Source organism: Cheilinus undulatus, linkage group 14 (genome assembly GCF_018320785.1).
Source record: "Cheilinus undulatus linkage group 14, ASM1832078v1, whole genome shotgun sequence".
Taxonomy (NCBI): Eukaryota; Metazoa; Chordata; class Actinopteri; order Labriformes; family Labridae; genus Cheilinus; species Cheilinus undulatus.
In genome coordinates this window covers 17,860,405-17,932,493 of record NC_054878.1, presented here as the reverse complement: position 1 = coordinate 17,932,493, position 72,089 = coordinate 17,860,405, and the positions used below count along the sequence as shown (strand labels likewise).

Below are 72,089 nucleotides of genomic sequence, written 5' to 3'. Positions count from 1 at the left end.
AAAATATCATCATAAGTGGGCCAGAGTGAGCACAGACATGTGTATCCTGGGACTGACACATGACTATGGATAAGAACAGGGCAATGTCACTTCCTGCTTTCCAATGTGAAGCCCTCAGATTGAGCAGTGGTAGGTTAGAAAACATTGGTTAAAACGTGATTAAAAGCTAAGTTGTTTTTTATGCCCTAAAGAATTCAAAAGCCATAATTTAAGGCATGTTTTGTTATTCTTAAATAATGAAAGAATGTCAGCAATAGTTCTTTGTCGTTTGGCTGAAACTGGAGAAGAGAAAAGTGGGCAAATTTTGGACCGGTGCTGTTTTAGTCATGACTTTAAAGGGATATTTCAATATTTTTGAAGTTGGGCTGTATGAGGTATGTAGCAGTAGAGGTATTACCTCCAATTTCCACATACAGCGACCGCGCCGTGGAACTGCGGAGCACATCGCTCCCTCTCTATCAGAGCATTTCCACAACTGACGCTTCAGTCCAGCAGCAGCGCGTGCCTGGAGTGCCACTCCACTCTGCTTCGTCTGAGATACGCTGTAGGTCTATTTTCAGCATGGGCCGCTGCCAAACCGCGTCAATACCCATCAATCAGAACGCTCCAAAAAGGAAGTCACAAGCGTTGAATATCTGGTTCTTTCAAAATCCGACACAATGCACGGACTACCGATCGCAAATCATCTTTATATCAACATGACGTCTCATCCTGCAATGAGAGCAAAGGGTCACTGAGAGGTCAGTGGGTCACAGAGCTACAACTGCGCCAGGACTAGGAAAAGTTAGCCTTTGAGGACCTTTGGCTGAAGAATTTTACATAAAACTACAGATCCTTTAAGCAAACATTAACCTTTTAACTTTCAAATGTACTTTACCAATTGAAGCAATAATATCATGAACTTAGACTGGAAAGGATGATAAATCAACCCCAAAAGGTAAAATAGTCCGCTGTTGACATACTGTTCCTGTGTGACCTTGCAGTTCTCCCATGATCTCTGCCTGCTGATCAGGGCGCAGGGTTTTACGGCTCTCCCCAAGTGGGCGAGGTTGCTCGCTTTCGGTCGGGGCAAAACTGCGGCACATCACACACGGTTGTCCTATGTGGAAATTACGGGTTGGCCTCCACTGATTTCACTGAGCACTGCTCCTTTAATAAGGACTCGGCTGTACCAGGGAGGAAGCTAGGCACATGGGTACAGTTTCTCCGTCTAATTTTGTGAATTTTGCTATAAAATATGCCACAAAACATTGTTTGCTCAAATGCATGCACCATAAATTATTTTAGGCGTTTTATTTTATACCTAGAAAACCTCTATGTTTTTGTCACTATTTTGCAATGCAAGATTGCATAACCAGTAGCCATTTACACTATTATAGTATTTTGTTAAATTGATGCTTCTAAGGGAAACAAACAATTTAAGTTTATTCAACTCAAGTTAACTTCATGCAACTTGTTAACATGCACTGCATTAACTTGATTCAATTGCTTGCTTCCAATTGAAGAAATGATCTAAGTAGATGCAAAATTTCCTTTTAGCATGTAAAAAGAGTTAGTTTTTGGGCTGTCTGCTTATTTTCTTATTTTTATTGATTTAAAAACATAAAAAAGGCTTTCCTTGTCAAGTTTGCATCACTGTAAACACAAACATGAGGGCTCAGTGTTAAATAGTTAAGTAACAAGTTCCACAGCTTTTCTGGGTTGACAGGCCAAACTTAATACATCATGTTGCCATTGAGTTGACATAACATGCTCAGCTAAAAATGTTGAGTTGTCAGGTTGACACTGATCCTACCGTTGGTAGCAAGTTAATTTGAAGTTGATGCTCAGGAACCTATAATTCAGTAATCCGATATGCCAGATTGACTGCTCCATATATATTGCATTGATTTTTTTCTGGAAATCCTCTAAAACAAAGCGTTTGGGAAGGGCAGGACTTGTCAAAAAAAATCTCAAAAGGTGATTGGACAAATGTTCTGTCTATCAAATTCATTACTGTCCAATCAGAGTGAAAAGACAAATCAAGGTAGACATGCAGGGCTCCAGTAGTAACCTGAGCTCAACAGACAGACGCTGTTGTATGTATGAACGGTGGGGCTTGGAGGATAAAACTCATGTTTAGGCCTGTCAGGAGAAAAGTGAAACCATCTTCTCTGCCAAGAAAAAGGCAATAAAAAATAATTAACTGTTGTAAAAGAAGGAAATGTAGTAAAATAAAATGTCTAAATGAAAGCCTGTTTCCTTTAAATCCCCACTTTTGTGAAATAATCCTCATAGATGTGATTAGTGGACATGCTCTCCTCTCTTTGACTGACAAACCATAATGACTGGCCTCATTTATCTCTCAGAGCCATATCAAAGGCTTGATTTCCGAATACTTTCTCCAGGTAGAACGCACTGAGGAAAATCCTGTCCTTTTCATCTGTGTCAGAGTAAGAGTGATACCACGTTTGATGTCAGAGCCAAGATCTCTGTGCTAAAGCACTGCTGCACTTTGAAGTTTCTTGTTGTGCAGGCACAGTTGAGAGTTCATTGAATGTTGTGATAGTTGCCGTGTGTCACATGATGAGTGTGAGCATGAAAGCCAAAGCTTCTGTTTGAGTGAGAATAAAGATTTTTTTTTTAAACCCCTGGCTTGGTGCTATGTGCAACCATATGCTCTCTGATGCTTTATCCTGCCCCGCACTCACGGCAGCCACCAGCTATCTTTTACAGACACGGAGCATAAATAGAGCACGCAGCACATTAACTGGACCAGGAGAAAAAAAAATGAGAGAGATACCGTGCTGCGATCCACTTTGGTTGCTAAAGCCCCAGAGCAAGCTCTGTATGCTACACACACCTAGAAAAAACATAAACACACACACACACCTGCACACATACGCAAAGTTGCACTGGGAGAGTGGGAGCTGCAATGGAAACTCTGAGTCATGAGCACTCTTTTTGCCATTTTCAACCTAAATCTTTGTGGCATTGAGTCACTGCAGGGCTTCCTGTGTGTTCGTGTGCGTGTCTGCATGTGTGAGTGTGGACAAGTGCTATCTACAGCCTGGGTTTTATTTTTAAAGATGTGCAGATGTATTTTTAATGCATACAGTATACGTTCTCATTTTAATTGCAGTATACATGCGTGGGAATTGTATAGGCACTTGCAATATATATTAATAAATGTACACGTGTTGGCTGCATGTGGACACTTACAGTAAAAGCAACCATGAGAGGAAAGCTCTTTTATGAGAGCAGTGGAAACTGTATACTGTATCCCATTCTGCAGAACTGAATTCATTAAACTACGGCATCACTGGATATTTTTGCCCCAAAAGGTGAATTTTTTACTTTTATTTTGTGATAACTTTTTCTGTGTTTCTGCAAATGGCATGAATTTTTGTAGTCTAGTTTATTAGTTGGTTTGATAGGGGCCATGTACAACTCAACTGCTGAGCCAGAGTTAGCTATAGAGCTACTTTACATCTGTGGTCACAAACAAATGGCCCCAAATTCATAACTAACCATGATACGTTGTAACCTGACACGCCAGATGGATTTGTTTCACAAATCCATCTGGGTAACCGCTCATAAATGGTGTTTGGGAAAGGGCAGAGGCTTTGAAAAAAAACTTTGAGGGTGATTGGATGAACGTTCTGTCCGTCACATCTTTACAGGCCAATCAGAGCAGTAAAACATGTGACATCATAGGTGTGTACCACTCCTGAGGAGTAAACTCCATAGAGAACTGCATAACGCAAACCATGGTGACTGTAGACATGTCAGTACATGACTTTTGTCGTTTTTGAATAGAAAACAACTCACTGCTGTTCTTTGTTCTTCTTTTAACGAAGAAATGTCTTCAAATTCTGATAAAAACCAATGCTATACCAGCATCCACGCTAATCTCTTCCGCCCAAAATTACTGCCTCTCACTCCTGATTGGTCCTGTCACTTTCTTACAGAACCCAATCTGTTCAGATGAAAGCTTTGCAAGATGGATTCGCCAGTGAGAAACACAGAAACGGGCACTTCCATCTGCTTTGCAAGGTTAGATAAGTTGATGAAACTCACACATTTTAAAGGTGCATTGTAGTGGAAAAACACAAGCTAATTTGAGACACTGGAACAAACTGAAGGAAAGCCACATTTTTAAGAAAGCTGCTCAACTGTTAGGCTAATCATTGTCTGATGCCTTGGCAAAAACACATGTTCTTTAGTCTGTAGCTAGCAGTGAATTAAAGATGTCACTTATTGGAAACTTACAGCAGTTTTACATGAATACCTAACCTTTGATATATAACACTCAGTGTGACTGTGAACCAGATGTTTTCATCCTGATAACAGCAGTATCATCATTTAATAGCAATACCCCGTATGACCTACAGTTCGTATCATCTAGGTATTTTCTTGACAAATAACTTATTATAATGTAGGATAACAGTACTATATAAATTAGTTAAATCAACTTAAAAGTAAAGTTAATGTGACAAATTAATAGACATTTTCAAGACATAGACAGTAACAGGTGTGATTTTTTTGTCAGTTTTATAACCTTATAATGGTTTCATTATAATCATATGGTATATATCAGTTTTACTTTTACTGAGCCTTATTTTGCTTAAATTTATCTAGACATTTAATAATTTTATTTTTTTCTGGTAGAATTACAAATAAAAAAAGGTATATGAAGTGAAATATTTTGGTGTGTTTTACAACGTTATAACAGTTTGATTGAACTGAAATGACAAATCAGTTCTTATTTTTATGTGTCTCATCATTGCTAACATTCCCTAAGTAATTCAATATCTGTGGTTATAATGGCTGTCATATCGGAATTATAAGATAAAACTGGTGGTACAGCCATTCCAGTTTTCTGAAGCTAGTCATGCCTTGACTCTAAAAGAGCTCAAAACAAATCACCATGTCTTGTAAAATAGAAATTTTGTATTCAGATAAATTTAATGTCTAAGTAAATACTCATTAGACTCTGTAAGTGTTTATTTCTCATTCTTAACATTTTAATATAGAGACTTTAAGGATTTTTTTTACCATAATCAGGCAAGTAACCATGTTTAGTGAATTTGTTGTTCTTGAATTTTACCATAATAATATAAAAAACATTTAAAACTGGCACAAGTAAAAAGGTCATATGGGCCAATATTCTAGGGCTTAAATTTCAAATGTGCAAGTATTACAATGAGTGCCCTATAAAGGGTTAAATTACAGTCTCTGGTGTGACAAAGGTTAACAAAAAAAAAAAAAGTTGATGCATGATTTGTTTTGTTATGTAGTTGATTTAAAACTTCTCCCCCCAATAAGCCATTAATAGAAAAAATGTTCCAATTTCTACCATTTTAATTGCATTTTACTTACTTACTCTGCCACGGTTGGAGAAAAGCATTAATTTAGTAATGTCAGAGACTCCTTTTGAAGAAAAACAGGGAAATGTATTTATTATTTTTAGTTTACATGCCTAGATGGTTCTATTTTCCATTATGTCTTTTGCATTACATGCCATTTCTTAGTGGTGAAACAGCTATGAAATGGACTGTAGTAATGGTAATTTTCAATTTAGAAAATGTTGTCAATTAGCATCATATTTATGCAATGATCACCTCTTTTTTGGCATTTCACAACTATTTTGTGAATTGCAATAAATATTCAAAGTCAATGGCTGACACTGGAAAACTTTCGTCTGCTGTTGTAAGTCTTTATTTGTTTACAATAATTCTTTGATATTAGTACCAGGGTCAATAGAGCCTGAAAACCGAATAAACTATTCTCTTTTTTCTTTTAGCACAATCTGTTGGGAGAAAAGTTTGTCTGTTTGTGTAATTCATGAGATGGTTTTGTGTCTCTTCAGTTTTTTTGGAGAAGCATAAAATCTTTTTGTATTTCATGGAATAATTGTGCCCATCATGATTCTTTAGAATGAAGTATTTTGTTTCTGAAAAGAGAAAGGAGAGAAAAGCAGAGAGAGGGAGAGAAAAGAAGAGAATAAAAAGAGAAGCTGTTCTCTTAAGTATAGTCTCCAGCCTAAACACATGTCTGGTGGGCAGCTTGTCTTACAGATCAAGAGTGTAGGCAGTCATCAATGCCACAAATAGCAACATAGAGGGGGATTTTTATTTCTCTCTTATTACTGTCTTACACATCTTTCTCACCTTTCATATCTCAAAAGCTACCGCCTGCATCCTACATATTTTGAGACTTTTATTTTGCACGGCTCGATCTCAGGGCCTCAATCCACTCTGATCGCACATAACTGAGTTGACATGTCAACACAACCCTGGTCAGCAATCACGCAATTTCCATGGAGATAATGAGGGCTTTTAACATTCCTGTTGCACCAACAAGATTGTGCAAATACACTCACACAGATACAGAGTTAAGGGGGATATCCAGAGGGCATAATGACCTGTAGCAGCGCTCAGATGTGTTTGTGGTTGCAGTGGCATGATAAGCAGGAAGGCCTACATGAAAATGAACGTGATAAGGCATTGTTCATTTAGTGCACTGTGATTCAGTTGATTTTTCAGTGTTATCACGCAAGGCTCTGCAGCCAGGAACATGCTAACCACAGAATTTAAAGATAGCATTTATAGACCAGTCGACACCCAGATATACTGCAGCGTATGAAAATGAGAAAAGAGCTGTTGCTGAGGGAATGGAAACATTGGAGTGAAACAGCGTTGTGGGGTTCACATTGTGGCCATTCACAGCCATTTGAAGCAATCATAGAAGATTGTGTGGACACCATACATCCTTCTGAGACCACAGTGAAAATTTTCGAGCCAACTCTGTTGCCAGTTGTTGATCAGATGTCATCTCAGTCTGAGCTGAAGCCCACATTGATTCGAAAAAATCTGTAGGAGTGATTATGAGACAGGAAGGTGGGAGGCTTTGAAACTGAAACCAGCCCAAATGGAATCAGATGCGTGTTCAGCCAACCGCCATCAGCCCACTGCTGGCTGCCTAAAAGCTTCTGACCTTTGAGAATAAGACGGATATGGAAATTGTTGCTTAACCGGTTTTGAACACACATTCAGCCTGCATGAGAATGCACATATACAAGCTCTTGGCTCTTGTGACCATGTAAACACTTCATAAATGATCAGAAATATCAGAAATTAAAGGTGCATGTGGTCAGTGATTGAGTCCTCAATGTGGTGCAAACTGGAGGTTGCACCTTATTAGTTGCTTTTAGAGGCCTGATCCAGCAGAGAGAGCAGGTAGTAACTGAGCTTTTTGACTCTCCTCCACTTCAGGCAGCCACACTAGGAGGAATGAAGCGGCTGGCTGCCTCAGATGACTCATACCCATTGATGAGCTTAACAGCCATCAATTCCACTCTAGGGAGCAGAGCCCAGCGCTCCCCTCCACCCCCCACCCACCGCAGCACTCCTGCCTGGGCTCGGCTTCCTCTACACTCCCCCTCTCCCAGCAGAAGGCCTGAAGCTTAAATTAGAGCTCTGGCAGCGATCCATGTGAGAGAAGAGCAGTGAGCAGGCAGCAGCCATTCATTCCTCTGGAAGCCTGAGTCACATTCATTGTAACACTGAGACAGGGCCGGGGGCCGGCGCAGAGTGGGCTGTTAGTTTTTCCACAATGGAGCCGAGAAGAATGTTCCATCACAGTTTGACAAAAACATTTTGCTGTCAAGATGCAACTCAGCACAAATTACAGATCGGCTGATGGCTCTCTGCATGAAATCTGTTGCAGTCCCACATGATTATAGGGCTTCGTCTTTGTTATTCATAAAGAGCCAAATGCTTTAGTGATGATTCAACATGTGACAAATACATTTATTTTTGCTCATTTAAAAATAAAACATTGCAACATTGATCACAAGCTGGAGTCAATCAGAGTACTCTACTAGAGCAAAGAGCCAAACTGTATGTAGCAAATTGGATCCATACATCTAGCATAGCACCACCTTACCCTCCCCCTTCTCACTTTATCCCACCAATTTAAGGCAGGACTTGAGGAGCAGAAATAACAGACAAAACCAAAACTGGAAAAAATATTAGTATTAATTTCCCAGCCTATCAAACAGCCAAGACAAATAACAAACCAGGAAAGCACATTCTTCAAAGTTTGCGTATGCAGATCTTTTTTGTGATGACTCAGTCTGTTTGAATGAGTCTGATCTTGTCTCTATTTGTCCCAATGCCCCTTCTTTTGTTTACTAGGTTATCTTTATGCAAACCTCTGTTTCTCTGTACTCATTATTTTCGTAGCAAACATTTCATTATGTTTGCTTATTAAACTGTATATTTGTGAACATTTAATGTAAGCACATAAGAGATTTATTTTTATTATTGCCAGTGGGTTTGGTTGGGTCTTTTTTATGTTTTTTTAGTATAACTTCTATGATTTTGCTTAGTTATTACTGTTGTTTTAATTATGACTTAAATATTTTCTATTTTTATTTTGACTTAGACTTGTAATAATATAATGTTTGTCTGTGTGGACCCAGGAGTAGTTGTTCCTACTTCAGTAGTGGCTAATAAACCCTTCACTAAGCCCCACCCCCAAGTTACTGTTGCTATGCCTTTCACACTTGTACTGAATTTGGAGTTTTCCTCCTTGTAAGTAAGGGGTATTCAGAAGAAAATAATATCAAATTCATAGAAAAAAAGTGTTTGAAAATATCAGTGAAGTAAACAGAAATGTGAAAGCTACATTCACGTTATCCTTTGTTGAGGGAGTGTGAAAATATACGTTAGCATTATGCTAAATACCTAATGACTAACATGTAAGCTAGCACATGGCTAATTATGGCAGCAAATATTTATGAGATTGAGACTGAGGACATCAGCCAAAATATCTTTGGTGACATTAAAACTACTGACAGCTATCAGGAAAACGACAGTATGAAAGGATTTTGATTTAATTACTGATGTAGGATATAACGAAGCTGAAACCTGGAGGCAAGCAGACATATTAACTAATGGACAGCACCAAACTATACAATACTACTCAAAATAAACCACCATGACTGGATTTTATATTTTTAAGCTAACAGCAGCTTACCTTGCAAAGCAAATGTATTCAAATTAAACTAGGAGAGTCTCATCAAGGCAGGCACTAAAAGGTTGTTATAACAGAAACCAAGCAGCTCTGAAGTTTAACTCAGTTCGGGCCATAGGAAAGGTGTTAAAATAGTCAGATTGTTCTGGAATATAAAATCACTGTGTAAGCATCTCCTTTAATGGTCTAGAAAAGTAGTCATATCTTCATCTGATGCACTTTAATGCTTTTTTATTCATATACAAATTAACTTAATAGTGTACTTCTAATGAATACTCTGAACAGAGGAGTTCTGCATGCAGTTGGTATGATGACTTTCTTAAAAAAAAGACTTTAAACTTTAAATTACATATTGCTTAATGATTAGTTCAATACCTTCAAGATCAATACCTTGTCCACTATCCCATTGGGTCCTAATTAGCTCTCAATCAGCTTTCAGATGACACAAAGCTAATAAGAACTCATTGATTTGTAATAACATAAAATTATGGCACTGCTATTGTGACTCATCTGGTGAGTTTCAGTTTAAATGGTATGTAGACTGTATTATACAATGCTTTGCTAGTCTTCTGACCACCGCAAGCACTTCAAGGCGATAGTTATGTCCCAATTCAGGGACAGTATCATTTGAAAGACCCCCACCCATGAAGGACCAAGCCTTCAAAGGATTCCCCATTCTCATCTTACCCCTTTGTTACTAAGCACCGCTATATCCTAACACTTGGCAACACAGACAGCTGCACAGGAAGTAGCTAATGAATGCAGTGTATTACTCAGCCACTTTAGTCAGCAACCTTGTTTATGTTGGTGCAAAATGAATCTTTGGATATGTTGGGCCACAGAGGATGCACCAGATGGATCCTTTGTGGCCTTTTTACCATTAAGAACTTGCTCTCACTGCAGTATAACAACTACCTTTAACATTGTTCTAGAAGTATGATTTTTAGTATTTTTGTGGTTAAATCAATGTCTGTAACTTCACATGTTGCCTTCTATGTCATTTGTTTGAAAATGCATAGTTCGAGTTGTGAACTTTCACATCAAATCCCTGCAGTGTAACTAAAAAAGTAGACACTGGACATTCTTAGGAGGCAGACAGAGTATACATTATTGAACTTTAATTATGATTATAATTTAATATTATGATTGTAGAATGATTACACTGACATTTTTAGCACCATTAGATAAAGAGGGAATTGATGTAAATGCTGAAGTTTTTTCAGGTGGACAAGCATCATTTATGCCCCAATTTTTTTTGGCATTTTAAATATAAATATGTGTTTAAAATTGCATAAGAAAATTGCATAAAACCTACCAATAGGCAAAACCATTTCAGGCCTCTGGACTGTCATGTGTTTGGACTTAGCCCTGGATATTGAACACTTCTTGCTCTGCCTGTTCTCTGGATGTTGTTGAATGAATCTGTTAGTGTTTGCCATGTTGTTATACACCACATGCTTTGAACACAAAATAGTTAAATCTGCCTTTATTTGTCTCAAAGTGTGGGGTCTTACATTTTTAAAATCATTACAATTTTTTCAACCTTTTTAGTTTGTGCTGGGCTTAAGGCAGTGATGAACAATGTAAGACTACTAATATATAAAGAATTAATATTTCTCTTTTGTGGCTCATGACTACCTCTATTTTTAAAATGTCTAATGTAATTTCAACATACCAAGACAAAGTTAATGCAATAAAGCCAGGTATGCATGAAATACAGAAGCGTGTTCATTTAAGGGAGAATGCATTTCATTTATTAATGCGAATGATCCTGAAGAGGGAAGAAAGGAAACACCACACGAAAAAGATGAGACCATCTAGGTTTATTTCTGTCTGCCTTTGTGTTGCCTGGTTGGCTGATTTTCTCTTGATATTTTCTCAGCCTGGTAACATTTTTCATAACAGCATATATGAAAAATATCCCTAAAGATACATAGACAGAGTCCAGCCTCACAGCAGCACTACACCATGTGCTGTATTTCATATTTTGATCCTCTGAAATCGATACAAAATGAAAGACTTATTACAGTGGCATCTGTAAATCATTCTTGTATAATATTTGGTATATTCTTTCATTCCAGTCTTTTTGTTTTCTGCGCCTCCAAAGTGTGATGTTATCGCTGTCTGAAGAGATTGCTTTTCGCTTCGCTCCCTCATTTCTTTGGCAGTTATTACATCTGAAGTCAGGGAGGTCACCCCCAACATATTGCTCAGGTTGTAGAAAGCCATCTGTTAGATTTCATATAATGTAGTGGCCCGCTGGCACTCATGGCACATTTCAGAGCAATAATACACCAAAGCCAAACTGCATCCCCAAAGTAATTTACACAGCAGGCAGACAATATGTGCTGTAACTGTACGGCGTCTGATTCACAACTGCAGCACAGCAAGACGGGTTTCAACGGATGATATTACACACTGATGTCGTTTTTTTTTTATGTCTGCAGGCTTTTTTGACTGTTAAGCAAAATGTGCAAGCGACTCATTCTTCTAATCACCATTCTTGGTTTCATGATCATTATAATTGTCATCTGGTGCAGCAGCAGCAGTGTAATTTTTCTAGCCATTGTTATCATCATGATCCTTATTAACATTTTTGTCATTGTGAACAATCAAAGAAGGATGTTTTCCTCACACGGCTTCATTATGTGGAGGCAGAATGGTCTAAATCCGCTCAATAATTCCTTACAGTTGCATTCCCTTTAGCAATTAAATGGTGATACTTTCCAAATGTGGCTTATCACAGCTGAATTAACTTAGATTAAACACTGGATCATAAGCAAAGCCAATGGTGATTTCAGTAGTAAGGCTAGAGTGTGATTAAACATGTTTAGTCTGATGGAGAGCGCTGTAAAGGAAATGTCTTTTTCCTCAAATACACAGAGGACTTTTGTAAAATCAGCCATACGACTGCATGGGAAAGAATAGTTGACTACCTACATTTGGGAAGTATTACCTTTTAATTGCTTAAAAGAATGTAACTGCCAGGAATTGGTGAGTGGATTTAGACCGTTCTGCTTCCACATGATTCTTTTAGATCTCAGTGCAACTTTTGATACTGGAAATGCTGTTTTGATTGATCATTTTAGGAAACTGGATGGGCATCAGGAACACTGCACTTAGCTGGCTTTACTCTTATCTTTCAGAGCAGACCTTTGCAGTCACCTTGGGTAATCACTCCTCCTCTACCTCCACCATTACCGTGGGGTGTACCGCAAGGTTGCGTTTTAGGTACGATTTAATTTTCCATTCATTTGCTGCCCCTTGGCCGAAAAATTCAGAATCACAAAGTCTCCTTCCATTGCTATGCAGACAACAACTCCTCAGCTACCTAGTAGCAAATATTAAACCCACTGCCAGAAATATAGACCCCAAAAACCTCATTCATGCTTTCACCTTCTCCAAAATTCTTTTTATTCACTAACCTCACAAAGCAGATGGATTTGCCAGACTCCATCTCTGTCATCAGGCAAATCCATTTCGAAAAGCTCCAATCCACAACATTTGTGCCGAACTGTTTGGGCCAATCAGAGTCATTTGAGGAGAACTGGGCGGTAGCTATGGGCAGGGTTTAGTTACTCAAAGCTGTTAGCAATTGCTGCCTCCAAAGCCATGATTAGCTCAGATATAGCTCTAGTATAGTGTCAGTTTCACCAGAACTGGACCACGTTTCTGTATGGAATAAAGAATAAATGCAATACTAAAAGCTTTTCATGATGGAAAGATGTTTTTGCTCATCTGCTGACCTGCTACACCACAAGTTTGTTAGAGTTGTGGGGGAAAGGGTTAATTGTGTAAGTGGTTGTATACAATGACTGCTACTGGAGTGATTAGCTCAGACTTAGCCACAGTGGCAGTTTTGTCAGAACTGGACAACATTGCTTTATTAAAATGAGTTTGCAATGTTACACATGGGGTTTGCTGGGGTATCCAGTGGCTGCTGCAGCAGTAGCTGCTAGCTTGGATGTAGCTGAAGGAAATAGAAGTTCAATTTGAACTGGACCACATTTCTTCATCAAAACAAAAACAAAAAGCCACACTGAAAGCTTGACCCAAAAAAAGAAGATGTTTTAGCACATCTCCTGACCAGCTTTGTCATCCGTTTTATTCACCTAGATGCTCCACCATTAACAATCTACAGTAGCAATAGCCTGTCAGTGCAGGAGAAGTGCATACACATCATTTTATCTTGTCGCTACTTTGGCCTTTTCCACAGCACCAAAAAGGAGGACACTTTGCAAAACTAATGGAAGCAAGAATAATTGCAACAAATAGGACTCTAGTGTATTCCCCTCTACAATACAATTTTGTCCACTGAGCAACGGTATCATGATACGGTGATTCTGAGATACACTATTCATTGAAGGACAGTTTGATCTATGGTATATCATGATGTAGTATGAGTCACTGAAGATCTCTCAGTCAACTTTCATACCCCAGTCTACACTCCTGTATGCCTGGTGATACTTGACTACAGGATAGACTTTATAAAACACTGCTGCAGATATCTTGTCATCCTGGGCAATGTTGAATGACTTCAAGGAAGAGGTACCCACAGCTCATGTGTTGCTCTTGTGTTTTTCTGTGCTAGCATGCCTGGCCCCCTTTCTTTGGTACTGATGTCCACATCACATTGACAATGAGTACAATGCAAATGTAAGTCATCTTTGCTGCTTTTAGCAAAAAATAAGTGTTCTTTTGACCATTCCGTGTTGAGTGAGGTCTGCCTTTTTGGCATGCTAACGTTCTAATAATGTGACGACATGATGCAGGTAGCTAGCACATGGGGGCTTGTTTACATTTTCAACCAATGACATATCAGATAATCATTTGACACTGCTTTCAGCCAATCATATTTGTTGGCCACACTTTCAACTGTGTTACAGTAGTGGACAATATGCTGCGCTATGTTCAGGTGCGACTCCAAAAGGAGGACAAATAAGTGTCCGGGTTGAGGTTGTGCCGGATGCCAGACAAGGCATTTAAATTTGGGACTGACCAGCCTAAAGCTGGGCTAATGGCCATCCTACTTCTCTCTCTGATTGGTCCATCATGAATATGACAGTCAAAACCTTCCTTCACACACCTTCAGAGAAGTTTTTGCTTACTGCCGACACAACTATTGATCCCTTATGAGCCAGCCCGGGCCCTCAGATCCTAAGGTGGGGGCCTCCTGGTCTTTCACAAGTCGAGACGTCAAACTAGAGCGACTGACTTTTTTCTATATTGGCTCCTTGACTTTGGAACAACCCACCTGAGGTGATAAGTCTAGCTCCATATCAGAGTCATTAACCCCCATGATCCAGCCCGTAGCCTTATATTCTCAGTTGGGGGTTTCCTGGTCATTCCAAAGTCGAGACTTAAACTATAGGTGAACTAGCATTTTCCATCAGGGTCCCTCGACTTTGGATCAACCCACTTAAGTAGATAAGGTGTGCAGAATAAGTCACTTCTTTAAAATCCTTTTTTTAAACTAATTTTACAGACTTGTTTTAATGTGATTTTGTCTTCTTATTTGGTTTCTTTTACTTGCTTTGAACCTCGATTTATTTCATGATTTCCTCTCTTTAATGCTTGGATCTCTGCATTGGTTTTCTTTTTTATATTCTTTTGCCATTGCATTAATTTATTTAACTGACTTAATATTTGTAGACCTTTTGTTCCTCATGATTTTACCCTTAATTTATATTTCATTTTTTTTGTTGACTCTTGTTCTATTCACATCTTCCTAAATCTTTGGTCTGTGTTTCCTGGGTATCCAAGCTTTTATGGTACCTATGATGTCAATGATATGTTCTAATGTCTGTGATGTCTTGGTTTGTCTCTCATGACATCTTTGATCTTGAACAGAACGATTTGGGTTCTGTTGTCAGTGGGTGTCATTTGTCCTGTTGTCTTTCTTTGTTTTGGGTCTGTTGCTTTGTTCTTCTGCTTTTTTTCTGCACATGTCAAACACCTTTGTAAACCCTTGTTTTTAAAAATGTAACACAGATAAAGTTAGTACTTTTATTATATGTGTATGTATTTTCCAGTGTTTTTTCAGGCCTTCTTATTGCATACTCCATTGCAGCACGATGTAGATGCATCCCACGTATTTACTTATTGTTTTTAATGATGTTACAACAACGCATTTCATTTTCAGGTCATTGGGAACAGCAGGAAATGGGAAGTCTTTTCCAAGGCTGCAATAATTACATCATGCTTGTGTTATTTGCATCTGTGTTTTTGTGTCACGTGTGTTCAAGGAAGGCGAGGAAGAGTAATTAGATTCGAGGGAAAATAAAAATGCATCTGTGTGAATCTGGGGGTAAATATAACAGCAGGTGGTTTGTTTTTTTCATTCCCAAGGCTTTCCAGCGTGTTTGCAGTAAGAAGATTGTGTTTATTGTTAACACAGAGCACTAATGACCCATGATGTGGACATGACAGTAGATGACCTTTAAAAACAAAGAAACCTGGTGGGAATGCAAGCAGGCAAAACTTCCTCTTTCACTTTTATTTGCTTACACACACACAGGCTTACACACCTGTGAACTCAGCATTAAATCCCAGGCTGTGCGAGTCAGCAGAAAGCTAACGGCTAAGGTGCTACACTGAGAAACTGGCAGCTTAGTGGTTCTCATCCTCCTCCTTATCTCCTCATCGCTCGCAGAGGTGTGCTGCTGAAAGGGGCTGTCCTGCTGCATCAAAGACACAATCACTGAGATGATATCTCAAAGGTCTGCTCCACCCACAGACACCCTCTGTCTTTTTCAGATGTGCCACATTAAAGAGTTATCTCAAATCTGACTTAGAATGAGCAGACAGTGTGAAAAGTTATGGTATTTCTTATCTGAGCCTTCATCGTGAGGGTTTTTCGTGACTTTTGAACACTGCACCCCTTCTCATTATCTGTTCCAGAGTTAGGCATCATTCTGGGTGAAAAGAGGGAGAAAATCATGAGTATTCATCTTCCCTAGCTTCCACAATTCAGTGGGAGTACTCTGCAGTCATTTAAGCTCTAATGGTATGCTAAATACACTGACCCATGCCCGGCACTGATTGCCACAGGCATGGTTTGTTTGACATGCCAGCCTTTGTTAGCCAGATATGCTAGAAACAGATCATTACTGTCAAAGCTAATGCTGCTAATGTTGCTTACTGTGACAGTAATCGCAGGTCACTCCTCCCTATCTCTCTATTTCCTCCCTCCTTGTTTGTCTCCCTCCTTGTCAGGCTTGAGGCTATTCCGCCGGAGGCTAAGGCCCTTTGGAGAAGACAGTCAATTATTATCCTAATAGCTGCACAGCCCCATTACTTGAATACAGGCCGGATTCAAAGCGGTGCAGCTAACAGCCCACACAAGGATCTCTGAAACTGCAAAAGATGGCAGACACTACCCCTGCAACTCCCTTTGCATTCATATTTTTTTACATCATGCACGCTCTTATCTGATTTCTGTTGCCCTCAATCTAGCATGGCCTAGATTCTTATTCTACATCAACAACCATTCCTCCTCCGTTGAGATTTTACAGCATAGCACAAAGTTTAGGTTTATCTGAAAAGGCGGAGGAAACAAGGGGAGAGCCTTGTCTGTTTGAACTGATTGTCATGCTGCAGTTATCCCTGCTGTCTTCAAACAGCCATAGTATAATGAGAGAGTGCACAAAAGAAGGATTTCCAAGCAAGACTTGTGAGTTTGTGTGCACCTGTCACAGTCTGGTAGCTTTAAACACAGAGACCATTGGCTTGTAACATGAGACAATAACAGCACTCCAGGCAGGAAGTTAAGCTAAAGTGATGATGTGCAGCAGCAAGTGATGCCTTTACTGACTCTTCATCAGCATCTAAAAAAAGTTCCAAAAAAGTTGGGACATAGTGTAAAACATAAATAAAAACAGGATAAAATGATTTTCAGACCTCATAACCCCATATTTTATCCACAGTAGCAGTTAAACAACATATCAAATGTTGAAACTGAGACAATTTATAATGTCATTCAAAATATTAGCTCATTTTGAATTTGATGGCAGCAACATATCTCAAAAAAGTAGGGTCGGGGCCATGTTTACCATTGCGTAGCATCCTCTCTAACGTCTGGGGAGTGAGGAGACTAGTTGCTGCAGTCTTTGAGAGAGGAATATTGTACCATTCTTGTCTGATACAGGATTCTAGCTGCTCAGCATTCGTAGGACGTCTTTGCTGGATTCTCCCTTATCATGCTTCAAATCTTTTTTATTGGTGAAAGGTCTTGACCGCAGGCATGCCAGTTCAGTCCCCAGACTCTTCTACTGTGAGGCCATGCTGTTATGATGGATGTGGTTTGTGATTTAGCATTGTCTTGCTGAAATAGTCAAGACCTTCCCTGAAAGAGATGTTATCTGGATTGGAGCATATTTTGCTTCTATCAACTTTTCAGTGCCTTTCCAGATGTGTAATCTGCCCACGCCATGGGCACTAATGCATCCCAATACCATCAGAGATGCAGGCTTCTTCACTGTGCACCGATTGCCCCACTCTCCTTTAGTCCACCAAGTCCCTGGTCTCCCAAAAATAATTTCAAATTTGATTCATCTGACCACAGAACAGTTTTCCATTTTGCTTCAGTCTGTTTTACAAGAGCTTTGGTCCAGAGAAAACGTGTGTTCAAATATGTTCAAATATGGCTTATTCTTTGTATGATACAGCTTTAATTTGTATTTGTGGATGGCACAATGAACTGTGTCGGCAGACAATGATTTCTGGAAGTGTTCCTGAGCCCATGCAGTTATTTCCAGTATAGAAACTGTTTTTAATGAAGAGCCTTTTGAGTGGTAAAATATATCAGCAAAAATACTTAGTAAAATACTTCCTGCCCGTATTTTTGGGTGACTGGGACAGTAGAAAAAATACTGATGAAGAATATTATCACATTTGTAATATAAAAAAACCCAAAAAACCTTTATACATGCATCGTCTTAATGAGTGCAAACCGTCTATCAACCATAGAAATATAGATGCATTACCTTTATTTACTTTTTCCTTGCTCCTTACTTGTCCAAAAATGCTTAGTTAAATCCCTCTTGTCCAATTTAAACTACAGCACTAATTCCAAAAATGTTGGGCCGCTGTGTAGAATGCATAGATTTGTTTTAAAATATAGATTTGTTTATAAAATATCTCAGTTTTAAAAATGAGATATTTTATAATTTCACAAAAAAATATTAGTAATAATACATCTAAAAAAAAATCAGGGACAGGGAAACAAAGGGGCTGGAAAAGTAAGTGGTACCAATGAAAAACAGCCGGAGGAGCATTTTGCAACTTAAAGGGTAGATTGGCAACAGGTCAGTAACATCAGTGGGTACAAAAGGAATGTTTTCAAGAGTCAGAGTCTCTCAGAAGTAAAGATGGACAGAGGTTCACTAATCTGTGAAAAACTGTGTCTAAAAATTGTGGAATAATTGCATTCAGAATAAGTGAATATTTACATGAAATGGTAAAATGTCTCAGTTTCAACAGCTGATATATTTCTTATATTCTATTGTGAATACAATGTGGGTTTAGGAAATTTGCAAATAATTGCATTTCGTTTTAATTTACGTTTGACAGCGCCCCAACTTTTTTTGGAATTGAGGTTGTACTTAGACATTTGGGACTCAACTCATCTGATTCTGCACAATGATATCAATAAAAACTGCAAACCAGTAATTACTCCTCTTAAAAATTAGAGAAACTGCTTTTAAAATGGGTTTAAGTCTTAATGTTGTAGGCTTTGAGGCTGAAAATGAAAATGAAAAACAAGGGAGAAACTGTAGTTTGTAAAATGATGCATAATGAAGCCCTGAAGTGGCTCTCAGCCAACCATAATCATGCTGTGATGGAGTTCTGTAACCAAATCCCGATGCATGTTAAAGTAAAAAAGAGACAGTGATCAAAACTCCTCACCATATTTTCTTTTCCAAGCAGGCATGAAACGTAGTGTTTGGCGCAGAATGGCTCATAAAGCGAGCAGATTGTTCCTTCGTTCCCAGGAGATTAGAGCACGGGGTCCCTTATGTGTGTTTCAGTGTGTGTAGTGCAGAAGTGTGAGTGTGTGTTTATGTTTGCAATCCTGTACAATACTCCCTGGGGGATGGAGGCAGGTTGCCATGGCAGCAGCTTGCAAGTTTCGTATATTGCAGAGATGTGTGCGTGTGCGTAAGCCTATGTGTGTTCCCAGGCAGGGGCAGGCGAGGACAGCAAGCTCTCGTCATTTCATAGCTGATGGTACAGGGTCTGAATCATTGTGAACGTGACCTTTAAACAGTTTAAAAATGCCTTTAAATGTGGCCCAAAGGTTCTCATAGCAAACAGAGAACAGTGATTAGAGGTGTATTAGGACAGCTTTTGAATTTCTGTCTTTTCTCAGCTCTCTTAGCTTGAACTTTAAGAAAAAGTCAAACACATAATGCATTTCTGTAATACTGAAGATGCCACCTATCCATTTCAGGAGAAAGGGAGGCTAGGTATTGTTCCCAGGAGAAATGGCAGACACTTATGTGTGGACTGGTCCAGATTCCTTTTTTTTCCAAGAGTACCTTGATGCAGACAAGATGGCCGATATACATCCAATCCATACAGGAAGTCTGAACCAGAAGTCCGTACGTCTAAGGTTAGGCTTAGGCATTAAAACCCGAGTGGTTAGGTTCAGGATAAGGCAGTGGGGAAGGTGATATATTTGAGATCCAGCACCAACAGTTAGGCTTAGGTGCGAAAAAGACAGACAAACACTGGCAGCTGAGTCCAGCACGAAGAAGAAACTTCCGCTTGGGACTTCCGGCATGGATTGGATGTATAACGACGCCCATGTCAGCCATCTTGACTGCAGTTGGGTCCCTCTCTTTTTTCTGGTAATATTTGGTACAGGACGTTTGGGTAATACAGACAAGGACATTTCAATCAGGAGACATATTTTTAAAAAAGAATTGTTTAATGTAACGAGTGACATGGAAATTAAAATAATCTTGACAGAATTCCTTGGTGCATGGACTCTATGGGGAGATTCTGAGATTGAGGACTGACTAGTCCAAGCAACAGCGGAATAAGTCCCCCCATGGAGTCCTGATACTGGTGGTGGTAGCTTGAAGGATTGCAAATGTTTAGGACTTGATAGCTCATGATTCTGCAAGACTGGCAGTGACAGGGTGCTGGAGGGACGTCAGCATTAGAGAACAAGGGGAGAGAGATTGTTTTGCTTTTTTACACTGTATTTAATGATGCAGTAGGCTTTATTGAAACATGCTACAATCCCACTCAGGATAGCACTTTGTTCTTTCTCTCCACATGCCAGTTTAATTTTGTTAACTCCCTTTGTGAACAACATAATAAGAATTCATGATAATATCACATGATCCAGCAGAAACAACACCAATATTTCTAAAGTCAGAAGAGATACCTTCAAGTTTCCCTGTCATCATCCAAAAGCACCACACACCACAATTACCACACACATTTTCAAGAGTGTCGATTTTTCAGGACCCATAATATTGAACACACTTCTTTCTGGCGTTGATTGCACTAATTTTATTCAAGCTCCTGTGAGGAGTTTGGATCTGGTTGTGAAAGAGACTAGAATTTATACTGATTTATAACTCCATATGAGCCACAAGAGCAAAAAGACCACCAGCTGCAAGATTTTTTGTTGCTAAACAGTCATTTTTGATTCTTGAAACAGCTGCTACAAGGTGGGCGTGTGACAACCCAGTTGGATTCTTGTTTTGTTTGTTATTTGCTCTCTGAATGTTTCAGATGCCGGTAGGTGGATGGATTGAGAACACCCGTGCCCTCCTCCTCATTGTTGGCAAACAGGAGAAGAGGTAAATCCCAAGTCTCTTAATTTGCACTCATGTGTCTCTCACTTGAGTCTTTTCCATGCAGAGACTTGAATTATTTCACGACTCATGAGCTCATTCATATCTTATTATGTTGTCATTTAATTATTTATGTGTCAGAGTAAATAAATTCATTATATTCTTGCAATCACACTATATTTCCTGCTGTTAATATGCATTGCCTTTGAGACTTTCAGTAAAGAGGTAGTGTTCTGCTTTTTTAATGTCTACAGAAGAGCTAAAACTGGCATGAACTTTTGGGGCTTTTCCATCACATGGCTCAGCTTGACTCAGCACGGCAGCCCAGGGAAGCAGGGGATTTGCTTTTTCACCACAACCGAACTACCAGTTTGAGGGCGTGTCTAGAGCTGATGACGCAGTGTTTTGAGCCCTCCTTGATCTCTCACTGTCTGATCTGAATGACTTTACATCGTGTTAAAGCAAAAATCAAACTGTAGACCGTCAGAGTTGCAAGCTGCTCTTTTTACATTCTCTCTCTCTCCGCGATCAGTAAACAAATAATAATTCACTTATCACGGAAGGAGAGGATTTTCCTGCATCAAAGTTAAAGAACAGTCTCCTTATTACTGATTTGCGGGTCTCTAGAGAGCAGAAAATGAAGACAATCACATTTTTGGAATGGGCAGTGAGAACAGCATGCTTTTCTAGGGCCAGAATAAATTAAAGACAGACTCCTCATGGCCGAAATGTTATGAACATCTCAAGCATTTTATTTTTTAAAAGTTTAGAATTCATTTGTCTTTAAGAAGGGGACAGGGTCAAACTTTTGTTATCAGTAGGTGCAAAAGTTAGTGTGAGAAGCCGTGTGCAACTATTGGACCGTAGTATGCACAAAAATCTCAAGTTTTGGTTTTGTGTCTTATATATTTAAGTCATATAGTGAATGCTGATACCGCTGTAACAGAGTGATGGACAGCTGGAGCAGAGGCAGGGATGAAACGTTTCTCCCCGTCTCACCATGGGGTTTAAAGTTATCATGGAGGGGTATTAGTAGCAGAGGGGGGAAATCCTTCCAGCAAATTGGACCCCGCAAAGTGCTTTGACGTCAGCATGGCCAAACTGGTGATGGAAATGCAAATCAGCACAGCTTGGTTTGGCTCGGCGTGGCCAAAAGCATTAGTGGAAAACCCCCATAAAAGTGCCTCATAGGAGCTTTAACTTCAAATAGTGACCCTGTATAAAATGTCGGAAATTACTACATAACCACTTCCTAGGTTATTTTGGATAAGCATCAGTAGCAGTACTGTTCAAATGAGATTTTCACTGGTGATTGCATGACTGTTGTCTAAGGCTAATTTGCACCATGCAGGGCCAGATAACCTTGAATGGACTCTAATGGCTCCAAGAAATCAATTTGGCCTGTTTTGTCCACTCTGGGCCTTTATTAGTGTATGTTTGGTAATTTATGTGAACTCAAATCCCTCAAAGAAAAGCACTGAAAAAGCAAATAGTAAAGTGAAATCAGCACAGGAGACCAAAGACCAAAGAAGAGTTTTAGTATTTCATCCACGATTTCATCCAAGGTTCCAAACACACATCTCACAGTAACCTGCGAGAAAACATGACCTCAGAAGAAAAACAAACATGGAGGACAATCCAAATCCTCTCGTGACTGTCCTGTTGATAGAATTAAAAAGCCATAATTTACCACATTTAAAAAAAAAAATAGTAATTGACGAAGTAGTGTAAAGAAGAGCTCTGTGTCTTTTGGCTGAAACTAGTTGAGTAAAGTGGTCGAATGTTGGACATATTACTGAGTTCCAACTGACTTGAGCTAGCAATCGGAGCCTGTCAGATTCAGCAACATATTAACCATGTTTCAAAGTTAAGAATAATCTCATTTAAAATGGTTAAAATCTACACATAAGGTGTCTGTTTAAGGGTCACAAGATGGGACCGTTTGTCTGGTTTAAATGAGAGTATTAACAGACACATATACATTTTGAAGTTGAACAGCATTTCTTTTGGAGACAACCAGTGTTTTTCTGGCCCCTGGAACATCCAGAGCATGACCAGGGGCTCGTGGCAACCCTATTACCTGCCAGGACAGTACCCTAGGCCGTGCTTATTTGCCACATCCATTGCATGCACCACCCTAAAGGTGTGGATTTTGTTATTCTTTTAACAAATTATTTTTTCCCATGCCCCTGGTCATATATAAGGACATCCAGAGCAAAGCCTGAGTTGTGTCAAACCTCCTTCATGCCAGGTGGTACCCTCAGGTAGCTTACCTACCCCGTCTACGCCTTACTTCAGTTGCAAGTTTTGGCCCATACATGCCTTAAAGTTCTGCAAGGTACTGTGTATGCATTGTTTTACTCTTTGTCTATGAACTCAGATACTTACTTGTGCCTTTGGGCTATAAAAGGAAACCAACATAACAACACAAGAACACTGAGAACTGTCAACAGAAAAAAAACATGCTCTTTTCTCAGAGACAGCAGTGAAAACCACTGAGCCACCAGGTGTCTATTTGTAGTCTTCTTAGTGTCAAACATCTCCGGCTAACAGAGTAAACCAACACAGACCACATGTCTTTGTTAGCTGTGATGAAACCTTACTTCTTGTGTCATCTCTACCGTTTGATGTAAACAGAAGTAAATACAGTCAGAAAGTTTAAAGATTGTGATCATGCATTTTTATTTCAGTGAAAACTAGAGTAACCTTTCTTATGGTTTACTGAATGCACCGCTCTTAAGTGCTGAGCTCCTCTGCTACGACTCCCCTGCGAGGCGTTCAGACTCGTGACTGACTCATCAATATCACATGCAGTGTAAGGTTGGTGTCTTTGCCTCGCCTCTTCAAAATGTCAGGATTTAATATATCTGCCTGCATGTTTTTTTTCCCGTGAAGCCTCGGGCAGTTTATGCAGGTGCTGCAGTGCCAGAAAATATCTGTGGAGGACAATGTCATCTGTCATAGAGAAAGCACAAATTAAGACACCAGTGATGCTGAATTTTCTGTCTTTTTGTTCCATTTCCCACATATTAATGTTGTCTGAACCTATGTATTGTCTCACTAATGAGAGCCAGACAAGCTAATGTTGCAGTTTTGCATTCCAGTTGGGCCATTTGGAAGGCTGCTAAAGCTGTGTGATTTCACTCGTAGCGACTCTGATGTATGACTATTATTAACCTCTCCACTTATGAGTGAGTGAGTCACCCTGTCCGGTGACAGAGCTGCCACAAGTCCTCTCTCTGCTCAGCTGTCTGACTTCATGAAGGAGAGATCCAAGCCAGTGACGCCAATCCCGTCTACCCCTCGAGCCAAGATCCTTCCTCTCTGTGCAGAAGGGGAGGGGATGTGAGGGGGGGTCTCGTCTGCGTGACCTGCCACTCACAGCCACTCACATTTCCTGCTGCCTGAGAGAGGAAAAAATGTCTCACTCCAGGCTGGATTACAGGACATTTTCAGTTTGATTTGGTCTGATGTAGCAGCACATATAGTGTTGGTCACAAGCCTGCAGGTTGAATTAAGGTCAAATGAGAGCTAGTGTTTGTTTGATCTGCTGAATTGTCCCTTTGGGTTACCTTACATGCTGACTGGGCAGTTTTCAGGTAATTCGTTCATTAATTTGCACTCATGCATTTCTTGTGCTGCTTAAGTAGACAAAGTTATTAAGGGGTCCATTGACAAATTATACAGTAAGAAACATTATAATGCTCTGCCTGTTTTTCTGACCCACTTTGATCAGTGAGTATTTTTTTTTGGTGTTCAAATGAAAGATTTAGAATAATTTAATGCAATCCCTTGGTGTTCAGCCATCTTTAAGGATAAACGGTTTGCATTGTTTCTCTGTAAATAGCTTTTCTTTGTCCAATGTCATGCTGCAAATGAAACAGTTCTGCAAATTCAACCAATTCTTGGAAATTCTGCTCAGCTTTAAAATCTTGTCCAATTATTGCAACTGTTGTCTGACCCATCACCCCAATTGTTATTTATGAATGTTTTCATGTTACCACTCTTGCATCTTTTATATTTAAAATATGATATCCTATTGTGCAGGTAATGTTGTAGAATACCTAAGAGGATCTTAACGTCTTTGGAAAACTGATTTCTAGGGACAAATTATTCTCTTTTTTCTGTGAAGCAGATGGCTGTGTCTCAGCTGCTATCATTTCTCTTGAAAAAGCTTCCTCACTACATTCCTCTTTGGACTATTATACTGTAAATCCATGATGAAAAATTACATACTTGATGGATTCTTGTTTCTATTTATCCATGTTTCAATGTTTAAAGTTATAAATCATCCACATTTCTGGAAGTCTTGGGTTTAATCTGTTGACCTATCTGAAGTTGTGTGGCTAATTTTTCAAAGAACAGAGACTCTGTCATTGATGTTCATGTGAGCACTGATCTCTCTGAGTCACTCTGAAGCGAAACAGTAATTCCACTATCTTTAATCAACCATTTTACGCTGGTGTAGCTCCAGAAATAATGGCTAGACTGATAACCATGCCTGCCCACAGAAATGGCTGGGTCCCTGAAAGGTCTTATGAATGAGCCGTCCCCAGAATACATTACCTCGTTCAAGAACACTGTCATCATACACTTAACCGTTTTTTGTGTTTTTTTTTTTTTTTTTTTGCAAAATGGGCATACGGTTTTACTTGGCAGGGAAGGCTCTGCTCTGGATAGACACATTTTTGCATTTACAGTATGGCAATGCATATTGGATACAATGAAATTAGTTCAAAAGCAGTTAATCCATAGTAGCATGAATCTGAAAACAAGCGACAAGCTTCATGTTATAAAGGAGGAGGCTGGGGTGGAAGAGGTGAAGCTTTGCCAGGAGCAGCAGCAGCGTGATGCATCGGCATTGATGCAAGTAGGGATTAGTGAGAAACGCGTTAGATTTAAATGGACTGGTGTGTTGAAAGAAAGAGCTGTGATTGGCTGGGAGGCAGTAATTAGGATCAGCTGCCCATAAGCTGATCATGTCTGGGTGTATGACTTCTGTGTCCTGCATGAAGTATTGCTAAGATTTATTGATAACACATGTATGTAGACTGAGTGGCATTAGCATTAGCTTCCTGACTACTTTATAAAACAAAACAAAACAAACAATGACTGGCTTCTGCTATTTTAAAAAGGGTGGGTTTACATTTGAAATGGACAACAATGGACTTATAAATGGCAAGTATTTAGCTCTATAAAAAAAGTTGGATATCATTGCTTGCTTATCATGCCTTTAAATGGCAGGTGGCTCCCCCCCATCCAAAAACCTTATTTGGATTTTCATTTGTACTGTAAATAAGGTAGAAAGCATGGCTAGGTCCAATTTCCATTGATGGCGCATTTTAATCTTGTTTTTCCTACCATGTTTTGCTTATTCGTAAACTCAACTCATTGTTTCTTATCTGATTTTTGCTGACCCGTTTTATATTATTTTTAATCTTATGTTTATTCACCTTGTTTTTGTCTTGTTTTTACTTACATAACCCCATTTCAGTATTAAGCACTATGGCCACTTTATTACCTCCGCCAAGGAGGTTATGTGATCGGGTGGGTTTGTTTGTTTGTTTGTTTGTTAGCAACATAACTCAAAAATTGTTGACAGATTTTGATGAAATTCTCAGGAAATGTCAGAAATGGCATGAGGAAGAACTGATTAGATTTTGGGACTGATACAGATCACCGTCTGGATCCAGGAATTTTTTAAGGATTCTGTACTATTGGGAGATAGGGCTAATGGCGAAAGTCTGCGATGTTACCACTTCACATCAGGAGATGGCAGACATGAGTAGCTTCAATCCCAGCAGCATTTGTGGGTGTGTTTCTATTCAAAGTTTTGGAGTTTATAGAGTTTGAAAGATGCATGTCCAGTCGAGGAGACGAGTTGGAGCGTAACAGAGAGAAAGACAGTGAATTGTCGCGAAAATACTCACAATGCTGGGAGGAATAGGGGAATATTCACCCTCTGCCATGATTTCCAGTTGTCCAGTGAGACCATGGGTGAGACTGTCAGTGCATCTGTTGGCACCAGCAGGCAATGCTTCAACCATGACAGGCTACTTGTAGCAAAGCCGGTGCTTTGCCTCACTGTGTTTCCACCCCACTGGGGAGGGAGTTATCAGCAAATTCAATGGTGGGGGGCACATGGGGACGGATCCAGGAATTCTTTAAAGGATTCTTCACTATTGGGAGATAGGGCTAATGGCGGAGGTCTGTGCTCTCTGAGTGTATTTCTAGTTGTGTTTATTTCCCAACTTGCCCAAACCATTTCTATCATCAGCTAAATCCATGATCCTTGATAGACGATTTGGGCCAATCAGCATCATTTGAGGAGAATGAGGAGTCAGCTACAGTGTGGGGTTGAGTTGGAAGCCACCAGTTTGTAATTAGCTTGGATGTAGCCACAGCATAGCAGCAGTTTTATTAGAACTGCACCAAATGTCTTTATAAAAACAAGATCAGAGAACCACACTGAAACATTTCATGAAAGACAAAATGTTTTCCTTCTTCTCCCTACCTGATTGGCATGAGTTAGCAATCACTACAGGTTGGGTTAAGTTGCAGTGAATTCCATTGTAAACATTGGCTGCCACAGCTGAAACAATTAGCTCCGTTGTAGTAGAAAAGCAGCAGGTTTATCAGAACTACGACACATTTCTTCATTAAAATGAGCAAAGAGCCACACTAAACGTTTCTCTTTGCAGAGAAGATATTTTTGCTATTCTCCCAACTGGCCTCGGCATAAGTTTTACCCATGGTAAGCTTCATTATTCAGATGCTACGTTGCTGATGTAATTCTAAAATCTTGTCACAAGGCATTCTGAGTGATTTCACATAACACTTTCTCTGAAAAGTGCCCCTGGAAAATCTCCATTTAAAGTACCATAACCCGCGCTACTACACATTATACTTCCATGATTGTGGTAGCGCAAAGGACAAGGCCTCAAAAAGTGCATCTTTTCAAAAAGACTGCTGTGAATTTGGGGAACTTAAACCAAAAAGAAGAAATAGCCATCACATTCCAGAGGGGTCTGTATAGTATGTGCCATAAAGCCCACATTAAACATTTCATTGTGTCTGGCTCTGTAAAGGACTGATGACACTTTCATATATCATGATTAAAAATGGTACTTTTCAACCTCTTATGGGAAGAGGATAATAATACAGTACACTTCCAAAATTACAAATGCTAGCTTCCCTTTTGTACAACATGTCATTTGAAAGGACGGATCTCATTACAAATGCATATTAAAGACAAGCTTGCACTTGTAATTGCACTCCATTTTTACGATTCCTATTGTTGTGTGACAAGCGGCTCGGGCTCTACAGTGACAATGAGAAGAAATATGAGCATCGTCACATCATCAGTGAAACATTATCCTCCTTTCTTTCCCTCTCTTCCTCTCTGCTCTCAAATCCGCAGCTCTATCCATCGCTCTCTCGGTTAAACACAGGCCTTCGGTCCCAAAGCGCCATGCAGAGCAGAATGTGGCACATGTACCCATCCCCAAAATAACTTGTTTTTTCCACTCACTTCAAATTGAGGGGTACTGCAGCTGTTAGCCTGTACCAACATGCTTACCAAGGGTCATAAAAAGGATGGGGATCATGGGAATTTGTGGGAATCTCGACTGTAAATGTAAAAATAAACCTGGTGGACCCATGGGAGGGTGTCTGCAGTCAAAACAGGATAGAGAATACCTCTGCAATTAACATGTCTGTGCTTTCACTTTGACCATTTATCATGTTTGACTAATGCATCACTTGGTTAGATTGGATGCCTTTTACTTGAACAGTCTTGTGTTGAACATGCTTAACTCTACAGAGGCCTGTCACAAGGTATTCCCCCTGTTTACCAAAGATAAAAATAAGCAGGAATACCACTTTCTGTGACTTTTACTTGTACTTTTTTTTCCACTCGTCACGTTCTCCTGCTCGCCTGCTTTTCCCTCCTCTGTCCTTCTGCCTCGCTCTCTCTCTCCCACACATCCTCTCCTCTCACTCAGGCTGAATGATCTCATTCCTTCTATGTGCCTCTGCATCCATCTCCTCGCGTATGATTGAGTTTCTCAGTGGAAGTTACCCGCAGGGTGTGGAAGTGACAGCGCTGATTCTTGCTGGTGTCAACATGAGCTGGCTGTAGCTGCGTTGCTACGTGACGGTGGGAAATTGGCTATTTTCTGCATGTATAATGTGAGGAAAATAAGTCTCATTTGAATGGGTTTCATGGTGCATTGTGATGAGTTTAATTTGAAAACACATTCCTCTGGTGGATGTCAACCCTGGAGCCTTCCTGTAGCGTCAACATCACAGCACACACTGACCTTAGATCATTTTCTGCAGGGCAAAACAGCCTATTAGGAGGTTGGTAACATCATAACACTGCCCAGGGGATTCACAGACACTCATCCGTCCTCGTTGACCTCTGTAGTCTTCCAGGACACATCTTGCTTCAGTGGCACAGACGCACACACAGAGTCATGAGCTCTTGCTGGAAGGAACTGCTGGGGCAGCCTGCCGTTGCTCCTCGGCATGTAGGCGTGTCTGGAGAGCTGATGAGCCTCAATGGATTTTCTCGAGTGCTGCTCTCCACTGCGAATGAGTCACAGAGTGTGTCAGGGAATGGGGGCAAAAAGGAATCTTTGGGGATTATTATTCTGATTCATGCACAGCTGTGGTTTAGGCTTAACAGAATCCCTATCAGAGGTTACAGCAGAGGGTGAATGCAGAGATGTAGGGATATAACACAGAAAACCACAATGGAAATATTAATATATCCCAGCTATGTTCAACATTTCAGTAGATTTTTTAAAGTTTTAGTATTATAGCAAAGAATAAAGTGGGTGTCTCATGGAGATCATATCACAGAAACATACATAAACATAAGATGGAGTGCTGCGATGTAAAAGCTTGTGGGTGCAGCCACATTCTGCATCTGCAAACCACCATCTGAGATGAGAGGCCTCTGTGTGAAAAATGCATTTCCATGTTGCGGGGGTTTACTCGTGCAGGCAGCGAGAAATGAAGGTTTAGAATAGTGCATGTTTGTGTATGCTTGTGTGCACCGCTGCAAGCATGGGGAATAAAGGTTAAATCGAACACTTCTGTCTGTGTCTTGAGTCCAGCTGCAAGCATTCCTCTCACCGCCTCGCCATTCCTACGTGGAATTGCACAATCCTGCCGTCACACCCCCCGGTAATCTAGGAAGAACAATGAATAATGAGCCTTTTCCATTCTCTGCTTTGTAATGTATTACAGGAGGACAACTCTGGTAGACAGGAATTTGTTACAGGAGAAGCATTTAGCCTTGTGCCAGTTTTTAATCAAGGCTGTGCTCAAAATCTGTGTTTTTTTTTTACACACTTGGCACAAAAATGTGGAATAAGATCCTGTATCAAAGCAGAGCTAATACCTCTCACATCTCAAACATGCACATAAGCAATTTTCTCAAGGGCACGGCTTAACACTGATCAATGTCATTACAGTCTTTAGTAGGCTAAAAGCTCTCTCCAGTTTTTTTCTCCTTCTTTTGTCAGTCATGCTCTTTTATAGCATTTAAGTGCTGTACTATCATATCCAACTATAGTGCATGCTTCTAATGTTTTCAGTATAATTTACCATTATAATCAGGGGAAAGTACCAATTACATGTACTTTAACTGTAACTGAGATTTTTTGTGTACTCGTCCTATTTTGTGTGATTTCAAAAATCTTTAATTTTACATTTACATGGGTATATTTTGGTGGAAGTATTGTACTTTACTTAATTTTATGAAGCATCAAGTACAGAGTAAAAAATTAAGTACAAACAGCCAAAAATAAGGAGGTCAAAGTTTTTTGCCAACAACATGCTGGCCAGTGGTTTGGCTTCGACAACACATGACAGTTAGTAGCACATAGAGCAGGGGTGTCAAACCCAAGGCCTGGGGGCCAAATCCGGCCTGCAAGATTATCTCATATTTCTGTCATAGCTGGCCCACCAGTATGAGGTCTGCAGATTTCCTTAAGTATAAAAATGTAAACGTATCTTTGATGATTTAAGATATCCTTAAGTCATAAAATCTGAAAAAAGGGGTAAAAACATTTAGATAAGAAGTCAGGAATGTGGGAAAATAAATTAATTTGTGTTTCAGTTTCACATTTTCAATTTTGCATCTCACAATTAGGACTCAAACTTAGGATTTTTACTTTTTATTTTGTACTTTGACTTTTCAAGTCATGATTTTGACTTCTTATATAATATTTTGAGCTTTAACCCTTTACCTACTAACCCAGCGCCAGCACTGTGTTTTATAAGTCTGGAGCATTATTACCATGGGCATGCACACATATATGGTTCATTACATTACTTGCAACCATATGACGTGGGCATTCATAGCAAAACACCAGAAGTATCGCAAAACCACTACATGGATTCTCAACACTGTAACTCCTCAAAAGTTTGCTCTATCTAAAAAATTCCAACACTGACAGAGAGCTGAGAATCTGTGCTTTCCGGCAATATATGATGTGTGGTACATATATTACAGTTATGTCGAACAGCACCGTGAAAACAGCAGCTTTGGCAGAAGACAAGTGAGAAAAGGAGAGTGAAGGAAGAGAATAAAAGCAGAGGGAGCGAGAGTGGTGTTTTGTTTTCAAAAGTAGCGTTAGTGGTATTTGTGTGTGTCTGTCATGTGCAATAACAATATGTTACTTGAGAATGTTGAGAATGCATTTTTCCACCTTTATTTGCACTAATTGTCGCCTATGTATATAGTTATCTTTTGCACTGTGTTTTGCACACCCAGAGTCCTAGACTCAAAAAAAGACTGGTGATTGTTCTAAACATGTATAGGTTCACATTTTGAATGTCAAATCAAAACTTCATGAGTAATAACAAAATTTCTTCTCATAAAAGCCATGAAAAACAAATCCGTTTTTGTGTTTTTCTTCTTTTAAACTGCTGACAATTCCATATAATGTGCAATAATTGTTAACCAGATGTTGCAAAGTCAAGTTCAAGTACTCCTGGGAAAAGGGACCGAAGCACTCAGACTCAGGGCATTTCCTGACTATTTTACAGCTATAATAACTAAACATGTCCAAATCTCCATTTTTAGACTCAATAGGTAAATTTATAATTCTACATTTTTATTCATATTGTGACCTTTCTAATCAATTATTTTGTATTTTATCTTATATTTTCAACTCTAAACTTTGACCTCATAATCCCATAGTTTGGCCTTGTAGACACACAATTTAAAATTTTGGTTCATATTTTGATTTTTAACTTCATTATAACAAATTTTATTTTATATTGTGACCTTTTTAATCAATTATTTCGTATTTTGTCACATATTTCCAACTTCAAACTTGGTGTTCATAATCCCATAGTTTGACCTTTTAGACTCACAGTTTCCAAAATTTTGGATCATATTTTGCCTTTAATTCATAATTACAAATTTTATGTCAGATTTTTACCTTTTAAACTCATGATTTTGACTTTCTTTCTAATATATTTGCATAAAAAAATATTCTTTTTCAATTTCATTTTTTGACCTTTTTGAACTAATAAAGTTACTTTTCTCAGATTGTGAGCCCTTAAACTTGTCGTCTTAACCTTTTAAATGCCAAAATCATCAGTGCTAAGTTTTTTTTTTTTTTTTTCATATTTTATTACTGGTGAAATGAGGTTGACAGTTTGTGGTTAAAAAGGTCACCCTGTTAGGCCCTCAGGTTAGACCTGAATCCAGAATCAGGCCCCTGCTGTGACTGAGTTTGACACCCCTGACATAGAGAGAGAATGACTTCACATTTCATCATAAAACAGCTGTTACATTTTACATTAGGTTAAGTCACACCTTATAATAAACAACCAAGTCTAGCTGTACCAAGAAAATTTGTACTGCCATACATTATTACAACTACACAGCTACTTTAATTATCACAATATATTCAGAGAGGATATTTTACATGGTTATAGTGCGCCTTGAGATTTCAGGTTAGATGTGCCTTGGGCAAAAAATGTTGAAAACCACTACCATAGTATCTAAAATTGGAGTTGTGTTTTTGCTCCCCCGGAAGAAAACTGCACCAGCCACCACTGCTGATCATATATGAAAAGAAAACATCATCTGCTGCATTTGCATGGCCTACAGTTTATACTGATGGCTGCACACCTCTGCATAACTGCACTGGATGGTGAACATCTGCGCGCTATCGTGAGAAAGGAATCCCCCTCACTTTCCCTTGAATGACATTTCAGGAGGAAACACATTTGTAACACAGCACGTACAGTGGCTATACTCTCACTCCCATCACCGCCCCCCTCCCTCCCCATCCAATTTAACAGCGTGCGATGCATTTAGATTCCTGGGGGTGTAGCTGCACAACATGGTTCTCACATGACTGCGCTGCATATTATAAGTCAGCGTGAAAGCCAATGGGGTTCCGAGCTGGGAGTGACGTCAGGGGGCGGGTCGGTTTGCCTCCTGTATGTGTGTGTGTAAGTGTGCGCGCTTATGTGAGCCCGTGCGCGTGCAGAAGCTCCCTCCGCCAGGCAGGCAGGCAGCTCTCTCTGTACAGGCGCAGTGAGTGCAGTCACTGTGTGCAGCTCGGCTGGCCTCCCTCCGCACTGAATGGACTAGATTCCCAGCCACGTAAGAAGCATAGCGGCACCACGGGAGAGAGGATGTCCTGCTGAATCAAGGGATAGGCCTGGGAAATTCGGCCGGCCGTCCCTTCCTTCCTTTCTAACAGCTTGCAGCAGCAGACATACGACACTGACGACACTTTTCCTCCTTTGGACTAGACCGAGAGAAGGAGAGGACGTCGACTCCCGCATACAAAGAGCTACAGCAGTCTTTCCGGATGGGGTTTTCTGCTCCTGTGGTACATGACAATCACCGTGCATGGATATGATCCTGGGGAACAAGGCCGTGCACTGACCTGGTACTAGTTAGCCAAGGAAGCTAACTAGTTAGCTCTGCACCTGCTAGCCATCATTTGTCTAACAAATTTCGGCTAAATTCAGTAGCTAGATTTAGCTTGCAAAACTTGCTTTATATATATTGAGCTTCGTTTCTGTGCCTGCAAGCTGTAACCAACAAATTGTTTCCGTTTTATGAAACGTGCCATACTATTAACCGGCAAATAAGCTAGCAAACAAGCTGCGATTTTACATAGCAGTCTTCATTCATTGTAAAAGCTGACTTTTGGTAGCCTTTGTTACTGTTTAGTCGTGTTTAAATGCACCTTTAATGTTTATGAAATTGCAGCAAGGCTGTGCAAAAGGTTTTCAGTCGACGTGGGGCAGTGAGTCTATCATTTTAACCTGCCCTTATCTCTTGAATGGAAAACAAAGGGGGTCAAATGTACAGTTGAACTCGCACAGAAAATTACAGACCTCTTTTTGTGTTGAATGAGTACCAACGAGGCAGCCTGTCTTGTTGGTACTCTGCTCTATTCTCCAGCAGCAACCTGCAGATAAACTAGTCTTTAATTTTATATAATTAGATATCTGCTAAAATTATTGGACTATTTGGTATTGCACCGAGTTTACAAGAAAGTGTTGCCCTCGTCGAGGAGAAGAATAAGGAGGAAAGCCCACGCTTTTGTGGAGTTATCACACTTATTCCTCATGAACATACAGAGGTCAAATCCAATTAACATTTCACGTTATGGGAGATCGCGACACAAATCGCATGATTTTGAAGAGCTATCTTGCTTAAGGACTACAGAGTCGCACCAGAGCTTCAGTCCCAACCTCGGGTCCCCAAGCCCACCGGAGACCCCGGACTCCTCTCACTGTATCTCTCGCATCGGGGACTACCTTTTGTTGGAACCACTGGAGGGAGACCACGTTTTCAGAGCCGCCCACCTGCACAGCGGGGAAGAGCTGGTCTGTAAGGTAAGTAGGCAGCGTGATCGATCAAACCTACCTTCATGCTCCCACATCAGCTCCTCTACCCTTCTAATGTTACTCAATACAATCTGAAAAACATATACAGGGAAAAATATAGTATTCCTACAGGTTCACTGGATTTCCATACATGAGAACATGGATAGTTAGAGCTACGTTTATATGTATTCCTGTGAATATAATGCACATGCAATATAGAAGTGTTTGTTGTTTTATGGGTTGGCTTTTGCAGAATGCCCACATCTACTTTTTAATAATTGCTTGAATGGTAAATAGAAAGCTGGCAGAGCAGCCTAATGGAAAAAGTGAATGGGGCGAGCTGCGTGGTTTGGATTGCATGATGTAACGTTGACAAAGGAGTGAGTAACCACGCTCACACACACACTCCTCTCTGTGCTATTCTCGCTTACCCGTGGTTTCTCTCTTTCATAGTGCTGTGCTGTAACAGTCTTACATATGGTGCAAAAGCAAAATATTTGAAGAATGGTAGTATTTTGACAGCAGTTGTGTATAGAAGAAAACACACAGTGGAGCAGGGGAAGTTCATTGAGCTGCTCTGACATTGGCACCAGCTTTGACCCCTATAACTAATAATTAAACCACTTTTTCCTGAAGGTTGATGACATCCTTATGGCCTTTTATAGCAGATATTGACTTTCCCATATCACTGATTATAAGGACAGTGAGGTCGTCCCTGAGGTACAGTGCACCTTTAAACAGGCTTAAGTGGCTGCATGAATTGAGACTGTGGTTACATGCACCGTTTTACTCATACGACTTGACATATCCAATAACCCCTACCTTTTGACTCCAGATAATGTTTCGTCATTGCAATGACAAATTAATGGCCTTTGGCACTGCCTGTGAGATGACTGCCTTTTGACCTCGTCTGCTTTGTGCCGCTTTCAATACAGAACCAATCAATCAGTACTTCTATGATTGATCGTTACTGCCAAGCTGGAAGCCTCGGTCACAGTTTAAGATCTCAAATGCTGTGGGTTGTATTTGTATTGACTGCGAGCAGAGGAGCCCTCTCACCTGAACTGGTGGAACTGAAAGTCAATTGGGGGTTACTATGGAAACAAAAGAGACAATGCAACCTGGGGCTGCAGTAGAGTGCTGTTCATTAAGTGCTTTTATTTTGCCTCTGTGTAACCTTATACCTGGCCAAAAAGTAAACAAGTAATTTCACAGAAATGCAAGAGCTGCTGACCTTTTGTTTTCAACTGTCTCTAAAGTAGAAAATGTGAAATATTACATTATTTGGCAGATTTTTCCCCCTGAGATCCTGACACTAAACAACCACTTAATAGGACAGTTGTACACATGGTTACTATACATTAAGAGTATAATGAATTCCTGTAAACGTTTCCTTCCCCTGTGTCTGCAGGTGTTTGACATTGGACGATACCAGGAGTCACTGGCTGCCTATTTTGCCCTGGGTCAGCACCAACATATTAACCAAATCTTGGAGATCTTGCTCGGGGAGACTCGAGCCTACGTGTTCTTTGAGAGAAGCTATGGAGACATGCACTCTTTTGTCCGCACCTGCAAAAAGTTGCGGGAGGATGAAGCTGCCAGACTCTTCTATCAGATAGCCTCAGCTGTGGCACATTGCCACGATAATGGACTGGTCCTCCGTGACCTGAAACTGAGGAAGTTTGTCTTCAAGAACGAGGACAGGTGAGTCCTGCAGAAAACATAGACTCACTGTGCATGCTGTTGGTGTTTTTGTGTTTCATCTGTGCATTTGGTATGTAGCCTGTCAGAATTATCTGTCTTATATCTCAGTTTACACTGATGATGGTGTAAACCGAGACCATGCAGAACTGACATGCCTCTCCCAGATGTTATGCAGAGTACAGGAAACTCAAGCCCTTTATGTCTGCCTGAGCTACTTTTGCGTGGAAGGTTTAATCATGGATCTGTGTATACCTTATTAACTAATGTGGCGTGACACTTTTGGTGGTGTTATTGCAGTGTAGTTATCCCAAGTAGATACTGGAATGAAGAGCTGGGGCACTGAAGCAACCAGGAGTAGCATATGCAAGATTTAAGGGAAGCTTTTGCTACTAATGCACTTCTGTTGTGATCAGCATAAGAATCTGTAGATTCAGTTGTACAGCATAGGTGTACTGACCCCTGGTGGATGCAGGCGATTACTACAAGAAGCAAAATCAAGGCATCCGTTGCCACAGCAACCCAAGAGCCCCCTTTTTATAAATACAAATACTGTATATACAGTGATATAAATTTATATTGGTAAGACTCTAAGCATTTTTCTACTTTTTTTGGCTTAAGTGAATTCTTATTCTGAAGTTCTCAGTGAGACAGTCGGACACACACTTTACTTCAGAGCCCTCTATCTTTAAGCATGATGTCATTCTTTGGCTCTTGCTTTGGAAAAAGGAAGTTGAGCTGCCTCCCATATTCAGTACCGGTTCAATGACCTTGAATGTTACACCAGACTGCTGCTGGGATGCGCAGCCACCCACTTTCATTAAATGATTGATGTCAGGGGAATTTTAGGAGCGATCATGCAGGACAGTGTTCGGTCACATTTACTATCTGGCCTGTCAAGAATCCTTTTTCATCTTTTCAGTCCTGCTGGCTGCATAGTCGATGGGACAAAGTTTCAATAGGGACCAAAACACAAAGATCTGGTCTGGCTTCGACCCAAGTCTGTGACACAAAGCTGTGGTGTCTGCATAGAGGAGAAAAGGAACAAGAGCAGACATTAAATTATCCTTGAGCAGGCTTCCCCAGGATCTGTTAGCTCTTCTCGACTTGATTTTATCATCCTGCTGTTGGCCTTTAACCAAAAAGCAGCTTACAAACAGTTATTGACTAAGTTTGGCCTCAAGCAAACGCACTTGCTTAGACAGGCCCTGATGTTTTTCCTGCACCAAATTCATGAGACATTTTAGAATGTGCTACTATTAAAAACAGGCTAAGCCTTTTTTTCTGTAGTGGCCTTTGTGTAATTGCAGTTTTGCAAATTCCCTCCAAATGAGTTGTAATGCAAGTAGTGGCATGCATTATTTAAAAAAACCACACATTGCACCTCATCTCACAGAGGAACAGCAGGCATCTGGCTCAAGACAACAAAAGAATACCCCAGATTTAGAAAATGCTAAAAGGCTCTACTGCATGGTAATGAAAGCATGTTGCTGTTGAAAACGAAAAAGCAGTGAGTCATTGATATATCAGAGTGTTTGCATGTGCCATAGTTGGCAAAGACCACATTCTTGCATCTGTCCAAGCACGTACTTTTTGGTTTTCTTTGTCCTGGAAGCTCTCGGTAGAAAGATAATATCACACTCGCCGTCTCTTTGTTTGCTGCACCGAGTCACATGGACCTCACACAGATGGCAGCATTTGAACAGCCACACAAGTGGAATATGTTCACACACCATCCCTTCAGGATTCTTTAGTGACATCTTAACCTCATTACATTATTATCAGCACTCACAGGGATCATAGCAGCTGTTTCACAGCTAAGTCCAAGTAGATGTTTTTTGATGGGGAAGAGCACAAGAAAGAAAACAATGTTGCCCCTTGATTCTCTCACAGTTCATGAAATCATCAGATGACCCGTGACAGTGTTTCTTCTGAATTTCAGAGAGATTTTGTATATTGATGCTTTTTATCTGAGCTCTTATCATTGTCAAACTTGGGCCCAGAGCAGTGCATGCTCTACTTCCTTATATTTCCATAATAGGTGGTTCCATTTGCCCTGTTCATCAGTGCAAGTTGCCACTCTTAAAGTTTTTCTTTGTATTAAATATTTGCTGCTTAACAACTAAAGTATACTTTATGCTAGTTATCACTTAAATAATCAGATGATTCTATGCCTTTTTCCACACTTGTATTATCATTTTCATTGTGTTTTTCTTTCTCTTGTGTGTCTGCAGAAGCCTTGTAAAACTGGAGAGCCTGGAGGACACTTATATCCTGGACGGTCACGATGACTCTCTGTCAGACAAACATGGCTGCCCTGCTTATGTCAGTCCTGAGATCCTCAATGCCAACGGCAGCTATTCGGGGAAGGCAGCTGATGTCTGGAGCCTGGGCGTCATGCTTTATACAATCCTTGTGGGGCGCTACCCTTTTCATGATGTTGAGCCTGGCTCTCTGTTCAGTAAAATCCGCAGGGGCCACTTCAACATCCCTGAGACACTCACACCCAAGGCCAAGTGCCTGATCCGCTCCATCCTCCGCCGGGAGCCCGCAGAGCGCCTCACCTCTCGGGAGATTCTGGAGCACCCCTGGTTCGCCTCCTCCGGGGCAATAGGGGGCGCTGCGGGGCACGGCAGAGGAGAAAGAGAGCAGGAGCAGATGGTGCCTGAGGTGAACATGGAGGAAGAGCTGGAGCAGTTCTTCAGCTGAGCACACAGCAAGCACAAACGAATGACTCTGCCACGGTCGGCTCGCCACGCTCACAGCAGAGCCAAAAACAGTAGTTTAGAGATAAATAGGTGAACATTTGTCACTCATGATAAAGGTGTTTCCATCCTGTTTCCTTTCCACCATTTCATGGAAACCTTGAGCCTGGCATGACAAATGGCATCTCTACATCACCTGGTGAGGCGCCTCCCATTCAGGGAAGTTGCCGCCAGACATGCAAGTTGCAAACAATGTAGCAATGTTCTTTTTTGGATCTGTTTTGGTTTAATGTGGTGCTCATTAAAGAAGACACATTTACCATTTTTGACACTATGGAAAGCATGAAGGGACATAAACAGGAAACCAAGGAGAACAATTTAAAACAAACTGACAACTACATCACCACACCTTTTATTTTTTTGTCCTAGGTTTAGGTGCTTACAATATAAACCACAGACCCAGATCGGGAAATGATGACCCGAGTTTTAAAGTTAGACAAACAGAAGGTGGTCCTGTCTGACCTGGGATCAGTGGTTCATAAAAGGAGCAGCTTTTATCTCATTATCATCAACATAGTTGACCTCGTCTTTGTTTTCCTCATTGGTCTTTTTTGTATTAATTATTCTGACATTGTCACTAAACCCCTCGATGGCCTTGTTTTCAGTAATTTGTACTTCTGCATCCTTTGACTTTAACATTTTCACCCTTTTTCGCCTCCACACTTTCATGTTTCAGTGACTTTACCTTTATAAACAAGTCACATCTTTTGTTTTGTTTGAAGCTATTCCTCTCTGTTGACACTGCTGCTTTAAAATCACTCCCCTAACCTCAATCTGAAATTGTTTTTTCTTGGTAAGCCAACAAACATGGCATCATGCACTTGATGTGTTAGGTGAATGGACAGTTCCACCTTAATTAGCTTTCTCTTATTTAAATTCATTCTTCAGTTGTAGGAAGGAGAACGGAACATTTATTTAAATTGTAACAACTATATATATATAAATCTAAAAATCTATATAAATATATATATTTAAAACTACATTGCAGGGTTTTCTTTATTCAGAGATTCCTTTTCATGTATGATGTAGGCAATATCTTGACACAGGACAGGCACAAAGAGGAAAACGTCTGTCTGAAGTTTTAGTATACACAATATCTTTTGTGCCAGTATTCTGGTGCCCTGACAAGCCCCATACCATCCGGTCTCCCTCATTTCCTTTTTCAAAACTTGATACGAGATATTCAGTGATAGTATTGCTATGACATGCTCACTCCAGGACCTCATGTTAGTTTTCTACTGCCTGCGTAGGTTCTGTGATACGATCACGCTCGGAATGGGTACCAGTGGACATGTTTTGTCGTATCTCAATGTTACTTGAATTTGTGTTTTTTAAATCTAGTCATTGGCATGTGCCCCATGAATGCTATAGCCTGCCTAGCAGGGGGAGGGAGGAGGGGTGGGGGGAGGAGGGTGCTTGTTTTTTAAGAAAAGAAAAAAAAACATGAAAATTATCTATTTGCTACTTTTCTGAGTTGCTTTTCATTAAAAACAACTATTGCTTTTTATTGTTTTTGTAGACTGAGCTACCTTTTATTTAAGTTGGTGCTGATTTGGTGCTAATGTTTAGTCCTTTTTGTTTCATGGAGGGGGGTAGTGCATGGTGGGATATCTGCCTCAGATGTTCTGATTGTATCGTAACAGATTCTGGTGTTTTGTCCAAATTTATTCCGTAAATAAATTGTGAACTGCTATTTGACTGTTGTTAACTGTTTCTCATTTGATTGATCACAGAATTTAAGCGATATACAACATTCAGTTGGGATATAACTTTATTAGTCTTAAAAGATACTGGGGCAAGATTGTTGCAATATTTTAGCAGTCAGTGAGGAAGTAAACTTTCTCTCAGATACAGGTCTCAAAGTGCTTTACATCAACAAAAGCAAAAGTATGAAATAAAGCAGATAAAATGGATATGTTATGGAATAATTCTGAAATAATAAAAGAAAACGATTAGCTCATAGACAAGACAAGACATTCTTTTATTAGTCCCACAAGGAGAAATTCCAAATTTACAGCAGCAAGAGTGGAATAAACAAAGCACACCATTAGAGACAGAGAGCAATAAAACAGTAGAAAGAGCATGCAATTAGGACAGTGAATAAATACAAAATAGCAAATATAAAAATGTAACTTAAAAAAAAAAAAAATAGTATTTACAGCTGTTATGTACATGGTGGATATATCACAGATTGAATATGATGGAGATATTTTTACATGCACCTATATACACATACAGTACCATGAAAAGTATTTGCCCCCTTTCTGATTCCTGATTTTTTTTTTTTTTGCATATTTGTCACTTAAATGTTTCGGATCATCAAACCAATCTTAATATCTCACAAAGACAACCCAAGTAAATACAAAATGCAGTTTGTTAACCGATGATTTTATTTATCATAACCATATAAATATGGTTTATGGCTCAGTGATTATTTGGAGCAGTTTTTGTTCCCACTATGGAAAAGTACTACTGCACATGATAATCAAACATTACTCTCAGTTCTAAAAATGCATTATAATATGCAATAATATTGCATTTGAAATAAAATATATATTTTTGCACACACATACAGTAAACATACAGTTCTACTCAGACTCTCATTTTTTTTCAAATTTATGTTACTGTCTGATGCAATAGTTGGAAAAAAATCTCATTAATCTACAGTCAGTACCCCAAAATGACAAAAATGAAAACAATACAATAAATTGTAAATTAATTAAAAATGAAAAACAGAAATATTACATTAACAGAAGTATTCAGACCTTTTACATCAACACTGTAAATTTCACTGAGGTTCTTTGTTGAGATGTTTCTACACCTTGATTGAAGTCCACCTGTGTTAAATTAGATTGGATGCAATTTTGAATGGCTCACACCTCTCTATAGAAGGCCTCACAGGTGACAATGCATATTAGAGCAAAAAACCAAGCCATGAGGACGAAGGAACTGGTCAGTCACTCTGACTGAGGGCCAGAGATCCTGTGTGGAGTTGGGATAAAGTACCAGAAAGACAACCATCACTGCAGCCCTCCACTGATCTGAGCTTGGATGCATTTTCACTTTGATGCCTGCTTCTACCTAGCCACTCATTTTGATATGCATTATCAGCTGTGAGGCCTTCTACAGAGAGGTGAGAACCTTTTCAAATCATGTCCAATCAATTTAATTTACCTCAAGTGGACTCAAATCAAGGTGTAAAAACATCTCTGCAAAGATCAGGAGAAATAGGAGGAACCTGTACTAAATTGACAGTGTTTTTTGCAAAAGGTGCGAATACTCATTTCATGGTCTGGTCCTTACATTTTCATCAAAAGTTTCGGTCACACATTTATTGTCTTCGAATCTGGTACAAATCTGGTACAAATCACGCTTGTGTATTGTACAAGCTGCAAAACCTGGAATCCCTGCTTTCAAAGCTCAGAGGCAGAAGAATTACAGATTCACTCTACCTAACAGCTTGTGCTCTCACATCATGGTTTTTGAATGTCAAGGGAAAAACAATAACATTTTAGTCTCATCTCGTCTCCTTGATGAAAACTAAACTTACTTTTTGTTATAGGTTTTATCATCAAATATCTATTTTTAGTTAGACTTAATCTAGTATTCTTCATGGAAAAAAGGTCAAACATTTTTAGTCCCATCTTTAGTCAACAAAATTAGCAGATATATAAGCAATGGCACACCCAGAAAATACACTAAGTTTTAATGATAATAAAATAGAACCCCAATCTCTCAAAGGAGAAATAAGAAAACAGTACATCCTAGGTGATTTTAGCAAACCTTTTTTTGAGAAAGGGACACTCAAAAGTAGGTTCTTATTAATGAAAAAAAAAGTGCATTAGATAGTTATGGCAAGCAAAAATCTACACAACAATATTTTCACCATTACAAATTTTAGCAACGGGATCTGGATCTTATCGAGCATGCTTCCTCTGTCTCCATTGAAATTGCCAGTCCTATCAAGATGCAAAGCATTAGCTATTTTCCTCATCAATAAATCAAAATCTCCCATACCCCAAAAATCAATTTTGCAACAACCATATCAAACAAAACCACTCTCTCTTTTTTCTTTACTTAATAACAGAATTTAATGAGCTTGTCGAGCATTTTTTAATCTCCACGTTTCTCACAACTTCCAAATATTCATTCAGCTGAACTTGCTTTTACAAAATACAGTCCAGACCTGCTCTCCAACGTATCTTGGTGATTCTCCCCACATGAGAGGGAATTGCTGCTTCTTTTGTCTAATCTTCATTTAAAAATAACACGTTTTGCCCATGACTTCCATGGGCAAAACAGTTGTAAATGATGCTTAAATAAATGAAGCTCAGTGCATGAGTTCATGAAGGAGCTGACAGTCAGCTGATCCAAATTATCACCTCCCAGCTCCCACAGCCAATCACAGCTCTTTCTCTCAACACAGCAGTGTATTTAAATATGGCATACTTCTCACTAATCCCTAATGCTGATACACCATGCTGATGCTCCACCTCCACCCCAGCCTTCTCCTTTGTAGCATAAAGCTTGTTTCACTCTCATATTGAGATTCATGCTAATATGTATGGAGCTATTATTGTTGCAAAATTGTTTGCAAATGCGTACAATGATCTGTGCACAAATCCACAAATGCGTGCAAAAATCCACAAATGCGTGTACAGATCTGCAAATGCATGCACAAATCCACACATGTGCGCACAAATCCAGAAATCTGTGCACTAATCCACAAATGTGTGTACAGATCTGCAAATGCATGCACAAATCCACAAATCCATGTACAGATCTGCAAATGTGTGTACAGATCTGCAAACCTGTGTAAAGATTTGCAAATGTGTGCAAAATTTTGCAAATTTGTACAAAGATCCACAAATGCATGCACTAATCTGCAAATATGTAGACCGATTTATAATTGTGGACTTAGTTCATTTTGGTTCAGAATCTGCCTCTCAATTGGCTGTCATATACACGTGACTTTTGCAACACTTGTGCTGTGCACGATTTGTACTCAGATCCGTAAGCATGTACTTAGATCTGTAGGCGTAGAGGCTGGTCTGTTTCCCTCAGCGCAGGCTCACAGGCAAGGCTGCCTTTCTCATCAGATCAACATCACACAGGAAGCAGCAGTTAAGACTTAGTAACGGCTCTATATAAGGTCAGAGTGGAAGGAGAAATGTTATCGGATTATACTGCTGTTGTTATTCATATTTTCATTGAAAGAGTGAATAAAATAATGACTTCCTTATCTCCAAAATAATATCACAGCGGCACTGAATTGCCATCTCTACAAGGCAGGGGTTCATTGTGTCATATTTAACAGAAATCCCCATTATGACACTGTATGAGCGGGATGATGTTAGCTGTAAGATCGATGGAGTAGTCTGTAACATTTCTATTTATATAAACAACAGGGGAAGAGAAAGATTGTCGGTTTTGCATGGAGCTAAATGGCACCGACCAATGTTGACATCTTAATTACATTACTCCGCTGAAGATGGATGTGTTTATCAGATGGCTGAGTGGCAGTGTTGTGGACTTCCAATCACATAGATCAGGGTTCAACTCTTGCAATATTCTAAAAAATGTACACACATTTGTGGATTTGTGCACACATTTGTGGATTTGTGCTCAGATCTTTGTACGTATTTGCAAATACTTTTGCAACAATAATAGCTCCATACTATGCATGGATTACTTTTCAACTAATCTTATTTTATTAAATATGCATTATCGTGACTGTATCCATCCATATGGGGTTTCTAGCCATGGAGTCCTTGGACAGTCAAAACATGCTGCTTGACTAACCCAGGGAGCATCTTATGAGCAGAGCCTTCTCTGCCAAGTAAAACTGTATACCCTTCATACAATAAAATAATGAATAGTTCTCCTGGTTTAAAGGTCCTTTTGTGTACAGTGAATGCAGTTTTTTTTCTTAGGTTTACGGTTTCTTGCCATCACCTACATCTAGTTTTAAAAACTGACAGTGCTGTGCACAGGGCTTCTACTTTTGGTTCTGAGAAATCTTTTGTTAGGATTTGATTCATTAAAAATTGAAGTTCTTTGAAAATTAATTAAAAATAAAACACGAAGACTGGAACTTTACATTGATACTTACTAAATTTCTTCTTTATACCTTTCAAAGGCCTTCTTTGATATCTGAGTAGAAGGTAAGAGCCGCCTTTTTATCCCTGAACCACATCAATGTGATTTCAGTCCTGTCAACCGTAGACTTTGTTGGCAATTCCATACATCGATACATAAAAGATATGATAAATTTCCACTCCAGCTACCCTCTCAGCCAATTTGCCTGTACTAAAACACCCCCTAGTCCATCATGAGATTGCAATCACCCACAGATCTTGAATGGACTCCAAATGAGAGAGGAAAAAAGGCTTTTGCTCTGCCAGCCCCTCTTCATCTATATGATTGCACACATGACACATCAGGACAAATCTATTCAATCCAATCATTTTCCTGGTGGCATTCCTTTGAGAGACCTCCAACCATGGGCCTTTCTGTTCCTGATCAGCGTGGACGGCAGGATTGCATTGGTGCAGAGCTGCCCCTCTGTGGCTCTGCTGATCTCTTCATGTCTTTGAATGTCTGAGGAAGAAAATCCCTTCAGATTCAAACAAAGCTAGTCTCAGATAGTATGAGCAAAGAATGAGCGTGTGTGTGGGTGTGGGTGTGTGTGTGTGTGTGTGTGTGTGTGCGCGCACTGGGAGCTCTTCTATTGTCATGTTCATACAGAATAATCCTGATTAAGGTTATATCTATCACACAAGGCAGAGCTGCAGAAAGAAGATAGATATCTTTTTAATATATATTAGAGGAGAAATGGTTTTTTTGGCACTTAGTCACAATTTATAACCATGTATGCTAAAGTTTGGTTTAATCTTTATGAAAAAAGCTCCAACTGCTGACTGAGATGCTACTTGAGACTGTAATTTATCAAGAAAAAGAATTTACTACAATTTTGTGAGCTTAAAATCCAGGAAAGAGATCCTAGTTTGTTGCTTTTTTTCTTTTATACTGAGAAAAAACATTTATGTGCAGAGCAGTCATGAGAATGCTTTTCATTTCAAATGAATTAAAATAAATACCTTTAAACTATGCAAAGGCTGCAAGATAGAGTGCTGCTTAGCCTCTTAAAGTGCAAAGGATAGATGAAGTATCATAGAACTGAGTTAGTGAATGCTTGCCTGACCTCTAGTGGTATTAGTCGGGAAGTGTAAGGGATTAAAGTATCTCCATGCACACATCTAAATAAAACGAATATTCCTGTCATCAAATTGTATCTTTCATTGCAAACTGGCAGTGAATAAAGCATCAATGTCTTCTTTAGGTCAAAGGTTAAAAAATGGTTGATAATTGGTTGACAAAACTAACTCATACCAGCATGCAAATCAAATAGCAGTAAAGGAATCATCAGTGACAAATATAAAGAAAAGATGCAGATTTACAGAGCTCTAATAAGCAGAAGTGGACAGTAATTACATGTACTCAAATTACTGTAACTGAGTAGGTTTTTTGCATACTTTTAACTGTACTTTTGCTTGCTTGATTACAATAGGCTGCGTGGTGGCACAGTAATCTTAAATCTGAGTAGTCATTTCTAAATTAGACATTTTAGTGCAAAAATTGCAAATATTGTACACTTTAGTCATTATAAACATGATTTTAAGGATTTCTTAACATTAATAAACAAACATTTGTGATGCCACAGAGCAAAGCAATGACAACATAAAATAGAGTTAAAGCACAGTAACATTTGGGCTTATATATGAAAACATATACTAAACCACTTATAAATACCAATACATAAATCAGGGACATAATGAGTTTTAAAAAGTTGTTTAATGTAAGTATGCAGTTCTAAAGGTTTTTCAGATTTGCGTTCTTAAAATAATCAGACAATACTTTCAACAATACAGGCTGTGAGTCATGATTTATTTAGAGAAACAAGGAAACCTACACTGTATAGACAAAATTATTTGGTCACACCTGTTAATAACTGAATTTATGTGTTTCAGTCAGACCTGTTGCCACAGGTGTATAAAATCAAGCACCTAGCCATGCAGGCTCCATTTACAAACATTTGTGATCCTAAATGTGTCGTTCTGAAGAGCTCTGTGACTTCAAGTGTAGAACTGTGATGGATGCAATAAGGTGGTTCATGAAATTTCATCCCCGTTGGATATTCCAGTCAACTGTAAATTATATTATTAGAAAGTGGAAGAGTTTAGGAACAACAGCAAGTCAGCCACGAAGCAGAAGCACACTCAAAATAATGATTCTAGGCCTTCATAAAATGAAGCTTTATTTTGGGGTAAAGTTTTGGGGTAACCGAACCAAATTAAATTTAATCCAATATTGTTTAATCATTATAGCTAAAAAAAAATGTAAATAGGCTTCATATGAACTCAATTTCAAAACAATAAAGATTCAGTAATCATGTAAAAGTCTGGCTTGAGATTATTATGAGACAAAAATAAGCAGAAATACATTTATTTTAAACTGAGATCTCTGTGCACAGCCCAGGTTGTCAGGTGCCAGTTGGTAGTAGGTCTTTTAAGTCAAATACATTTTACTTTATTTATTTTTATTCCTTAAATAAACCAGAAGAAAAAACTCATTGAGATTAAACATTTCTTTTTCAGTAGTGTCTTGGGCAAGATAGGCAGCAGCATGGTCAAATTAAAGACTTACAAATGACCTCTGACACATGACCCACTCAGTGGTGCAGGACTTAGTGCTGTTGCCTCCCAAGAAGGTTCTGGCTTTGCTTACCACTCAGGGATGATAAACCACCTTTAATGTGTATTTAGATTAGAAAATGAAGTTTATGTGAAAGACCAACTTAAGTTTACATTTAGTAACTAAATTAACACGTAAACTTTATGTGTAAGTTTGCATAACTCTAATTTAACGAATATGACCTAAGTGACATAATTATTTCAAGCTAAATTCTTATTTTAAGGCAATGTGAAACTTTCATTAGTTGATCTCATGAACTACAGGCTGTAACATGTTTGTTTCACTTTCACATGGCTCTTATGAGGTCAATCTGTGAAGAATGTGTGTTCAAGCTCTGAACACTAACTCTGGTGCTCTTAATGTAGTCGTTGCCATTTCTATCCGTGAAACTTTCACTTTGACTAATTAGAGAGCCTCTGCTGAGTTGGCAATCCTGCTTCAGCACTTTCACAGTACAAACAACACTCTCCAGGCAAACTGCACGGCTATTTCTATCTCTGACAGGAACAGACCACGTGTATAAATTTGGAAAACTCTACTTACTAAAGACATTACCAGTTGCAAAGTTAGAGATTTAAAGGCCGGTTTGAGCCAAAAGCAGAGCAGCAGACAGCCACATTTTCTGCCCTGCCTGCTTGTTTGCCTGTTGACAGAAATGATTCATCTCGTGTTTACACCCTGCACTCAGTGCTGTGCATTTCCACAATCTGTCAAGCTCATGGGGAAAGCTGTTGACATTCACAAACTTTTTCAATACTTGGAAAACATGCTGAAAATACATCAGACTGTTTCTATTTGAGCTAAATAATTAATGTGTGTTTGCAGCTTATCGTAACATCCGGGCAGACCTTTCTATTTACTTATATAGGAAAACTATTATAAACCAGTTTATTTAATCTTTTTGGCATTTTTATGAGTTTATCTAGTGTTGTCAGCGTATTGCTGTAAAGGCAAACCAACAGGCAGAAGAGCTCCATCAACAGTGAGAGGAAATAAACCTCAGGGAGGTTTTATGAGTCAAACTTTGTTGTACTTTAAAATCAGAATTAATGGATTTGCTGCTGGTTGTAAAACGTCTGCAATGGCCTGCTGTCTGAGGAAATCCTGCTGTCACAATAATCTTCTTTCGCGCTCCCATCTGTATGAAGATTAATGTGAGTGTAAGATGATGGATTTAGGGAGGAAGTTCTGTGGGCTATTTGCTCTGATTAATGGGTGATATTAATAATGCTTTCTCCCTACTGTGTAAGATAGACCAGGGGGATTAGGGTCATTAAAGACTTTTTTGAGTGCAGTTTAAAGTAAATTATCTCCATATTTATGTATTTTTATTCTGAAAGGCTACACCCAATTCAACATATAAACACAGTGAGTAATATGGAATGAAGTTAAACTCATTGCATTGCTAATGTACAAAGATACTGCTTATAAAAGCTGCTGCTAGCATTTTACCTCCCCCAGTCAGTTGATCAGTAGCTATAGGATATCTGATCAAGTTCACAGCTAAACAACGTATTTGTTAAGCTCAAGTTATATGATGGCTAATGTTAGAATTCAACCACTTCCAAGCTAATATGACCATTAGACTTACAGTACATTTAACTTCATAAATTTACTCTATAACTTTAGGACAAAGGAAATAAATCCAAAGTGGAAGTAGCAGATATCCAAGATGTTACTAGTAAAAGTATTTACCCCTTAGATGTTTTATCCTTTACCCTGGAGAAACAGGGATCACCTGAGTGCAGTGAATGTGTCTCAAGTGACTGTAGTATTAAGACACTTATGGCTGGAAGGTCTGGTCCATGGCTACCATTACACCATGAAGACAAAAGAACACTCCAAGAAACTCAGAGAAAAGGATATTGAAAAGTGTAAGTTGTAGGATGGATACAAAAAAATAGTCCAATGCACTGAACATCCCCCAGAGTTCAGTTAAATCCATGTTGAAGAAATGGAAGGAATATGGCACATGTGTAAATGTGCCCAGATCAGGTTGTCCTCACAAACTGGGTGGCTTTGCAAGAAGGAGACTAGTGAGAGAGGCCACCATGACAACTTTTACTATTCAGAAGGAGTTACAAGCTTCAGCAGCTGAGATGGGAGAGACTCACCATACAATAACTGTTGCATGGGTTCTTCCCCAGTCACAGCTTTAGGGGAGAGTGGCAAAGAGAAAGACACTGTTAAAGACAACTCAGATAAAATCTGGACTAAAGTTCTCCAAACAGCATGTGGGAGACTCCATGGTCAAGTGGGAGAAAGTCTGTTGTGACCAAAATGGTGTTTTTTTGGCCATCAGTCAAGATGCTGTATTTGGTGGACACCAAACACTGCACATAACCACAAACACACCATTCCCACTGTAAAGCACAGTGGTGGCAGCATCATGCTGTGGGGATGCTTCTTTGCAGCTGGCCCTGGAAGGCTTGTAAAGGTAGAGGGATAAATGAATGCAGCAAATAGGAAAATCCTAGGGGACACTTGGACACTTAAATTCAGTCTGAAAGAGAACGAGGGCTTGAGAGAAGAGTTCTTTTTCAGCAAACGATGCATAGTGTGAAAGCTACACAGAAATGGTTTCATACCCTTTTACTGATTTATAAAATCAATAAAAGATAAAAGCATCCAATGGGGTAAATATTATTTATAGACACTGTAGTTATGTCGTGCACCTCATGTACCAAGACTATAGTCCTAAAAGCAGGCGGCCTTAGTTTAACTTCGACCCACAGAACTTTACAGCATGCCTTCCTCTCTCTCTTATACTTTTTTCAATTCTGGAAAGTGACCTCTATCACAAGATATACAGGCACCAAAACAGTTAATCCTTACAAAACGATATTATTTTATTGTCTATTACTATTCAAGATTTGTTTCTAAATTAATCCTAAACTGTGTGTATAGACTAAATGGAGGTTGAGGACATGTAGTCAGTGGTCACAAGGGCACTGGTAACGATAAAAATTTGCCTATGTCAGTGATAAATATCTGCCATGTTAACAAATAAATTAGGGGAGTTTTAGGCTGGAAAACCACACTTGTGTACGCTGAAGTCTTTGTGTTTATTTCACACACTTTAAAGTGTGTTGTAAGGATTGGAATTTTTTCATCCTCAGACTCTAGATTATGTGTTTCAGGACTAAAGTTTTAGTTCTGAACCTACATTAAGATATTACTACCAATGTTGACATTTGTGAATAATGGCATATTGGATATCATAAAAAATCCAATATCATACATCCCTAGTCCTGTTGGCTTCTTCAGCTGGAGATCTTCAGCAGCGATCAGGTCGGTTTGCAGAACAACGTGAAGCAGCTGGGGTGAGGGTCAGCACCTTAGAGTCAAAGGCCATAGTTCTCTGCTGGAGAACAGTGGATTACTTTGGGTGGGGAGTGAATCTTTGTCCCGAATGAAGGAGTATCCCAAGGTCTTTTTCACAAGTAAGAGTAGAGTGACTGTGAGACTGACAGACAAACTGGCTGTAATGGCTGAATACATTATACTTGACCGCCATGGTAGTGAGGGAGCTGAGCTGGAAGGCAAAGCTTTCTATTTACCAACTGATCTTTGCCCCAGCCCTCACTTACAGTCATGGCTTTTGGGTACTCACCAAAAGAAGGAGATCACAGATATAAGCAGTTGAAACAAGACTCCTCAGGAGCAATAGTATGAGGAATAAAGACATGCAGATGGAGCTCAGAGCAGAGTTGCAGCTCCTTCACTTCAGAAGGAACCAGTTGAGGTAGTTTGTGCATCTCACCAGGGTGCCTCCTGCTTGCCTCCCTGTGGAAAGCCAGCTGGGAGGAGACCTCGGAGCAGACCCAGAACTCACAAGAGGAATGTATCCCATCTGTCCTATGACTGCCTTAGAATCCCCCTGGAGGAAGTGGAAAATGTTGCTAGGAAAAGTGATGTCATGGTTGACCTGCTCAGCCTGCTGCCACTGCAGCCCGACCATGAATAAGTGGAAAAGGAGTCCTAGCTGTAAGCTGTTTTCATTAGCTGCTGTGTGTCCATAACTAATGACTTATCAAAAATGGTCCAATGTTATTTACCAGTTGCAGATTAATGTGGAGGTGGTGAAGGTTTTAAATTTCATATTGTTCTTCTAGATCAAACATAGAGAAAGAATGATGTCTCACTCCTCAGTTTCTCAGTAGGATGAAAGTAGCCTACTGTTCAGTTGACTCATCCTGAGATCTGTTTTTTATTTTATGTAGATCTGGGAAAAACATTACAGTCTCATAGTGTTGAAAGTTTTTCTGTGTTCCACTGAGCGGCTCCAATTAAGGTTAATGGCATGGTTGTGTAACGATGCTGCTACAAAGGAGCTCCTTCAAACACTGCTGCTACTGTGTCTCTATTTTGGCATTATACAGGCATTCCCCTACGGAGCCAATTGGAAATAAAGGTGCTTCAGTGAGCCGGTCCACCGGCACAGTGTGGTGCACATGAGTACCCTTGGGTGTTCTGGCAGCAGCGTTTAGTGGCAGGCCACCAGAGAACACACACAAACACAACAGATGGCCTCAGTTGTCTTCCACACAGACATGAGACCTCGGCTAGGTCTTGGTTACCAAACCCACAGAGAGGCAGAGAGGACTGGGACTCAGTTGGGTGGATGTGTGAGTCATGAGTGAGGAATACAGAAACAATCAGGAAGCAACATGGATTTAGTTTTATTTAACTAAATGGTAGACATGATATTTGCATATGGAAGCAGAAATGTATTACAAATCACTTAGATTTCACACCTTACATGACACAGTATGAAGGTGTAACAGCTTGTGCACATGCATTCAAAGCAAATAAGAGTTGTTGGGAAACTGAGGTTGAGTAATGACTTTCAACACTAGATGGTGCTCACAGACAGTTTAAGTTGAGGCCACTGGGCTATGGTAAATCCCATACTCTTCTGTTTATTACATTATTTTTGTTTGAAAGTGTTGCAAAGAAACCCCCTAGATGTACATGCATACAATTTTTAGTTAATTGCATTTTATGTAATAAAAAATGTAATTCAAAAGTGAATTCAAAGTTTGTATGCATTTTGTAAATCTGTATTATTTGTTGGTTTTTAAGTGAGTTAAGATGCTTTGATTATTTCTCAAAAGTTAAGCTTTCCAAACTGTGGATACTGTTCACCAGACTTTACCCACAGTGGTCTTGTAACATAGGAAAACAGCCTGATCACATTTAAATTAAGATGTTAGTAAAGCCTAACTGGTTCAGTAAATACATTGTGGTTAATCACTGTCTTATAAAGAGTCTGCAGCAGAGGCCACGATTAATCTGGTAATTAAGACGTCGGGACAAATCTAGCATCAGCATTTACTTGAGCAAATGTTACTCCGATTAAATGGCCAGACTGTCTTAAATGCAGTGCTTTAATCCTAAAATATTTGCTTTTATGCATCACTGCCCAAATTATGTGGTCATCATACAAAATAATCAGAGCCTCAAGATGACATTAATTGGAGAGGGGTCTTTGAGTTCCACAGTCTTTCATCTTCTCTGTTGCTGTTCTCACTCAAGGCTCTGGATTCATAATGGCTCTTTTTAGGGGCATTGTAGCTCTGAGAAAAAAATAGCCCTTTTTTGTTTATTTGAAACTTTTAGGCATGCTAATCTTGCATAGCAGATGGGTTTGCCAGACTCCATCTCTGTCATTAGGCAAATCCATCTTAAAAACCTCCAATCCACAATGTTTGTGTTGAACAGAGCCCCATTCTGACCAATCAGCATCATTTGAGATTAACAAAGCAGTAGCTAAGCGGAGTTTAGTTGTACTCAAAGCCATTTGCATTGGCTGCCTCAAATGAGGTGGTTAAAACGGATATAGCTCTAGCATAGCACCAATTTTATCAGAACTTGAACAAGTTTCTGCATGAAATAAAGGATAAAAACAACACCAACAACTTTTCATGATGGGAGCTCTTCTGCTGACCTGCTTTGACATGTGTTCATGAGAGTTATCGGGGAAAAAAGCTTAGTTGTACTGTGAGTGTATACAGTGGTTGCTAGTGGAGTGATTAGCTCAGACTTAGCCACAGTAGCAGTTTTGGCAGAACTATACAACACGTCTTTTATTAAAACAACGGCAGCAAGCAAAACTGAAAGGTTTTCATGAGGGTATTTTTTCACTCTTCTTCCAGTTTGTGATTGTTACAGGTGGGGTTTGCTGATGTATCCAATTGCTACTGCCGTAAGCTATTAGCTAACATGTAGCTGTAGGAAAGCAGCAGTTTTATCAGAACTGGACCACATTTCTTTATAAAACAAGAGCATAGAGCCACACTGAAAGCTTGTCTTGGCAGAGAAGATGCATTAGTTTTATTCATAGAGAAGCTCTGCCATCAGCAATCTACAGCAGTTGAAACCCGTCAGCTCAAGCGTAGCACATGGAGCATCATTTTGTGCTGTTGCTCTGATAGGCCCGTCATGAATGAGACAGACAGAACATTTCTCCAACCACCTTCTGATAATTTTTTTTAAAAAGTCCTGTCCTTTCTAAATGCTTTCTATGGGAGCTTTCCCAGGTGAATGTTAAATGTATCCATGTAATGGAGATTTGACATGGTCTACCTGGCATGTCAGGTTTTAGGGGCGCAGGTTCTGTCTAAATACATACCATGAGTAAGGGAGGAGTGTCAGTCCTGGTGAGCTGACTTGTTGCCCTTAAAAGCTTTAAATCATCAGGTTGCATAATTCAGAGTCTTTCTGACTGAGACAGATAGTCTCGCTGTGCACTGTAGGAGAGATAATTGACTGAAACAGGTAGTTTTGTGCCCTACTGAGCTACAAGAAAGGATGATAACAGAGAAAGCAACACAGATTTCTTATTTTAGGTTAAACCTCTGAAGCGTGCAGGGTGGGCTTAGCAGCAGAGAGAGCAACATCCTGCCTGCATGCAAATCACTGAGAGCTATTTATGCACATTAAGATACCATTTGGCGGGAATACTGAAGATGCGAGCTTGGATCTGTTTGTACTGAGAGAATAATGAACAGTCAGAGAATTGACACGATAAAATGCTGTATTTTTCTGTTCAAAAGCATGAAATAAAGAATTTATTTGACCAGGTCGGAGCAGTATTTAGTCCAATAACAGACATTTGGGGAATCTATTAACATCTGGTAACTTTCACTGCCCATTATTGCCAACTCAGCTTTTGTAACATTTGTTCATGATATCTTATAACAAAGTACAACCCCAATTCCAAAAAAAGTTGGGGCATAGTGTAAAATGTCAATACATACAGAATGTAATGATTTTCAAATCTAATAAACCTGTTTTATTCATAAAACATAAACAACCTATCAGATGTCAAAACTGAGACATTTTGCTATTTCATGACAAAAAAAATAGCTTATTTTAAATTTTATGACAGCAACACACCTAAAAAAATAGGGATATGTCAACAAAAAGCTGAAAAAGCAAATAATTGAGTTAACTGGCAACAGGTCAGTGCCATGACTGGGTATAAAAGGAGCATTTTAGAGAGGCAGAGTCTCTCAGAAGTAATGATGGGTAAAAGTTCACCAATCTGTAAAAAACTGTCTAAAATTTTGGAACAATTTCAGAAAAAATGTCCTTAATGTAAATTGTGAAGACTCTGAATATCCCATTATCTATTGTGCATATATTATTATCAAAAGACTCAGAGAATCTGAAAAAATCTTTGTGTACAAGGGGCAAGGCCTAAGGTCAATATTGGATGCTGGTGATTTTCGGGCCTTCAGGCTGCACGACATTAAAAGCAGATATGATTCTGTACTGAAAATCACTGCACTGGCTCAGGAACACTTCAAGAAATCATCATCACCTGTCAACACAGTTCACCGTGCCATCCACAAATGACAGTTAAAGCTGTATCATGCAAAGGAAAAGCTGTATGTGAACATGGTCCAGAAATGCTGCTGCTGTCTCTGAGTCAAAGCTCATTTGAAATGTACTGAGTAAAAATGGAAAACTGTTCTGTGGTCAGATTAATTACAGATGCTGTGTCATGCAGACTAAAGTTGCGGGGGACCATACAAACTTGATATAAGTTCACAGTTCAAGAGCCTGTGTCTGTGGTTGCATTAGTGCCTATGGCATGGGCTGCTTACACATCTGGAAAGGAACCATCAATGCTGAAAAGTAGATAGAGGCTTTCATGACCTGATTGTTTGCCTAAGTGAACTCATGCCGATTATCAAGCCAAGTATGTTCAGTCCCTTGGCCCCACTTATGATTGTGCTGTTTTTAAAGTCACACTTGGCAAAGAACAGTCCTTTAATCACAGCTAGACTTGTTAATTGAAACAGAGCCTCTCTCAACCTGCTGGCAGTCGGAGTGTGAGCCATCTCTGACAGAAATAGTCTTCTTAATTGTTTTCTAATTTCAAAGCTTTTTGTTGGAGCAGGAATGGGATAATACAGTCTCTAAAGATACCTCCTAACACCAAATACATGCTTGCTCTGAGGAATAATTGTCTCATTCTGCAGGGTTTATTGTCACAGTCCTGGCACATCTGATGCTTTCTTGTTAGTTTGAAATCATCTGCTAAATAAAATGACGCTGTATAACATCAGTTCCCATTCCACTGGTATGAAGGGAAAAAAGTACAATTTTGAACATCAAGAAAGGCAGGCTTTCAACCATTCAGTAACCACCTGTGGTCGCTGACAAGAGGTAAGAAAAAAGAACATCCTGTCAGACATGACTTTAAAAAGTCTTACACATGGAGAAGGAGAGAAATACTTTTATAGCATGAATACTGTATACAAAGTGATGCTGTGATTAAATGTAGGCTGAGAACCAAAAGCTCTTTCCCTGAAAACTTGGCATTGCTGCACCAGTCAGTTCATAGGCTCCAAGTAATCTTGAATATAATTCTGGCTCAGCTTCACATTACACAGCTTCACAGCTTGTTGTTGCTGTTTGAAGGTGCCCTGAATGTGTCATGTTTATGATCATTGATTTCCGAGGCGGATCAGAATTCAAGCAGCTAATGAATCATTTAATAACACAAACTCTTAGATGGCCAGACCATGATATTCAAGGGGAAGTGGTTAGAGGCTAAATTTCTGAGGTTTCATTTCTAAGCTGACATGGATTTCACCCTCCGTCTCCCTGTCTCTTCCACCTTCTGTAACAGATCAGTGTGTTCCACTCTTTGGAGTAATGGCTTCAAATATCAAAAGAACCACCACTGGGATTTGAACCCAGGATCGCCTGTTTACTAGACAGGCACTTTGACCAACTAAGCCACGGCACCATGAACTGGACATGTGTCTGAGAGACACAGAGCCTTCAATTGAATCAAATCAGCTTTTGAAAATCATGTTGCTTTCCCTGTTCAGATAAGTCCACAACAAGGACAGCAATGTGGCACAGGAAAATTCAAGAGGCACTTCACTGACAAATGTCTGATTGCATAGGAGAGTGATAAAGAAAGAGGCACAGACGTCTTAGGGAGCATCAAGCAAGGGATGCATATTCCCCACCATGGCCCTACCTGCAGTCAGATCATGTTTGGCAAGATTCAGCAGCAAGCTCAAAACAGCCCACGTGAGATTTTGAGTCTAGGAAGAGGTCCTCCTGACTGTTGGAGCAACCAGGAATAGGTAGTACTCGTCCCTGGGTGGGCTCGAACCACCATCCTCTCGGTTAACAGCCGAGCGCGCTGGCCGATTGCGCCACAGAGACATGCACACTCATTGTGGCATCTCAATGGCCTGCCATGTCAGGCTGTGTACCATGAGCCAAATCTCCAAGGCATGATGCATGATAACTCAAACGTTGGTGATCAAATCAAAGTGTCCCCTCCAATCCCACTGAGGCAGAGTGGAGAAAAGCCTGTCACACCTACCTGGAAGGCAAATGACTATTCCTGGGGATCCGGAGAAGGTACTGTTGCTTTGTTTTGAAACTGACAGCCTTGTCCAGGAATTTTGCTGTTAGAAAACAAGTCATCACAGGTACTCTTACCAGGTTTGATGAAAATTCAAGCTATCAGAGGTAAGTGAAGGAACTGCTGGGATTGGAACCAAGAATCTCCTGTTTAAAAGACAGGGACTTTGACCAACTAAGCCACAGGGTCCCTGGGAGGAGCACTCTTTTGAGTAATGGCTTCAAATCTCAAAAGAACCAGAGGTGAGCAGGTAAGCTTTGTCCACAGCCATTGGGTTTTTGCTTGAAGAGAAACTGCTTTTGATTCTCAGGAAAACCCCTACCACTGCAGAAGATGGAGACCAGGCACCGCTGGGATTTGAACCCAGGATCGCCTGTTTACTAGACGGGCATTTTGACCAACTAAGCCACGGCACCATGAACTGGACATGTCTCTGAGAGACACAGAGCCTTCAATTGAATCAAATCAGCTTTTGAACATCATGTTGCTTTCCCTGTTCAGATAGGTCCACAACAAGGACAGCAACGTGGCACAGGAAAATTCAAAAGGCACTTTACTGACAAATGTCTGATTGCATAGGAGAGTGATAAAGGAAGAGGCACAGACGTCTTAGGGAGCATCAAGCAAGGGATGCATATTCCCCACCATGGCCCTACCTGCAGTCAAATCATGTTTGGCAAGATTCAGCAGCAAGCTCAAAACAGCCCATGTGAGAAGTTGAGTCTAGGAAGAGGTCCTCCTGACTGTTGGAGCAACCAGGAATAGGTAGTACTCGTCCCTGGGTGGGCTCGAACCACCATCCTCTCGGTTAACAGCCGAGCGCGCTGGCCGATTGCGCCACAGAGACATGCACACTCACTGTGGCATCTCAATGGCCTGCCACGTCAGGCTGTGTACCATGAGCCAAATCTCGAAGGCATGATGCATGAAAACTCCAACGTTTGTTATTAAATCAAAGTGTCCCCTCCAATCCCACTGAGGCAGAGTGGAGAAGAGCCTGTCACACCTACCTGGAAGTCAAATGACTATTCCGGGGGATCCGGAGAAGGCACTGTTGCTTTGTTTTGAAACTGACAGCCTTGTCCAGGAATTTTGCTGTTAGAAAACAAGTCATCACAGGTACTCTTACCAGGTTTGATGAAAATTCAAGCTATCAGAGGTAAGTGAAGGAACTGCTGGGATTGGAACCAAGAATCTCCTGTTTACAAGTCAGGGACTTTGACCAACTAAGCCACAGGGTCCCTGGGAGGAGCACTCTTTGGAGTAATGGCTTCAAATCTCAAAAGAACCAGAGGTGAGCAGGTAAGTTTTGTCCACAGCCATTGGGTTTTTGCTTGAAGAGAAACTGCTTTTGATTCTCAGGAAAACCCCTACCACTGCAGAAGATGGAGACCAGGCACCGCTGGGATTTGAACCCAGGATCGCCTGTTTACTAGACGGGCATTTTGACCAACTAAGCCACGGCACCATGAACTGGACATGTCTCTGAGAGACACAGAGCCTTCAATTGAATCAAATCAGCTTTTGAACATCATGTTGCTTTCCCTGTTCAGATAGGTCCACAACAAGGACAGCAACGTGGCACAGGAAAATTCAAAAGGCACTTTACTGACAAATGTCTGATTGCATAGGAGAGTGATAAAGGAAGAGGCACAGACGTCTTAGGGAGCATCAAGCAAGGGATGCATATTCCCCACCATGGCCCTACCTGCAGTCAAATCATGTTTGGCAAGATTCAGCAGCAAGCTCAAAACAGCCCATGTGAGAAGTTGAGTCTAGGAAGAGGTCCTCCTGACTGTTGGAGCAACCAGGAATAGGTAGTACTCGTCCCTGGGTGGGCTCGAACCACCATCCTCTCGGTTAACAGCCGAGCGCGCTGGCCGATTGCGCCACAGAGACATGCACACTCACTGTGGCATCTCAATGGCCTGCCACGTCAGGCTGTGTACCATGAGCCAAATCTCGAAGGCATGATGCATGAAAACTCCAACGTTTGTTATTAAATCAAAGTGTCCCCTCCAATCCCACTGAGGCAGAGTGGAGAAGAGCCTGTCACACCTACCTGGAAGTCAAATGACTATTCCGGGGGATCCGGAGAAGGCACTGTTGCTTTGTTTTGAAACTGACAGCCTTGTCCAGGAATTTTGCTGTTAGAAAACAAGTCATCACAGGTACTCTTACCAGGTTTGATGAAAATTCAAGCTATCAGAGGTAAGTGAAGGAACTGCTGGGATTGGAACCAAGAATCTCCTGTTTACAAGTCAGGGACTTTGACCAACTAAGCCACAGGGTCCCTGGGAGGAGCACTCTTTGGAGTAATGGCTTCAAATCTCAAAAGAACCAGAGGTGAGCAGGTAAGCTTTGTCCACAGCCATTGGGTTTTTGCTTGAAGAGAAACTGCTTTTGATTCTCAGGAAAACCCCTACCACTGCAGAAGATGGAGACCAGGCACCGCTGGGATTTGAACCCAGGATTGCCTGTTTACTAGACGGGCATTTTGACCAACTAAGCCACGGCACCATGAACTGGACATGTCTCTGAGAGACACAGAGCCTTCAATTGAATCAAATCAGCTTTTGAAAATCATGTTGCTTTCCCTGTTCAGATAGGTCCACAACAAGGACAGCAACGTGGCACAGGAAAATTCAAAAGGCACTTTACTGACAAATGTCTGATTGCATAGGAGAGTGATAAAGGAGAAGGCACAGACGTCTTAGGGAGCATCAAGCAAGGGATGGATATTCCTCACCATGGCCCTACCTGCAGTCAAATCATGTTTGGCAAGATTCAGCAGCAAGCTCAAAACAGCCCATGTGAGAAGTTGAGTCTAGGAAGAGGTCCTCCTGACTGTTGGAGCAACCAGGAATAGGTAGTACTCGTCCCTGGGTGGGCTCGAACCACCATCCTCTTGGTTAACGCGCTGGCCGATTGCGCCACAGAGACATGCGCACTCACTATGGCATCTCAGTGGCCTGCCACGTCAGGCTGTGTACCATGAGCCAAATCTCCATGGCATGATGCATGAAAACTCCAATGTTTGTTATTAAATCAAAGTGTCCCCTCCAATCCCACTGAGGCAGAGTGGAGAAGAGCCTGTCACACCTACCTGGAAGGCAAATGACTATTCCAGGGGATCCGGAGAAGGCACTGTTGCTTTGTTTTGAAACTGACAGCCTTGTCCAGGAATTTTGCTAATAGAAAACAAGTCATCGGGGAGCATGTGGCTTGGTGGTTAAAGGTGCTCCCTATGTACCCGGGTGGCCCAGGGTTCACATCTGGCCTGAGGCCCTTTACCATATGTCTCTCCCCCACACTTGACCCTGTTTCCAACTCTATCCACTGTCCTCCTCTATCTAATAAAGGCACAAAAGTGCCCAAAATAAATCTTAAAAAGAAATTAAAAAGGAAAACAAGTCTTCACAGCTATTCTTATCAGGTTTGATGAAAATTCAAGCTATCAGAGGTAAGTGAAGGAACTGCTGGGATTGGAACCCAGATGCCTGTACCACGAGGCTGGATTTTCTCTTATCCAGATAACTTCAGGATTAACCTTGGATTTTCTGTATGACGAAGCTGGCTCACTTCTTACCGGGATAAATCACCGCAGTAACTTATGCTGAATGGCTTACCTGCTTCGGAGCAGGTTATGTTCTGGATAAGAGATCAGTGAGAATAAAAGCATTGCCTCCTGACCAATCAGTTCTCTTGGAAAAAGGCCTGTCCATTCTTAAAAGATCCTTGTTGGTGCATGGAAGAAGAGAAGAGGGCTTAAAAGAGAAAGAATATCTAGGGATAGATTTCAGATACAACAGAGACCGTGTGGAGAAATAAAGTCTTGTCACTCACCGCTGGGATGAATGTTTTTATATTTGATCTTCACTTGTTCCCAAATCCTTTTTCCTCCACTAGGGTAGCATCTGAAATAATGGGGTTAATAATAATGGTCACTGTTACGCTGCTACCCTAACCTCCGCTAAAAGTCACCTAACTCTAGGGCTAGAGAGCCCGTAACCTAGTGCCTCACCCTACGTGATGTATTTGACATGAACTTGTTGCTTGTGTGTCCCTCGGTGTGTGTAAAACCTCTCCCTGTCTTTGGGGTTTGTGTGTGTGGATGACTTACTGCTGAGACACCGCGCATGCCGTGACTAGCTCACTCTCGGTCGGCCACCAGTGCTGGTTTGCTGCCGCCAGCTCGCTCTGGTAGTTGTTTGTTCAGGTGATGCTCCCTTCATCCGTGCCGTGCCGTAGAAACAAAAAAAAACCTATGTCCTTGAGTTGAGGTTTTAGCGTTCTCCATGCCTGGCGTCCATTTTCCTTTCAGCCTCCCTGCCACCTCCATAGGTGTACCTCATAAGGCTGATCAGTCAGAGCCACCACGCCCCCCGCTGTGTGACATCAATCATGACCCTGCTTCTCTCCGCCTACCAACAACTCCTACCACTCCAAGACACTAATTTCAAACATATTCTCTCCAACAGTGACATAACATCCCTCCCTCCATAAAGAAAAAGAAGCAAAGGAAAACAAAAGTGTGACAACCACCCTTTTTTGTAATTTTCTTCTTTTCTACCATTTTGAATTTTTTTCTTCCTCTTTTTAGAGCACTTTTCTTCTATCTTTCATAACTCCTTATTTACACATGTATACAAACTTCACATAAAAGGGTTCTTTCCCAACACAGAAGAACCATGAGCTTCTGAAAGAGCCATCAAACTTTTAACTTCTCTTCCACTTCAGAGAAAATATTCCTTTGCTTTACAAACCAAGTCAACAATAACAGAAGAGATCCTCACGTCGGCTCTTCAACAGGCATGCGAGACAGTGCGTCAGCCAAAATGTTGTACTTACCAGCTATGTGCCGCACAAATAAACTGTATGGCTGTAAAACCAAAGCCCACCTGAATACTCTCTGGTTCGACTTTTTAAACTTGGCTAAGAATGACAGAAGATTGTGGTCTGTGTAAACCACGACTTCTCAACCAGAATGACACACATACACCTCAAAATGCTTGACAGCCAGCACAAGACCCAAAGTTTCCTTCTCAATAGTAGAATAAGCTCTTTGATGTTTATTTAGCTGTCATGAGAAATAAGCTACTGGTCTGTCTAGTCCAGCCCCATCTGCCTGTAGGAGCACAGCACTGTCTCCAATGTCACAGGCATCAACAGCAAGTTTAAAAGGTACATCAAAATTGGACGCAAGCAACACTGGCTCACAAGCTAAAATGGCTTTCAAGCCTTCAAAAGCTCGCTCGCAAGCATCTGTCCACACAAACTTGACATCCTTTTTCAAAAGGTTAGTCAGAGGCTCTGCCACAACAACAAAGTTAGGAACAAACCTTCGATGGAATCCACGCATGCCCAACACTTATTTTGTAGAGCACACCACGGCACGACACGGGGGTGTATGGTAACCCACGACAGGGTACCACACCCTTAGCTCTGCCTCTGCCTCCCCCACCTTATTGCAAAGCTTGCCCTCTCTCTCTCTCTCTCTCTCTCTCTCTCTCTCTCCCTAATCTGTCTCATTTTCCCCCCTTTTTTACTTTTAGTTATTGGTAATAATTGTTGCACTGTAATCATGAGTGGTGTTAAACGTGCAGTGTGTAATATTTAGCCTAGTAGCATTTAATAAAACAAACAAACTTGGTTAAATGAAACATGATGTCTATAGGTAGGTCTATCCTAATTAGTGTTTATCCACCTGAAAAAAATGTTTTTTTTTAATTTTATTTTATATTAACTCAGAATAAGCAATCTGTTCATACATGGGGAGGGTCCCCTCCACGGGCGCCGCCATCTAGAATTTTTGCATTTTGCATGTTTCTTTGGTGAAAACTGTGGCAACCAGTGGAATTAAAAAAAAAAAAGTGTATCTGTTATTTGGTCGCTTCAGTGGCGCCATAGAAACATGCGAAATGCAAAAATTCAAGATGGCGGCACCCGTGGAAGGGACCCTCCCCATGTTGCTTATTCTGAGTTAATATAAAAAAAAAAAAACTCATTTTTTTTCAGGTGGAGAAACACAGGATAGACCTACCTATAGACATCACATTTCTTTTAACCAAATTTGTTTTACTAAATGCTATTACACTAAATATTACACACTGCACCTTTAAGGAAGGTAGTATCAGCATTGTCACTACCTGGAGCTTGCATGTATGGAGCCTGGGTCTGTTGAAGGTGGCATGCTGTTGAGGCTGTGTGGGCCATGTGGTAAGATAGGTGAGATGATGTCTGTGTGTTGGCATGGTGGGTGGTGAGAGCCGGCATGGAGGGGGGTGGCTCTGGGATGCTGGAGATCACTGTTCAGCCCTCTGGAGGTGTCGTGATACTAACTGGACAAAACACTGACAAAGGAGGATTCCCACTTGACAACCCCTGCGAAGTGCAGGTTTCTTACTACCCATGGGTCTGCACGGTTGACTTGCAGAGGCAAATAGTAATGGATTAGGGATTTCTTCACTGAGCGCTGATCCTCTTTATAGGGCACAAGTATCTTGTGTTTCATTCAAAAAGTCACATGTCAATATGCTCTTGGGTTTCAATTTCTGTGTGCAAATAAGTAGGAATGGGATTAGCTGTTAACGCCACTTTACAAACAGCCAGTCATCATTGTTTGATGGGTAAGGGTGACCTGCAGTGTAAAAAGTTCTTTTGAGTAGTAAGATAACTAGACAAGTGCTATACATGCTAAAGTCCACATAAGATTTTCCGATTGGGGTCAACAAATCTCTTGCCTTTGTTGACACAAAAGAGTTTGATAAAACCTAAACATACACAACTATGAACTCCACCAGGTTAGCATTTCTGCCTTTCACTCCCAGGCAATGGTAAAAATGCAAAGGCTGCATGGAAAGCCCCCTTTAAGCATCAATTTAAAGTGTACTTTCATTCTTTTCCTCTGGATAATAAAGAAAAAAATCCATTACACAGCAAGAGAAAGTAATGGTTAACCTCAGAGGTGAGCTTTGCTTTTGCCCACTGCCCCCTGAGCCCAATTACTGTTGTTTACAGGCCCCAGATTTGAACACATCCACAGTTCATCAGATAACACGAGTAACACCCTACCCTGCAGGGCCTGTGGCACTCGACGTAAATAATGGCAAAAGAACCTGTGGAGGAAGCAACACAGGATTCGACACACCTACAAAAACAGAGTATTATTAAAAAAGTTATCTTATTACAAACACTCAACCCAATGTTCCTCACAGAGTTGAGTTTATTTTTTACTGCAAGGTGGTATCACAGTTATCTGCACCTTTTCTGCTCGTTGCTTATTCAACACACCTGTGTACACAATACAGCAGGAGTTTTCAAAGCCTTTTCTTGTTACGCTTCATAAAGTCATAATAATGTTTTTTACAAATCCTCATCCATCTTGTTGTACTGGAAGAAGTTGCAAAGTGGCACAAAGTATTGGATGTATACACCCCTCTAGTAATTACTTATTCTTTGCACCTCCATTAATCACTTCTACTTTCTACACAAATTATATGAATTGCACTGCCAGGGGGCCCTCAATCAAAGCAATTACAAAAGATGATGATGACTGTAGTTTCTTTTATTGACAAGCCCTCAATTTGAGGCAAGAAGTAAGCAAAGGAGATGGGCGAAGCTGAGCAGCGCATCTGGTATCTACTCAACAGGGACATTTCTAGCGTGGCCACAACATTCTCGGGGTGGGGGTGGGGGGGGAGTTATGAGTTACAAGGATGCTTAGTTGACAGTACATGTCAGTAGAAAATAATTGTGGTCTATTTCAAATAAGTCAATCAACATATGAATGAGATACAGCAACAGAACAGCAGGTACCATTAGCAGTTAACACGTCTGGAGATCACAGTCTTTGAGGTATGCATTTCCACTGCAATGATTAACATGTTATGTCTGTTATGGTAGCTCTGTCATGGAGTGCGCTGTGAAAAAACATGAACCTTTTCAATTAAAAAAAAAAAATTCTTAGAAAGCAACTGTAAATATATGAGGTAAGTGTTAATATAAAAAAATCTATAAGCGCTGAAATTAAAATATATAATAGTCATTTGTTATTAAATGTAGACATTTCAGTACAAACATTTCACATTCTGGACCTTTAACTGCAAACTTTAACATATCAGACAATTGCTACATTCCTGCAAAGAGTTTTAATTTTTTTATTTTTTATAAATATAAAATGAGTTGGCCCATAGATCTTTCATGCTTCATTCTTTTGACTCAAAAAGAAGCTATACACTCACCGACCACTTTATTAGGTATACCTTGCTAGTAAGGGGCTGGACCCCCTCTTGCCTTCAGAGCTGCTTTAATTCTTCTTGGCATAGTCTCAACAAGGTGTTGGAAAGATTCCTCACAAATTTTGATCCATATTGACATGATAGCATCACACAGTTGCTGTAGATTTTTCAGCTGCACATCCATGATTCAAATCTCCTGTTCCACCACATCCCAAAGGTGCCCCATTGGATTGAGATTTGGTGACTGTAGAGGCCATTGAGGAGTACGGTGAACTCATCCTCATGTTCATGGTCATAAAGGGATGGACATGGTCAGCAACAATACCTAGGCAGTGGCATTTAAACGATTCTTAATTGGTACTAAGGGGCCGAAAGTGTGCCAAGAAAATATTCCCCACACCATTACACCACCAGCAGCCTTGCATCAACAACCGTTGATACAAGGCAGGATGGATCCATGCTTTCATGTTGTTAAAGTCAATTTCTGACCCTTCCATCTGAATGTTACAGCTGAAATCATGACTCATCAGACCAGGCAACGTTTTTCCAATCTTTTATTGACCAATTTTGGTGATCCTGTGCAAATTGTAGCCTCAGTTTCCTGTTCTTAGCTGACAGGAGTGGTACCCAGTGTGGTCTTGAACCAGTCTTCCCATTTTCCTCTGACCTCTGACATCAACAAGGCATTTTCATCCACACAATTGCCGCTCTTTGGGTATTTTCCCTTTTTCTGACCATTCTCTGTGAACCCTAGAGATGGATGGGTGTGAAAATCTCAGTAGATCAGCAGTTTCTGAAATAGTCTGTCTGGCACCAACAACCATGCCATGCTCGAAGTCAAATCCCCTTTGAACTTCAGCAAGTCAAGAGTGTATGTCTCCAAATGCCAGTGAAATTTCCTACAAAAGAAAATATTCAATATTGAATATTGTTGACAGCACAGCATCATGTTTCCTACTTTGACAGCATTGGGAATGCTGATTTCATGTTTATTGCTCTCCTTGCAGGGATAAAAACAAGCGTACCTTGCCTATAGGCCTAATTCCCCAGTGGTTGAAGGCTGTTTTATATACTATACTTACAGGAAAACTTATTCTTTTTAAGTGGTGTAAACCCTGATTGCACCCTCCATGTTTTTTGTGTACCATTTTATTCTTTTCACTTCACTTTTGGAGGTTTCGCTAGTAGGCTTCCCAGGTAATCCTTGCTATTATGTCACAATGCTATGAACTATGGGTAATTCCCTCATGATAAGACTGCAGATATGCCCACTTGAAAAAAGGGTGCATGCAGGGCTTAAAAAGCCTGAGAGGGATGCCTCAAGCACCTTAGGATGTAACAGTGGGACAGCCCTAAGCCATCATGGACTTAGCTCAGTCAGTGAGTGTGGACACTGAGACTGGGCCATAAAGCGCATGTTTGTTGGCTTGCAATGAAAAAAACAATTTCAAATTGAGCTGCCTGCTCTCATTCTCCTATGCTGTGCCTAGCAGTGCCCCTTGTGACCTGGAGGAGGCGAACCAGGGGTGCTCCAGAATCTCCGGAGAGGAGAAGGCGCTCTGAAGGGTTCCTCGTAGAGGATGGAGCAGATCAGGCACTTGGCCTTGGGTGTGAGTGTTTCGGGGTTGTTGAAGTGGCCCCTGTGGATTTTACTGAACAGAGAGCCAGGCTCAACATCATGGAAAGGGTAGCGCCCCAGAAGGATTGTATGAACAATGACGCCCAGGCTCCAGACATCAGCTGCCTTCCCTGAATAGCTGCCTTTGGCATTGAGGATTTCAGGACTGACATAAGCAGGGCAGCCATGTTTGTCTGACAGTCATTGTGACCGTCCAGGATATAAGTGTCCTCCAGGCACTCCAGTTTTACAAGGCTTCTGCAGACACACAAGAGAAAGAGAAAGACATTAAGAGAGTAGTATTTCACAGAAAAATGTAGACTCATCTGATGGTATTGAGGGGAGTAAAGTATCCTAGTCCTGATCTTTGGATATCAAGAAATAAAACATCAAATACCAAAGACCCTCAAGCATGTTAACTACCGCTTATGGAAATCTGAAGTGTTTCAGATCCACCTATTTTGAATATCAGAGGAAGTGGAGCATGTAATGCTCTGGGCTTAAGTTTGACAAATCCTTTCAAAATGATAACAGCTCTGACAAAAAGCATCAATGCTTTCCAAAAGATCTCCACAATTCAAAAGAAACACATTTAAGGGGTGACGGATAGTTTTCATAAATGGTTTCAAGGAGAGAATTATGCAAAAGAAAGTAGCTATATTACTTCCTCCTGCCCTTGCCCTTGAGAATAGTGCCTTTTAACTCAAAATAGCAGCTAAACCCTTGGTGATAAAACTGCACTTTAAGGCTAAGCAAGTCTGGCTGTTCAAACACTGCCATCTGTGTGTGAGGTCCATGGGACTTTATGCAAGCTCGCAGCAAGGAAAACTAAGAAGTACGTGCTTGGACACATGCAAGATTGTATGCACACACAAACAATCTTATTTCTATGAACCCACTCTGTTTTTTTTTTCCAGTAGAGCTTCCATTAACGTGCAGGAGAGCTTTTTCATATATTTAAACCTTGGGAATTGGATTGTTTTCCTAAACCAAATTCCCATTTCGCCAGGAGTTAGTGAACTTTTTAAATAATGTGCACCATAATCTAGACAAGATGTCATTTAAGATTTTGTGCAAACCTGCACTCAGGCCCGCCCACAGAATTTGCAGGACCCCTGGAATACCCAGAGAATAGGCCCTCCCCAGTTGTGATTTATTTAGGTAGCATAAGTGCTGGTGTCCTGGCTGAAAATGACCTCCTTTCTAACCTGAAAAGTGTGTCACACTATTGCTGGGTTCTGATGTTGGACTTCTGTATTTGTGCTACTTTTTAACCCCTTTTCATCACTTTTTCAGCCAAATTCCTGTTACTTCTTGTTGCCCTTTGTCCCCATATTTAACCTGTTTTTGTGACTTTCACCCATTAAAGCCACTATTTTACCAAATTGTAACCCTTTTTCACCATTGATTTGCAACTAGGAACTAGATGTTGATGTTTCTTACCCTTTTTGCAACTTAATTTGCCACTATATGCCCATTTTTGCCACTGATTTGCCACTTTTTCACCACTTCAATATTTTTGCTGTTTTTTTTTTTGCCCTTTTTGCCACTGTATGCCTTTGATTACCCCTTCTCACTGATTTTTTCAATTGTTTTGCCTCTAAGCTCCACTTTCTCATCATTTTGCAATTTCATCCCAAGTTTGCCATTTTTCCAGCCACTATTTTGCCTGTTTAGGGTCCATTTTTGCCACTTTTTTGCCACTTTCTGCCAACCTTAGCCACTGTTTACCTCTTTTAACCCATTTTTGCTGCTTTTAATTCTTATTTACAATTGTTTGCCAATTTGTACCCATCGTTTACTGTGCTTTTGCCTTTTGTCTACTTTTTGGCTCATACATGCCCCTTTTCAACAGTTTTATCCCATTTTTGCTAATTTTCCTTCTTTTAGGCACTTTTGCAGCCCTTTTTCCATCTTTTGCCAATTTTGCCTCTTATTTTGCCAATTTTACCCCATTTTGCTTTTTTTTAAACCTTTTTATTTTTAATCTTTTTATCTTATCTTAGCCAATGCTTAGCTTCAAATCCATATTGCTGATTTGAATCATTTTTTGTATTTTTTGTATTTTTTTTTTTTTTTGCCACTTAACCAATTTTAAGCTGTTTTTTGCTTTTTTCATGCTTTTTTTTGCCACCTTAAGACAATATTGCCTTTTTTGGCCCAGTTATGCCACTGTTTTAGCACTTTGCAACATTTTTGACACTTATTTTTTCCAGTTTTATCCAATTTTTGCAAATTTTCACCAGTTTTGGGTTGTTTTTGCCGATATTTGCCTCTTGTTTTGTCAATTTTAACTCAAGTTGCTGCTTTTTTGCCACCTGTTACCAATTTATGTCTTTTTTTAGTAATTATACAATTATTTCCATTTTAGTTGTCTCAGTTGTTTCTTTTTTTTCTGCTATCTGACATCTGTGCACATCATGCCTCAGCTATGAAGTTTGACATTCCGTTCCACAAAAAAGGTCTCACAACTGCAAAACAAAAGGGTTAGGGTTAGCGTCATCCTCAATTGTCTTGTTACATTAGTACAGAGCAGGGGTTCTCAAACTTTCTAGGCCGGGACCCCCTAAAACACCAACTTTTTTTTTACAATAAAAGTTGGTCAGATTTGCCATTTAAAACCATTTTAATTTTATTTTTTTTATTTTTAGGAGGGCATCTGGCTAGTGTCTCCTCCTCCAGGTTGAGAACCACTGGCATAGAGGAAAACCCTGGGCCTGTCTATCAGCTATGTTGGTTCTACCTGAGGCCAAACTTAGCCAATAACTGTTTGCAAGCTGTTTCTTGGTTAAAGGCCAACAGCAGGATGATAAAATCAAATCAAGAAGAGCAAACAGATCCTGGGGAAGCCTGCCAAGGGATAGTTTAACGTCTGCTCTTGTTCCTTTTCTCCTCCATGCAGACACCACAGCTTTTGTGTCACAGACTTGGGTCAAAGCCAGATCCGATCTTCATGTTTCGGTTTCTATTGAAACTTTGTCCCATCGACTGCAGTCAGCAGGACTGAAAAGATGAAAAAGGATTCTTGACAGTGACCACAACACTGTACTGCATGATCGCCCCTAAAATTCCCCCACATTCACCATTTGATGAAAGTGGGTGGCTGCGCATCCCAGCAGCAGTCTGGTGTAACATTCAAGGTCACTGAACCAGTACTGAATATGTTAGACTTCCTTTTTCTTCATTTTTCCAAAGTAAGAGCCAAAAAAATGACATCATGCTTAAAGATAGAGGGCTCTGAGGTGAAGTCTGTGCCTGACTGTCAAGGAGTCTCATTGAAAATTTCAGTTAGCAGTGACTAAAGTAAGAGTTGTTTTAAACTGTCAAAAGTGAAAAACAAAATACATCAAAATCTCACAAAAAACATCACTTATAAAACAAGGTGCCCTTAGGTTTCTTTGGCAATTGATAACAGAAACAGGTTCTCGAATGCTGCCACCAGGGGTCAGTATAATACCGAAAATGCTCAGGTAGTCCAGGGACATTCTGACGGTGAAGCTGTTCTCAGCAGAGCTCACCTGACAAATGCCTCAGTTTCTTGCCACAAGGGACCAGACACGACCAGAGTCGTCTCCATAGCTTCTCTCAAAGAGCACATAGACTGGACTCCCTGAGCATAATCTCCAAGCTGTGGTTGATATGTTGCTTCTTAACTTCTCAAGCCAGAGCTCAGTAGGAGTTTGGTGTTCAACTTAATTTGACTGGATGATGGCTGCCCTCAGCTGCTCTATGTACTTCCTGATGACCACACAGCTGTGTCTGAAGAGCGGACAGGCTAGGGGCTGCAGGAGCGTCCAGGTCTTCACATCTAGGATCAGAGTGCTGCAAACAGTGATTTTATGTGTGTCAGTGGTTACTGTTGATACACGTTAAAGGAATAATCATACACTATAAGAATCACATCTGTTATCTGAGATTGATACAGCTATATTAGTTTGATATTTAGCTACAGTCAGTCCAGTCAGCTTGGCACAAAACTAACAGGGAACTGATGAAAATATGCATACAGATGTGCTTATTTGTCATGAGGAACAAACAGGAGCTTGCATGCATAGAAGATTAGATTTTTGGCTGAGAGCTGATCAGGGCTTTGTACTCTTGCTGGTGTTTGGAACAATCTGCATTTACATAAGGTGCACGCTCAAACACACTCACACAAAACAACACACAGCACTATGGAAACAAATTTACATCACTTCCGAACCAGAAAAGATTATTACTTAAAGCCTAAATCTACTCAGAGAGAGAGCTCAGTGGATCCAAAATGGAGAGTGAGCAGGTCAAAGCCTGGAGCTGCTCTTCCTGATAAACAGAGGGGTAGGGTAGGTTCAGGCCTGTAGAGAACCGGACTCAGTGAAGAGAGAATATCAGCTCTCCTGCATGATGGCCCTGCTAGACTTC

The 72,089-nt window shown here is 40.3% G+C and overlaps 1 protein-coding gene, 6 non-coding genes and 1 pseudogene across 7 annotated transcripts; 1 reads left to right on the top strand and 7 right to left on the bottom strand.

The window, feature by feature from the left end:
* The first annotated feature begins 33,358 nt into the window (after nt 1-33,358).
* On the top strand, nt 33,359-40,867 carry trib2 (tribbles pseudokinase 2). The gene is made up of 3 exons (XM_041805604.1): nt 33,359-34,718; nt 36,121-36,413; nt 38,645-40,867. The coding sequence occupies exons 1-3, from the start codon at nt 34,449-34,451 to the stop codon at nt 39,117-39,119; spliced, it is 1,038 nt and encodes a 345-aa protein (XP_041661538.1). The 5' UTR covers nt 33,359-34,448; the 3' UTR covers nt 39,120-40,867.
* Nucleotides 40,868-57,118: 16,251 nt separating this feature from the next.
* trnat-agu lies at nt 57,119-57,194 on the bottom strand. Its single transcript has one exon. It is a non-coding gene; the product is annotated as a tRNA-Thr (tRNA).
* A 357-nt stretch (nt 57,195-57,551) lies between these two features.
* On the bottom strand, nt 57,552-57,625 carry trnan-guu. The gene has a single exon. It is a non-coding gene; the product is annotated as a tRNA-Asn (tRNA).
* Nucleotides 57,626-58,172: 547 nt separating this feature from the next.
* trnat-agu lies at nt 58,173-58,246 on the bottom strand. The gene has a single exon. It is a non-coding gene; the product is annotated as a tRNA-Thr (tRNA).
* A 357-nt stretch (nt 58,247-58,603) lies between these two features.
* trnan-guu lies at nt 58,604-58,677 on the bottom strand. Its single transcript has one exon. It is a non-coding gene; the product is annotated as a tRNA-Asn (tRNA).
* Nucleotides 58,678-59,224: 547 nt separating this feature from the next.
* On the bottom strand, nt 59,225-59,298 carry trnat-agu. The gene has a single exon. It is a non-coding gene; the product is annotated as a tRNA-Thr (tRNA).
* Nucleotides 59,299-59,655: 357 nt separating this feature from the next.
* On the bottom strand, nt 59,656-59,729 carry trnan-guu. The gene has a single exon. It is a non-coding gene; the product is annotated as a tRNA-Asn (tRNA).
* A 7,816-nt stretch (nt 59,730-67,545) lies between these two features.
* LOC121521136 lies at nt 67,546-71,265 on the bottom strand (annotated as a pseudogene).
* Between the last annotated feature and the right edge of the window lie 824 nt (nt 71,266-72,089).

Excerpts from the sequence above, each read along its gene's own strand:
- trib2 (XM_041805604.1), top strand. The coding sequence starts at position 34,449 with ATGAACATACAGAGGTCAAATCCAATTAACATTTCACGTTATGGGAGA. Across the intron at positions 34,719-36,120 it reads GGGAAGAGCTGGTCTGTAAG|GTGTTTGACATTGGACGATA; the intron begins GTAAGTAGGCAG and ends CTGTGTCTGCAG. Across the intron at positions 36,414-38,644 it reads GTCTTCAAGAACGAGGACAG|AAGCCTTGTAAAACTGGAGA; the intron begins GTGAGTCCTGCA and ends GTGTGTCTGCAG.